Source organism: Capsicum annuum, chromosome 10 (assembly GCF_002878395.1).
Source record: "Capsicum annuum cultivar UCD-10X-F1 chromosome 10, UCD10Xv1.1, whole genome shotgun sequence".
NCBI lineage: Eukaryota > Viridiplantae > Streptophyta > Magnoliopsida > Solanales > Solanaceae > Capsicum > Capsicum annuum.
In genome coordinates, this window is record NC_061120.1 from 192,403,927 (window position 1) to 192,476,015 (window position 72,089).

General features: G+C 33.0%; 1 protein-coding gene and 1 pseudogene across 1 annotated transcript; one reads left to right on the forward strand and one right to left on the reverse strand.

Moving 5' to 3' along the window:
* Positions 1–8,056: 8,056 nt before the first annotated feature.
* Positions 8,057–21,917, forward strand: LOC107844501 (annotated as a pseudogene).
* Positions 21,918–70,120: 48,203 nt separating this feature from the next.
* On the reverse strand, positions 70,121–71,669 carry LOC107844502. The gene is made up of 4 exons (XM_047397774.1): positions 71,491–71,669; positions 70,763–71,002; positions 70,453–70,661; positions 70,121–70,371 (listed from the first exon to the last, which is right to left on the reverse strand). Exons 1-4 carry the CDS (start codon positions 71,667–71,669, stop codon positions 70,121–70,123), a joined length of 879 nt encoding a protein of 292 aa, XP_047253730.1.
* Between the last annotated feature and the right edge of the window lie 420 nt (positions 71,670–72,089).

The following is a 72,089-nucleotide window of genomic DNA, read 5'->3' on the forward strand; positions in this document are numbered from 1 at the left end:
TTCTTCCTCCAAGTCTCCATTTAGAAATGCGGTTTTCACATCTATTTGATAGATTTCAAGACCATATACTGTCGCCAAGGCAATTAACATTCGAATCGACGTTATCCTTGTTACTGGCGAGTATGTATCAAAGTAATCAAGGCCTTCTTTTTGTTTGAAGCAATTTACAATGTCTTGCTTGTATTTGTCAAGAGTATCATCCGCTTTTATTTTCCTTTTGAAGATCCATTTAGATCCTAAAGGCTTATTTCCTGGAGAAAGATCAACCAATTCCCATGTATTGTTGCTTAAGATTGAATCAACCTCACTATCGACTGCCTCTTTCCAAAAGGATGAGTCCGAAGACGTCATCACTTCTTTAAATGTTTGAGGCTTATTTTCTAAGAGAAATGTTACAAAATCTGATCCAAACGAAGTTGACGTTCTTTGATGTGTACTACGTTTTGGATTCTCATCATTATGTACATTCTCACTTGGTTCATCTCGAGGTCATTTGGACCCTCCAATAGACTGTTTATGTCTAGTTTTATACGGATAAATGTTTTCAAAGAATTCAGCGTTATTTAATTTAATTACCGTATTTTCATTAATATTTGGATGTTTGAATTTATGAACCAAAAATCGATATGCTTTACTACTTTTAGCGTATCCTATGAACACACAGTCCACTGTCTTAGGTCCTATCTTAACCCTTTTAGGTATAGGAACTTGGACCTTTACTAGACACCCCTACACTTTGAAATATTTCAAGTTAGGTTTGCTTCCTTTCCATTTTTCATAAGGAATTGATTGTGTCTTACTATGGAGAACTCTATTGAGTATTTGGTTGGCTGTAAGGATAGCCTCCCCCCACAAGCTTTGCGATAAACCTGAACTTATAAGTAAGACATTCATCATTTCCTTCAAAGTTCGATTTTTTCTTTCCACAATTTCATTAGATTGAGGTGAATACGGGGCCGTAGTTTGATGGATAATTCCATTCTCTACACATATTTCGGCGAAGGGAGATTCATATTCTCCGCCCCTATCACTTCTTATAGTTTTGATCTTTTTCTTTAATTGATTTTCAACTTCAGTTTTATATTGTCTAAACGCATTTATTGTTTCATCCTTATAGTATGTAGACATAGCAATATCTAGTGCAATCGTCAATGAAATTTCTGAAATACTTTTTCCCTCCACGTGATGGTGTTGACTTCATATGACAAATGTCAGTGTGGATTAAGTCTAAGGGATTGAAATTCCTTTCAACGGACTTATATGGATGCTTAGCATACTTTGATTCCACACAAGTTTGACACTTTGATTTATTGCACTCAAAGTTTGGCAAAACTTCTAAGTTAATCAGTTTTCGTAATGTTTTGTAATTAACATGGCCTAGTTGTTCATGCCACAAATTGGGAGATTCAAGCAAGTAAAAAGAATTTGAACTTTTATAGATTTCAAAACATATTCTGAAAAGATTATTCCTTAAGATTGTTATTTTCGGTATGTATTCGGGCACAAGAATTTGTATACATGCAACACAAACTTCAACTCTAGTTCGAGTCTAAGACAAGAACACTTATGAAGTTACCTAACACCTTCAACACTAGATTATGAATAATATATCTAACAAGTGTGTTTATTTTCAGAAAAGAGATGAAATGGAATTTTAAGGCCAAGTCCCCCAACTTCACAAAATGTTCTTAAGGAATAATTCCCCTCAATGTACCCGAAGTTACGGAATCTTCCTCCCAGAATAAAATGGTCTTCAATCCAAACAATAGCGGTACCTCAAATTGTTGGATTCAACGAACTCACTCAACGATTTGATTGATCACACAGAATGTTTTTTAAGACAAGAAGAGAGTTCGTATTTCAAAAAATTCATACCAAAACCTGTGGATAAATGCAGATTTATATAGCCATCAAGTGCCCCTTTCGAAAGGTGGAAATGGTTCATTCGAAAAGTTGTATCCTTTGGAAGAGTCATGTCTATTCATTCAAAACATTGTGTCTTTTTCTGAATAGACACAACTATCTGAACAGTCACTCTTTTTCCAAAACAATATGTCTTTTCATAAAAGGTTGTGTCCCTCCATTTTCCATTCACACCAATTGAACCCAACATATTTTTCCTTGGCCTTTGGGGTTTTGTTTTAGTATTTGATATTGGGGATTCATTTGGCTATTGGGTTTAGATGTATATAGTTGATACGATATCTCTTGAATACTTAGGACAATATTAGTTTAAGATTCGATGTAGTCAAGATTTTACTTCACAATTTCCTTTGAAATTAAGTTCCCAAAACAATTTTGAACCTGTGCATAGAATTTTCAAGTCTAAAAAATGATTTACAATGAAATTTTGGCCCCTTTTGGTGCAATACTCTTAGGCCCCTCACATTTAAAGTATTTTTCTATTTTTAAACAAACTAATTTTTCTAAATATCAACTTACTCCTTATTTTTCTACAATAGCCTACTTTACTTTTCACTATATTACATGCATACTTTTTTTTAGGCTAGCATATTTTACTTTGCTTATAAGTGTCCGCGTTTTCACAGTTTATAAGATTTTGATTAATTAACCTAAGTTTGGCCGGTTAATCGTAGTTATCGAATCCTTTAGGGTGCCTAATCCCTTCCCTTTAAGATAATTAGAACCTTTACCTAGAATCATGTAGGATGAGTAGACCTTAAAATGAAGTCTTTAATTTCTTTTAATTACTTAGTTTATAATAGGTGTCCTAATTCACCGTAGAACTAATTAGGTGGCGATTTCCTTGATTTAATTAGAAGTTTTCCAATATGTCGTACCTCGGTGTGACCCGTGTTAAAATGGGGTACAGCAATGGTAACACTATGATGTGTTCATAGTTCATCCTGTAACATTCATATTAACATTCTTCTATTTTTATACTCTATTAAAAGGACGCGTTGATAGCCCAAGGTCGAACAAACATAAGCATGAAAAATTAAAATTTCCAGTAAACAAGCTCTATTGAAACATCTAGACAGAAGTAAGGGGAGTGGGAGTTCTTGAGAGCATTTAGAAGTGAAGGGAGGGCATGGAGTAACAAATATTACATAATATTCATCGCTTGTGCCCAAAATACTCATGAGAGATTCCCTTCTACTCCACAATCGTCGACGAGCATAATGCTTAAACCAACAATAATAGCGAGATAAGCATGAAACTGAAACAGTTAAAGAGGACGGAAGGAAGGAAAAATTTATGCAAGTTTTCGATAAAAGGAAGAAGTATAAGATAACGTACTCTATGCAAGCTTCGTCTCTAAATTTAATGTTTACATCGACACTCTCTTATTTCCACTTGTACTAGGCTAGTCGACTACCAAACAGTGAATCGAGGTAAAGGATCTTTAATTCGATAATTGATCAACTCAAGTAATCGAACAGAAATGGCATAGCCTTTAATTAACACTGTAATAAGCACACAAACATATACCTTTGGGCAGAATTGAAAATGTATTTAAAGACGCGACAAAAAATAGGACTACGTGAAGCATCTATGGATAAAGGAAAAGGCAAGAATAATGCAAATTGTAAGCCATTCATTTTCCCATTCATAATGATCGTAAAAGAACCTTTTGCCTCATACTAATTAACGACTAATCACACTAGCTTGAAATGATGTTTTAACCATTATAAGTTGTTACGAAATGACCATGTCAAACTGAAAATTTAAACCAAACACAACTACTCGGCCATACATACAATCCAACAACACTACCAACAATTAAGTAATACAATTTGATTAAATAAATTACGCAAGTAAAGAGGTATTATTGACCTTTTGTGGAGCAGTGAATTAGGGCTCTTCTGTTAGAGATTCGAACTAGCTCAAACTTTGAACTTAGAGAACAAAAAAGGGAGGAAATAAAGGATATGAACTTTCTGATCTTTAATGCTAATTTGATAATCCTTTTTTCTTGGTGCTTTCATTGTGAAGAAGACTCCTCTTTATAGGCAAAAGGGATGCAACGACTTCTTTTATAATCTAAAATTCAGAATTCAAAACAATGAAAAGGGGAGGAAAAAAAGAGCAAAAAGTCTTCATTTTCAGAGCTTGAATTGATAGAGAAGACTATTGTCGTTGGTGGCTCTGTAAAAGCCTAGAAATTCGACAAATTTATCGTGATTGAAGTGATGGGAGCAGCTTTGGTTGAATTTCAACTCGAAGAAGAAGAGGAGATTTAGGGGTGTTTGCTGGTTAGGATAAGGCTTTTTGGGTCAGGTTAGGGGTTTTCTAGTTGGGCTGGGCAGCTTGGTTATTGTTGGGCCGAAAAGGGGTATTTAAGAATTGGGTAGTGGATTAGGCTGGTATCTTTTGGGAATTTTGGGCTAGTTTTGTTAGATTTTAAAGGCTAAAGTTAATTAATGCAATAGGCCCAATCAGATAAGTTAATTAATCTAATTCTTCCAAACCGGTTTAATGTATACATATATACCTATATACATATATATATATATACATATATACTTATATACATATATATATATATATACATATATCCTATATACATATATATATATATACATATATACCTATAAACATATATATATATATATGATACTATAGCAAGGATTATGTTAATACGCCACCATATATTTATTATTTTTTTTTAGAAAAAGTAGTGAGATGATAATTTAAAATATATTTATTTATTATTTCTAAGTGAATTAATAAGATGCAAAGATAGGAACATATCATTTTCAAACTATTAATGTAACAAAACAAGAAAAATATATTGGAAAAGTATTCAGCATCCTAAGCATCTACATATTAATTTTATGAAAAAAAAAAAGAGTCAAAATTTAGTGTCAACGGCATCTCTGAGGGAGAGCAACAGGGAGATGGAAAATGTGCTAGCACAATTGAGAATTCCAAAGTCAGATGTTCTCACTTTGGTAAATCCTACAAATTTAAAGTTTGTGAAGTCCATGCACGAAATAGTGATAGTGTCGTTGCCTCAGGATTTAGACCAGCAAGAACTAGGGGTAAGTCTGCCAAACCTTATGATAGGAGACCCGTTCAAAGTGAAAATCACTCCAAAGTCCAGAAAAATGAAGAACCTGACCCCCAGGGCCATCCAACCCCCTAGGAAAGGGAAAAGCAGTAGCAGTAGAAACCCCTCTACCAATCAAATCAATAATGCAGAACTGCATAATATGGAATGCCAGGGATGCTAATAATGCTGAATTGCAGGCATTGAAAGCCTATGGTCAATATTCATCAGTCTTCCATCGTAGCTCTTCTTGAAACTAGGATGACAGACTACTCCAAGCTAGCTGATGAACTTGGTTTCTCCTATTTCCTTTAATCCAGTGCATCTGGGCATTCTGGGGGTCTTGTTATCCTTTGGAAAGATGACAATATTGATATAAAACATATCTTTATCTCCCCCCAGGCCATCAAGGTTAGTAACCCTCCCTCCTATCGGATCCTTACTCTTGTTTATACTATGACTGTGTTTGCTAGTAGGTGTTGTCTTTGAGAGCAGCTTAGAAACATTTCTGACTCCCTTGATGACCTGGATAGTCCTTGTTGGTTGGTGGAGGTGATTTTAATGAGATTTTACATGCGTCTGATAAATTTGGTGGTAATAGAATTAACATGCATAGGGCTACTACCTTTTGGGACTGCATTAGCTATTGTAAGCTCGTTGACGTTGGTTTTCGAGGTAGCAAATACACTTGGCCAAATATGAGATACAGAACAGACAGGGGCTTATTTTAGAAAGAATTGATAGATGTTTGGCCAATGATCATTGGCTTCACTTATTCCCTTACTCTTCTGTTCTTCACTTTCCCAGAACCCACTCGGATTACTCTCCCCTTCTTCTGAAGTTCACTAGACCTAACTCGAATCTCCACAAACCTTTTAGGATAGAATCTATGTGGTGTAACCATAGCAACTTTACTATCTTGATAAGTCAATCATTCCCTAAAGGGGATGACCTTACTAGTGCTACTATTTACTTTGAACATAAGGCTAGGACTTGGAACAAAGAAGTCTTTGGCAACATTTTCCATAAAAAGAGGCATATCCTTGCCAGACTTGCTGGTATTTAGGAATAACCTCACTACTCAACCAGTACTTTTCTCCATAATTGGGAAAACCAACTTCTTGTGGATTTTAGTTCTATTCTTATGGATGAGAATGATTTCTGGATGTTGAAATCTAGAATTAACTGGCTTATGGAAGGGGATAGGAATATTAGATTTTTTTCATACCTCTACTCTCAATAGGAGGAGGAGGAACACCATCAATTCCCTGAATGAGAAGGGTATTTGGGTCCATGAGCAAGAGGACATTAATCATGCTATCTTCTCTTTTTACACTTCTCTCTTTTGTACTGATTAGTCCACTGGGACTTTAGCTTGCCAATCGAATCCCTCCATCCATGGATTCATTAATTCTTCCAATCACTCCCTCATGGATTCTCTCCCCTCTATTACTGAGGTTAGACGTGTTTTCTTTCCAACCATTTAAGGCTCCTGGTCCTGATAGATTCCATCCTTTTATGTATCAAAAATACTGGGACACCCTGGTGCCCCTCCTCTTTAACTTTTGTTCCAGCATATTCTCCACCTATTCTATGGATGCTAGGGCAAACTCTGCCTACTTGTGCTTGATTCCTAAGTGTAAAAATGCTACAACCCTTATGAACTTTAGGCCCATTGGTCTCTGCAATACCCCATACAAGATTGTCACTAAGATCATTGCCAATAGGATTAAACCCCATCTTCAAAACATCATTTGTCAGAATCAAGCTAGTTTCCTCTTCTAAAGAAGAGCTTCGGATAATGCTATCATTGTCCAAGATTACCTTAGTCATTTCAAGTGGTTGAAGGGTAGGACCCATAATATACTCCTTAAGATTAATCTTGAGAAAGCCTTTAATAGGCTTGAATAGTCCTTTATTAGACGGGCTCTCTTCTTCTTTATCTTTCCTCCAGGCCTCTCTAAACTCATCATGTCATGTCTTTCCACCTCCTCTATCTCCATCTTAGTTAATGGTGGGAAAATCAATGTTTTTCTATCTTCCATAGGTATCGACAAGGTGACCCTGTATCCCCCTGTTTTTTCATATTTTGTATGGAATTGCTATCTAGAAGAATTAACTATGAGGTTAATACCCTTCTGTGGTCCCCTATCCAGATTAGCAGGAGGGGTCCTCATATGTCTCACCTTTTTTTGCTGATGACCTCACCTCTTTTGCCAAAGATGATAGGGCTAACTGCACTACCATCATTAGAACCCTTGACAACTTTAGTAAACATTTTGGACAAAAGTTAACCTCCTTAAATCCATGGTTATCTTTTCTGGCAATTGCAACACCTTAACCAAGTATGATCTTTTTGCTTTACTGGGAATTAAGGCTAGTACTTCTTTTGGTAAATACCTTAGATTCCCTATGTTCCATACCCTACCCAAGCTGGCTCATTTCTAGTTCATCCTGGATAATATGAGTACTAAGTTACGTAGGTGGAAGACCAAGTTCCTTAACATATAAGGTAGAACTACTCTAGCCAAAGCCCGCCTAAGCAGTGTCCCTAATCATGTAATGCAGTACATTCTCCTTCCAAGTAGGATTCGTAAGCTCATTGATAGGACTCAAAGTAACTTTATTTGGGAGACTACTACTGCTAAGAAAAAAATGCATATGTCTAATTGGGATACTATAACCTAGCCAAATCATCAGGAAGGGCTTGGGATGCAATCTGCTTCCCTTAAAAATGACACTCTTCTTTTAGTTAGGCTTGGAGGTTCCACTCTAACCACTCCTCCTTATGGGCAAATGTTTTAGCTAAGAAGTACTCTGTTCACCCTCACAATAATTTCCATACTTACTCTCCAATTTGGAGGAACATTAAAAATGGGGGGCACTTTTTCCAAGATGCAATCCAGTGGTCCATTCACAATGGCAAGAAGGTTAATATTTGACATGATTATTGGGTATCTTCTTTCCCTCCCCTATCCAATATTATTCAAGGGCCTCTCCCCAATCTTTGTCCTACCTTAGACCTGGCTTCATATTGGCAACATGGTACTTGAAATTTTATCTCCCTCTTTTTCTGCATCCCGAGGGGTTAGAGCCAGAATTGAGAGCACTTTTATGCCTGACCATACTGTCCAATCAGATTTCTGTTGTCGGAGTCTCACAGGTAATGGCATTTTCACCTGTAAGTTTACTTATCAGCACATCTCCACTAAAAGGGTTGCTTTAACCAGGAGAAATCTCCATTTGGGTTGGATTTGGAAGGCCAGAGTCCCTAACAAGCTTAAATTCTTTCTTTGGCTTGTCCACCATAACGGCCTTCCTACAAAAGCCACTCTTGCTCATAAAGGTATCAATATTTCCTCTTCCTATCATAGTTGTGATCATTCCCTTGAATACATTAAGCATTCTTTCTTTGAATGTTGCCATGCTTCCTACTTTTGGATGAATCTGATCATGACTTACACAAGTCACATCACCATCTCCCTTAATCTCTTCAAACTTTCAAACCGGGAATCAACCTGGAATCTCCTGCATACAACCAAGTATGATAATGTTATCACTTGGTTTACACTTCTTTCATTCTGTTTGTGGACCATTTGGAAAATCAGAAACACAAATCTCTTAGAGAAACAAATGCACTATCCTTCCTTCAAATAAGTTTATGCTAAAGCAGCAGAATACTCTCATCTCCATCATACCCCTGCTTCCTGAACTCATACCTCTATTATGTGTTAGGGTTTTTGCCCTGATTTTCTTACCAAATTTAAGTTTTACTTTTCTTGAAAAAAAATAAAAGTAATACCATAATTACTTTTACTTTTCATAAAAGGAAAATATAAAACTTTTTCATATTTGACAAACCTCTTTCTTGGAGGAAAGGTTTTGGATTTCTATAAATAGAAGATCCCTTTTCTCATACCATAACACAATAACATCCACAATGTAGTCATTTAAGAGTCTTTATTTAGGGGGAGATTTTCTCCCAATAGATTTTAATCTTTTTTATTTAGTTTTTAATATGTAGGTCGATTGTTCAAACCATATCATTAATATTATGCTTTTTAGTTTAGTTTTGTGTCATCCAAATTATCACCATATTAGTTTGCAAACTTGAAGCTTCTGCATGACGCTCTCTCAATTTTGAATCCAATAAGTGGTATCAGAGCCTATGGTTCAATGATCCAGTGGTTCAGATTGAGGACATGTTGAAATCAAAGTTGCAACCAATTTGATGATAATGAAGATCTTTGTCTAGCTACATGTGGAGAAAAGTTTCAAAAAAATTTCAACAATTCTGTTACTAATTTATTTTTAAAACCAAATCAATTTTCAACTCATGTTTATGGGCTCCAACTTTCAGTCCCTACTTACTTTGAACGCTTGGGCTCCTTTCAACTCATGCATTTACTTTTAACGTATGAGCTCCACTCTTAACCTGTGCTCACTTTTAATGCACCTGCTTACTTTGAACGCTTGGGTTCCTTTCAACTCATGCATTTACTTTTAACGTATGAGCTCCACTCTTAACTTGTGCTCACTTAATGCACAAGACTCCATTTTCAACCCTGTTTACTTATAACACATGGCTCCAATAATATCAATCCGTGCTTTTATTTTTAATGCATGGGGATGATGATCCACCCATATCAACTTTTAATCACGATAAGCAACAGTGATTTATGAAGATCGTGTGAAGAAGGAAGATGAAGTCAAGAAAATCAAGCCAAAAGGGGGAGATTTGTTAGGGTTTTTGCCCTCATTTTCTTACCAAGTTTAAGTTTTACTTTTCTTGAAAAAAAATAAAAGCAATACCATAATTACTTTTACTTTTCCTGAAAGGAAAATATAAATTTTTTCATATTTGGCTAACCGCTTTCTTGGAGGAAAGATTTTGGATCTCTATAAATAGAAGATCCCTCTTCTCATACCATAACATAATAACATCCACAATGTAGTCATTTAAGAGTCTTTGTTTAGGGGGAGATTTTCTCCCAATAGATTTTAATCTTTTTTATTTAGTTTTTAATATGTAAGCCGATTGGTCAAAACATATCATTAATATTATGTTTTTTAGTTTAGTTTTGTGTCATCCGAATTATCACCAATTAGTTTGCAAACTTTAAGCTTCCGCATGACACCTTCTCGATTTCGAACCCAACATTATGGTCTCCTGGACGCTCCCCCCCCCCCCCCCCCCCCCCCCCACTTTCTAGGAACTCCGACAAGCTTAATAATGATGGGTCTTACTTAAGCAATCCTAGAAAGGGAGGTACTGGTGGTGTAATCAGAAACTCAAATGGGGACTGGGTTGGATTTTTCACAACATTTCCTTCATGCTACTAATAACTTGATGGAACTTACAGCCCTTGTGAGAGGCCTCAAGTTGGTACTGGATCATTAACTGTATCCCATTGAGATTATCATTGACTCAAAGGAAATTATACTTATGGTTAAAAATGGGAATCTTCTATATAACCATTTACTACATGAATACAGGTTGATGTTAAGCCGTTTTGCCATAGCTACCAAGAGAAAAACATGGTTGCAGATACTTTAGTGAAATATGGAGTAGGATGAAAGTTTTTGACAACTGTAGGACTTTTGTAACCCCCCCCACCCCCCCCCCCCCCCCCCCACCCCATAGCTCAGACTGTTCGGGCGAATATGGATGGATCTAGCCATCAGGAAAGTTCCTGTACATTCTCCTGGGTATAGCCCAGTTTTTTTGCCTTAGAGTCGGATTGAGCTCTTTCTCTATAATTATAAACTTATATTAATGCAATCCTTGTTCACCAAAAGAAAAAAAATATTTTTCTCCAAACAAACAAAGAAAACATTCACTATAATGAAAAGACTTCTAAATTCAAAAAAAAAAAACATAAAATTAATCAAAATAGTAACAAAAAATATCACACAATTTCCTTTTAAAATATTAAAGTGTCTTGTGTGCACATTTCTCGTTATAACTTGAACAAATTGAAATAGTTTTCTCTAAAAAAATTGTTGGCATCTTTAGTCAAAATTTATTTAGGTAAATTTAATTATGTTTTTTTTTTTTTGGTGGAAAAGGAAATCTTTTTTTCAAACCTTTTTTTGGACCAAACCTTGTTCTAGTTGGACCAAATCTTATTCTAATGGAAATCTATTTAATTTTTAATATATTTATTATAGTCAATTTTTAATATCATTTTTTTTAAAGGTAAAAAGATGATATTGTCTATTATAGGGACTTTTAATGACGGCAAAAAATTTAAATAACATTTTTAAGATTCTTGATACTTTTAATATAGTATAAATATAAATATAGATATAAGGATTTTAATTTTTTAAAACTGAAAATATTAACAAACTTATGACAGTGTTGGAAAAAAATAATAGTCAATACATATATGTGAAAATTGTGGGTATACAAGGAGAATTTTAGTAATTTAGCTATTTGAATTTTCAATCTTATTAATGAATTTGGATATTTTTCACCTTTGTAATTCCCTCATCGATTTTTCTCTCTACCCTAATTGTCATTTTTTTTTTTTCAAAAAAGAAGCTAGTGGTACATAACGTTAATTATGGCAAATATTTAATCAATATGCTGCCAAACAATCTAAGCCCTCTACTTTAACCTACCTGTTTTCCAAAGTTTGAAAAAAAAAAAGAGTTAGATTGATCGATTATTGAGATGGGATGGATAAAAACATTCCATAGGTCTGAATATCTTATGTAATTAATTATCTCTTCCTCTATATGGTACTAATTCCACAATTTTCTTACAAAATGTATTCCAAAACTAACTACTATCTTAACCCAAATGCAAAATAAATGAAATTTCACATTTATCTCAAAATTGTTATTCCTTACCCTAACAACCAAATATATCTGAAACCTAATTTGCTCGTTTCCTTTTAGGTATTGTACTTCGGAAAGGAGTTAAAGGCACCTCCCGATCTATTGTACAAAAATATTTCAATTTTATCCCCAGTTATACTATGAGATCATTTATATCATTACCTTATAAAATCGTCTCGTATTTACCCTTGACCTTAACGGAACAGTCGAAGATCCAAGGTGGATATTAATAAAAGTATAGCGCAGGCAACTTTAAAATAGATGAAGAACAGAAAGAAAGATACAAATAGATAAACAAATTCCCCAGAAAAAACTACTACTCAAAACGAGCACACTAATGAGGCTCTGAGCCGGTGTTGAAAGTAAAAGGTATCTTGACCTTTTTCCCAAACTATTTTTACAGGAATAAATTATAATTCACTCAATTCGTATTGGGGCTTTACTAATTAAGATGAAGGTAAAATATAAGATAATATGTTGATGAAAAGGGTACGAATGAACAATGTAAAAGCATTATGGATGGTAAAATTATGATATTCTATAGTAAAATAAAACGGTTAATTTAGACTGTTTCTCTTGTATTTGTTATACCGTTTCTTACTTTACTGTAAATTACAAATCATCCGCATTAATAATTTTTTCTAGCGAGAGATGGAATCAATTTGAAGGCGTCCTAAATTCCAACAAAGGCAAACAAATAATAAGATTTTTTTTTAATCTTCCTGTTACTTTTTCAGAGTTAAAAAATGGACATGTTTTTATATCTTCAAATTGAATACAAAACAAACAGATTTACTTCGTGAAGTTTTAAATCTTCTTACCAAGTAATAAATTAGAGTAGAAAGTCACACGAATTTTAACCTCCAAAGTAAAATGGAAGTAGAAAATCACAAGATTCTATTCTTTCCAAAACATAAAGTAAGATGAGTACAAAAATAAAATTTAATATTGAGCCAACAATTAATTACTTATATGTTTTTAAGAAATTTAATTCTCTCAATGTTTACTTAAGATTTGGATTGATTCTTCTCAAAATAGAACAAAATACTATTCTGTGATAACGGCAATTTAAATTATGGAACTTTGGCAAATTTAACAAACGAAGCAAATCACAAGACTCAAAGATATTGCCCTTTTGAAAACAAATGCAGAGAACAATTTAAAGGGTTGAGAGAATTCAGATTTTGGTGAATAAAATTTGAGGCAAAACTGGTGGATTTATAGTCAATGAAAGAATGAGATGGAGTTGTAACTAAAAGATACTTTTTTGTTGCACTCCAAAAAATACCTTTCTCATTTTTGGCTCACATCTTAAAATCCAACAAAATTTTTATTAAAATTGTTTCGTTGGTAGGAATTGGGAGTCTTTTTTGCGATATAATACTAGTCAAAGGGGATATTATTATTATTATTATTATTATTATTATTATTATTATTATTACTATTACTATTACTATTACTATTACTATTACTATTACTATTACTATTAAAGCAGTTTTTTCTTCTTTGCTAAAGTTTTGAAAAAACCATATTCGAACAATTCTCATCTAGGTTTATAGAATTCTTCAGAAATTCTTTTTCTTGCCAAAGATCCTGGACTAAAATCAATTTGGTTGTGATTCATTTTAAATCAATTGAAAATTTCATTTCGGACTCAGTTGAATCCATATCAGGAATTGCAGTAACAATATTATCACTATCAATCTTGATGCTATTGATTCTAGTGCTTTCTCTAATCTTATTATTATTATTATTATTATTAAAGCAGTTTTTTCTTCTTTGCTAAAGTTTTGAAAAAATCATATTCGAACAATTCTCATCTAGGTTTATAGAATTCTTCAGAAATTCTTTTTCTTGCCAAAGATCCTGGACTAAAATCAATTTGGTTGTGATTCATTTTAAATCAGTTGAAAATTTCATTTCGGACTCAGTTGAATCCATATCAGGAATTGCAGTAACAATATTATCACTATCAATCTTGATGCTATTCATTCTAGTGCTTTCTCTAATCTGAGATGTAGGTCACAATATCGACAAAGGTGAAATTATTCCTATAAATAGAAGTATTGAATTTGCTTTTAAATTTTCTAAAGAAATAACAGACAAAACGCAGTTGCAAAGACTTCTGGGAAGTCTGAATTATATATCTCCTTTTGTGGAAGATCTGAAAAAAGATACAACTATCTTGTATGATAGTTTAAAGAAAAATCCTAAAGCATGGTATGAGAGTCATACTACTGCGGTAAGAAATATTAAGGCTAAAGTTGAGAATCTACCATGACTTACACTTGCAAATCACAATTGGACAAAAATAATTGATACTGATGCATCTGACATTGGATATGGTGGAATTTTCAAGAAATATTCCCCAGAAGAAAAATATGTTCATATTGTTCAATTCTTTTATTAAAAATGGAGTGCCAGCCAGAAAAATTATGCAACTGTAGCTAAAGAAATTCTTGCTATAGTTAAATGTGTTCTTAAATTTCAAGGCGATCTTTATAATCAAAAGTTCTTAATTAGGACTGATTGCCGAGCTGCAAAATTTATCTTTAACAAGGATTTTAAACATGATGTTTCTAAGCAAATGTTTGCAAGATGGAAGACTTTGTTAGCCCAATTTGATTTTAAAATTCAATATTTAAAAGGGTCGATAATAGTCTACCCGATTTTTAACTCGTAAATTTTTAAGTTAATGTTTTCTCTTATGAATTTCAGGATGGCCTCACGAGGATCTTCTTCTTCGTTCAGAGGAAGAGGTGGAAGAAATTCACCAAGAGGCAGAGGTAATGTCCTCTCCTAAATTAGAAATCAGAGGTTGATATCCTTAAGCATTGCAAGCTCAAGTTCTTCTAGTATGAATACAGATGAACAACATATCAAGAATTTTTAGAATTCATGAAATTCAAGTCTAAGAAACAAGGGGATAATGAGGTCCCTTCGTATTCGAGTATTATTAAAGATGACAATGGAAATACTGAGTTGTATGAACGCAACAAGACAGAGGAAGTCATAATTTTCCTTGAAAATCATGATCTTCGATGGAAAAATAATCCTTGACAGCTGATGCAAAGGTATTTGAATTATACGTTTTATGTTGCGGTATCTTAGAAATATCGCAAATATTATCAATCCATATTATCTGCAATGAGTTCTGCAAAAATCCAACATTTATATGCTAATGAAGCAGTAAAAAAAGATTATAGTTATTGTAAAATTATAATCAAACAGATTTTGACTCATGAAGAATGGGGCTTGAGTACCCTAAAAGAAAGAGAATATATACATCCCGAACAACAGAAAGTTGTTGTAAAATATAATTACTGAGATTATATGAAAAGCTTTGATAAGGTTTTCTTATGTTAGAATCCTGAGAGATCTCATTCATGGTTTGTGAAAATATGTGCAAATGTGCACAAACAAAGCATACCAAATTGATTTGCTAAATGGTAGATCTTGCATGGTCCCTCACCAAAGATATTGCCTAAGCCATTTAAAAGTTGATACAAGGACTGGATAGAAGTATCACCAATACTTCTAAAAATACAAATAGATAATATATAATTTGAAGGAATATCTATGATGTATTTCTTTAGTCAATTTTCAATTCCGTAGATCTTGAAGTAAAATCCAATACTGATAATTTTTCATGTTTAATGCGAATTTATTATAAAAAATTTTGGTGTAAATTAAATCAGCAAACCGGTGACAGTAATGTCCATAATTGAATCAATAAAGATGACTGTTGCAAAATATAGGCAGCAAAAAGAAATGAAGTCTCCTCATGAACAGGAAGAACTTAGCCCTTTCAAGAATATCACTAGAAAGCTTCAAATGAAGAAGGGCACAATGGCCAAAGCTAAGATTTTGGCATCCTATATGGAAGAAGTCAAAAATGATTTATTGAAAAATCTTGATCAGGAGTACACTTCAGATATGTCCATCTCTTCTGCAGGGGATTGCTTGGCTAGTGAATTACAAACCTTTGAATAAAGTCCTCAAATGGATTAGATATCCAATGCCCAATAAGAAGGATTTATTAGATCGTTTGTATAATGCTCTAATATTTTCAAAATTTGATTTGTAATCAGGTTATTGGAAAATCCAGATATTAGAAACTAGCAAATATAAAACTGCTTTCAATGGAATAATTTGAATGAAATATCTTGCCTTTTGGACTGAAGAATGCTCCTTCAAAGTTTCAGAATATCATGAATGATATTTTTATGTCATACAGTAATTTTATCATTGTCGACATTGATGACATTCTGGTGTTCTCAAAGAACGTAGAAACATATTTTAAACATCAAGATCTTTTCAGAATCAACAGGAGATATTTACGAAGATGATGATCTTATTAATCTCAATGATGTTGCAACACGCAAATCATCAACTCTGTTTAATAGAGGTAATAGGTCAGAAAATCTGATTCGAATAGTACCATCAGCGGATTGTTCTACCTTTGAAATCTCTTCATTGAGATCAGTTTGAGGAGAAGCTACATCCTCAAGGATCCATTCTTTTGGAAAATCAATTTCATCCCATTTTATAGGTCGTCTAATAACAACTTTTGATCTACAAAAATTCATTTTCATTAAAATAGTTTCATTTTTGAAATCCATCACTCTACACATTGAATTTAAAGTATGAAGAGATTTATAATATATCCTATAACAAATATATATAACCTTAGTACCAGGCATGTAATCATATCCATGCAATTTAATACTCAAAATTAATGCATCCAAAGAATTCTCATCAGTGAGAAATATTGTAAATTAGGATAAGCATTAAAATATACTGGGCCATAAGTCAAACTCTGTGCATAATAAAATAATTGCATTTGTGCCTTGGTTTATGAACAAATATGTGGATAATTACATTTCCATGCTAGCTAGGAAGTTTAAATTACCTACTGGAGAAACTACTACTTCAGTATTCCCTCCTCAGCAGTTCTTTCAAATCAAAAGAGACAATAGGGTAATTCATTTTACAGCTTTTGCTAAGATGATTGATAATGATACTGTCCTAATAATTGCTCAAAATGCCAATACAATGCTAAAATAGCATAACTATGCTAATTATTATATGAGCATCTTAGGAGAGCAAATAATTTCTCTACATGAGAAAATTGATAAGGTAGAAATGCATAGCATTCCCACCCAAAAAGGTCCTTATACCATGACTGAAGTTAACAGACTTTTAAGGGAAAGACAGAAGGTTGAAACTATTCCAGCAACAACCCAGGACCTAAAGAATGAGATAGATAATCTCAAGAAGGAAATATCTTTCCTTAAGAGTCATAATTTGGCATTAGACTGCTTACCCAAAAAAGATTATAGTTATTCTAAAATTATAATCAAACAGATTTTGACTCATGAAGAATGGGGCTTGAGTACCCTAAAAGAAAGAGAATATATACATCCCGAACAACAGAAAGTTGCTATAAAATATAATTACTGAAATTATATGGAAAGCTTTGATAAGGTTTTCTTATGTGAGAATCCTGAGAGATCTCATTCATGGTTTGTGAAAATATGTACAAATGTACACAAATAAAGCATACCAAATTAGTTTGCTAAATGGTGGATCTTGTGTGGTCCCTTGTTCTTCAAATAGAACATCTTGAGGAATTGGTCTGGGATAATAAAACATCTTTTGGGTAGGCTTTCTAGCAAATTTATCTGAGATCTTATTTATCTCAACAGGAGTAGCATGCCCATCATTGTCTCCTGCAAAATTTTCATCGTGGATAGAATTTATCTTTAATCCACGAAATTTTTCTTCTAGCAACTTTTCGATATTATCCAAGTCACTAGATAACTTGAGGCTTGATGGTAGGAGTAGCTAGGACCTCAGGGTCCTTAAGTTTAAGGTCTAGTTGCTTAGTATTACTAAGCTCTATCCTTTTTAAATCAAATAGGACCTTATAAATTTTCTCATGTAGAGAAATTATTTGCTCTCCCAACATACTCATATAATAATTAGCATAGTTATGCTGTTTTAGCATTGTATTGACATTTTGAGCAGTTATTAGGGCAACATCATTATCAATCAACTTAACAAAAGCTGTAAAATAAACTACCTTGTTATCTTTTTCAATTTGAAAGGACCGTTGGGAAGGGAATACTGAAGTAGGTCACAATATCGACAAAGGAAAAATTATTCCCATAAATAGAAGTATTGAATTTGCTTCTAAATTTCTTGATGAAATAACAGACAAAACCCAATAACTTGAAATCTTTGATTTCAGGGGAAGGCTGGATGGTAGGAGTAGCCAAGACCTACCGACTAAGGCCAGACCTTGTCAAATGAATTCTGACTATTTAGAATTATGTAAAAAAGAATTTTTTTTTTTTTGCTTTATTTTGTTGAATATAACATTGATAATATAATTTAATGAATTAGACTAAGAGCTCACAATTGTTAATTTCTTTGTTTTCGTGGGCTCAATTTAACTACCTTATGTTGCTTCATAAAAAATTAGAAAAATTACAGAAAATAGCATACTTAGGAGTATAATTACAATAAATAGCAATACTTTTGTAAAATTACAGTTTATAGCAAGAATAATATTATTTTACTCGTTAATTAGGCAAGTGCATGTTTTACTCTTAGCACTTTATATTTTCCTATTTTCACTCCATAATTTCACCTCCCCCAAATATAGTTATATCTTTTATCCCTTTTTTTTCATCTTATTTTTTTATCATTTTATTTTTTTATTTATTTTATTTTTATTTTTTATTTTCTCTTCTTTTTTTTTCGTTTTCATTTTTTTAGTTTTTTACTTTTTGTTTTCTTTTTTTTTCTTTTTCATATTTGAAGATAATAATCTCCATGATCTTCAAGATTTCAAAATAAAATGTCTTTCACTCTCTCATGTCTCTACCTTTTTCCTTGTTAGCTTTTTTTCATCTTATTTTTTTATCATTTTATTTTTTTCTTTTGATTTCTTTTTCTTTTTTATTTTTTTCTTTCCACTTTATTTTCTCTCTTCTATTTCTCCTTTTTTGTTTTTTTTTTCTTTCTCATATCTTTTTTTTCTTTTTCTATTTTCATTTTCTTCCTTTTATTCTTTTTTTCTATTTTATTTTGTTTCTTTGTTCTTTTATTTTTACACTTCTATTTCTCTTTCTTCCTTTTTTTTTCTTTTTCATTTCTCTCTTTTACATTTTTTTTTTTTTTTTTTTTTTTTTTTTTTTCGTTTTTTACTCTTCTATCTCTAACTTTTATTTTTGAAAAGACAAATATGTATATCACATATACATGTTCAAAAAATATACAAAATACATAGTCATCCAGATCTAGATATGTATTTACAGTACAAAACATGCATATGTATTTACGAAATACATATTATATTCATATTAAACAGTAACAAACATAACTATACTATATATCTTCATATGTATTTGCGAAATACAAAGGTGACTCATATAAAATAAGAATATACATATGGATCAGGTATGTATTATGTAAATACATATGCAGAGCTACATGTATTTTATACACTGTTGGATTTATCTTTGAACTGTACATACTATATCATTTTAGAGGGTAACATTTGTACTTATTTGTTTTCTTTTACTGTTTTAAGATATGTATATGCATTTTTTTACTACCTATATGTATATGTATATAATTGTCATTTTTGTTATAGAGATTTTGGGTCCTATATGTTTATATATACATGTGAGTCAGATATGTATTTCTGTATATACATATGTTTATTTTTTTTACCATAAATACATATGCAGATCTGTATGTCTATTTATTTTGTATATTTTTTTAATATGTATATATGATATAGATATTTGTCTTTTAAAAATAAAAGACAGAGATAGAAGAGTAAAAAATAAAGAAAAAACAAAAAAAAACATAATCGAAAAATAAAAATTCAAAAAAAAAAAAGAAGTGAAAAAGGAATAAAAAGGAAGAAAGAGAAATAGAAATTAGAAGTAGAAGTGTAAAAACAAAAGCGAAAAAAAAAATGAAAAAAATATAAGAAAAGGAAAAAAAGAAAAAAATGTAAAAGGAAAAAAAAGAGAGGTAGAAGAGAGAAAATAAAGTGGAAAGAAAAAATGATAAAGAAAAAAAATTAAAATAATAAAAAAATAAAAAAATAAAAAAACTAACAAGAAAAAATAATTAGAGATATAAGATAATGATATTTTGAAATTTTGAAGATCATGGAAATAATAATCTTCATATTTGAGTTTGATTTGAAAAAGGAATCTACTAATTTAAATAAGAGTAATTTATAGGAATTTAATTAGATGGGATAATTATTCCTTATTTAAGTCAACTAATTTGAGTAAAATAAGGAAAGTAAATCTTGTTGTATATGTATTTGTATAGCAACAGTTTACTTAAATACAAAATACAATTTGCTATTTTTCGTAATTATGAAACTGTTGCCGTAAAAGTTACAATTAAGACTCTATAGTTGCTATTTCTCAAATTTTCCCAAAAAAATTTCCGAATAAGCATTAATAAGGGTAAACTTAATTCAACAAGTCGTTTCAATGATCAAATGCTAGCTATCTTAATCAATGTAGCTCTAATTTACAAGGCTGTTACTAACTTTAATTATGAATCTTCTACCATTGGCTAGCACATAATATAAGTGCATAAGTATAGAAGTTTTGATATTGGACATAATGGAATAACCACAACTCCAATCATTAAACACATTCTTCTTAGAGACCTTCTCTATCTCTTACATGCTGCTTCTTCTTTTTTTTCCTTGTCATTGTTCTTAGATCTTCACATACATATAGCTGCAAATTAAAATAGGGATAACAACATTTCCCACCATTGTGAAGTGCATGCACATCGGAAGGGCGAGAAAAAGATACAGTAGTAGCTGAGCTGGATGGAACTTTACTACGTAGTAGAACCACTTTTGCTTATTTTGCATTGGTAGCTTTCGATGTTTATGGGGTCTTAAGGTTAATGTTTCTTCTCTTAGTTTCACCTCTTATCGGAATTCTTTACTATTTCATCTCGGAGTATGCTGGAATTCAAGTTATTATCTTTGCAACTTTTATAGGGATGAGAGTTTCTGTTATAGAATCGGCGGCACGTGCAGTGCGAGCAAAGTTCAACCTGAGATTGGATTGGGTGATTGTGATACTGATGTTCCTTTCATGACATTGTGTAAGGAAGGCTACTTTGTGCCGTCAAAACCAAAGGTAAAGGCTATAACTGTAGATAAGCTTCCCAAGCCCATTATTTTCCACGATGGTCGCCTCGTACAAAAGCCAACTCCCCTAATGGCTCTTCTCATCATTCTTTGGATCCCATTCGGCTTTGTACTTTCCTGTGTGCGGATTAGCATTGGATCGCTCCTCCCTATATCTCTTTACCATTATGCAAGTTGGCCCTCCGGCATCCGCCTCATCATTAAAGGCATCCCACCATCTCCTATCATGAAATCTGAAGACAAATGCTCTTTGTTTGTTGTCACAAAACACTTCTTGATCCTGTTTCTCTCTCTGTATCTCTACGTCACCCAATCCCAGTTGTTACATACTCTCTTTCAAGACTATCTGAGATCATTTCACCTATTAAAACAATTAGACTCATTAGAGATAGAGAATCTGACGCTTCCATGATCAAGAAGTTAAAAGAGGGTGATCTCGTAATCTGCCCAGAGGGGACTACTTGTCGCGAACCATTTCTTCTTAGATTTTCATCATTGTTTGCTGACTTAACAGACGAGATCGTGCCAGTGGTAGTAGAGAATAAGATGAGCACGTTCCATCCCACGACAGCAAGAGGGTGGAAAGGGATGGACCTATTTTACTTTTTCATGGACCCTAGTCCAATTTATGAAGTTACATTCTTGAACAAGTTGTCCCCTGAGCTCACTGGCAAGCTTGGAAAGCCAAGTCATGAGGTTGCTAATTACATACAAAGGGCCATTGCTACAACTCTTTCTTATGAGTGCACTAATTTTACCAGGAAAGACAAGTATCGTGCTCTTGCTGGAAATGATGGCACGATTGAGGAAAAGGGACGACGGTTCAAGGCTGAAACTTTTATGGGTTGCTAATTAATATTTGTTACGCTTTCAATTTTTAAAACTAATTTTTCTATTGCAAGTTTGATATCGTATGACAAGTTGGTTCACTATATGGCATAAAACAATTATGTCGAACACCACTTAGCTTCTAGCAATATATATATATATAGACACTTTAATGAGTTCAAACATTACATTATATATTGTTTAAATAATAAAGATAAATATAATAATTAAATTTAATATTTTTTGAGTACGTAAAAATAAAGAATTTATTTATTAAATCTAATCTTTACCAAAATATTTTTAAAAGTCGATCGACATTCATCTACCATCTGTAAATTGCAACAAAATAATACAACGATAGAGACATCAAATTAATACAATTAAATCTAATTTTTACACACAAAAGTTTTTTCAAAGTCGTTCGACACTCATCTACCACCTGTAAACAATAACAAAATAACAAAATAATACAATAATAGAGATATCAAAATAATACAACTAAACTTAACCTTAACATAAAAAAAATTCTTAAAGCCGACCAACATTTATCTATTACTTGTAAACTGCAACAAAATAATACGATAAAAGTGATATTAAAATAATATAATTAAACTTAAATTTTACACATAAAAATTTCTCAAAGTCAATCGAGATTCATGTACGAACTGTAAATTACCACAAAATAACAAACTAATAGAGATATTACGATAAGACAATTAAACCCAACTTTTACCTAAAAAATAATTCAAAGCCGACCCACATTCATCTAGCATCTGTGAATTAAAATAAAACAATAAGATAATAAAGATATCAAAACAATAGAATTAAACCTAACTTTTACACAAGAAATTCTTCAAAGTCAATCGACATTCATCTACGACCTGTAAACTATAAAAAAAATATAATAGTGATCATAAAACTTCGATTTTGATCCAACTAATTCTTTCTGAGCGAAAATTTTGACCATAAAGAATGATTTTAAATAAAAATAAAGAAGATATATATATACACACATGTTGAATTCTATTATGCTGACAAAAACTGAAGAAGTTAAAGGTTAGAAAATCAAGCATCCACCAATCTAGACATGCAATCGAATCAAGTTAGATGAGCATCAATCATATTCTCTCAATAGGCAAACCGGTTTGATCTCTAATTTAACGTACATCTCAATATTTATAAAAGTATTTCCTTAATAGAGTCTTATTTTAAGAGTATTTTTCTAATTGAACTGTAGAAAGGAAAATATTAATTAATTCTTCTGCCATATATTTTAGGAGTTTCATATATTTTAGGAAGTCGTGGAAAGAAAAATATTAATTAATTATCCTACCATATATTTTAGGAGTCCCATATATTTTAGGAAGTCTAATTAATATAATAATAAAATAATTAAATAGTAAATTAAAAAAATAGTGAAAAGATAGTTTTGTCTAAATAAAAATGTTTTAATGAAGGGTAAAAAGTTCAAATCACCTTTCTAAGGGTCTTCACACTTCTAATATATTATAGATTATAGATTATAGATTATAGATATAAAGAAGATCAATAGCCAATCTTATGTGGCATGCTCTAGAGGCCTCCAAACTTATTTATCTTTTTTGTGGTTTTTTTTTTTTTTTCTATTTGTTGAGTTTTTTCCTTATTTTAAATATTTGTGTGTTTAAAGGAAAATCAAAAGTCACAACATTTAAACTCTATTTATTATGTAATAAAAGAAAAAAAAAAGTTTGAGGTAACTCATCTATTTAATTTCTACTAATAATATTTGTAACTCTCAAGCTATTCATGATTTTATATTTATAATCCCTAAATATTTAATACAAAAGTTAATGATACGTTATGGTATTCCTTTATTTTTATGTATATAAATTCATATTTTTTGTTTCATGAGATGTTATCCAACGTCACCCTTCATTTTCACTATTATATTTATGCTTCTGTTTATTTTGAAAAGAAAAAGAAGATTTTTGAATGGTGATAGGCTTGTGGAAATAGATATCGAGATATTTATGTATTCATTCCATTTTTTCTTTCTATAGAATTTCATATGTTTTATTTCATGCGATTTTACCCAAGGTTATTCTTCATTTTCACTATGATTTTTATGTTTTTATTTCACATAGAAAAGAAGAAGATGCTCTTAAATGGTGAAAGGCTTATGAAAGTGGATATCGACAAGAGCCCGAACATTTGATTTCAGCTTTTTTTTTTATTTTTCAACTAATGATTAAAAATATAATAATATGTGTATCGTCTTATTTCTATATCTATATATGATGCCTCTTAAGTTCTATTTTAAAGTCTATAATTTCTTTTGGTTAAATGAATAACTTTAATTTGTAGTAGGAAATTTCCTAATTATTAATTAAGTTTCTGAATTTATAATTGATTTTTTTAGGCTTATCGAAGTACATATTGAGACATTAATATATTCATTTCGTTTTTCTTTCTATAGAAGTTCATACATTTTATTTCATGCAATTTTACCGAAGGTTATCCTTCATTTTCACTATGATATTTATATTTTTATTTCACTTAAAAAAGAAGAAGATACTATTAAATGGTTAAAGGCTTGTGAAATTGGATATCGGCAAGAGCTTGGACAATTATGCATTGATTTTATCTTCTTTTTTTTTAACTAATGATTAAAAATATAATAATAAGTGTATTGTCTTATTTCTATATTTATATATGATGCCTCTTAAATTCAATTTTTAAGTCTATAATTCCTTTTGGTTCAAATGAATAATTTGTAGTTGAAAATTTATGAATTATCAGTTAAGTTTCTTAATTTATAATTATTTTTTTTAGGTGTTTAGCTTATTTTCATTAATCACATGTAAAGCAATACGAAGCAACCAACATCCACCGATAGCTAATAAATTTTAATAACTGAAATATATTCGTTATTTGGTCTTGGTTATTATTAAGTTTTAGGACTATCAATAAATATGCATGACATAAAATTTGAGAAATATAAAGGAACATGGAGGTGAGGGAGGAAAATGAGGTAATTAATTCTAAATTTTGTATAAAAATGTGGTAATTATAAAAAATTTTAGATACACGAAAAAGAACCATTTATGTTTTGTTCATTTTTTTATTTTAAAAAAATAGGTGAGGTAGGAAAATGAGGTAATTAATTCTAAATTTTTTATAAACGTGCGGTAATTATGAAAAATTTTATGTACACGAGAAATAATCATTTTTTTTTTAATTTTTTAAAAATAGTGTATTTATCTGATTTATTTTTTAAAAAAATATATACATAAAAAAAGAAACCTGTATGTTTTATTTATTTCTTTTTTTTTTCTTTCTTTTTAACTTTGAGAAATAGTATATTATTTGATTTATTTTTAATCATTATAATTACAGGAATAAATATTTTTCTCTTCACCTTCTAAAGTAGATGATTATATGTTGTTAACATATTTAATTTATGAATTGTACATCTATTATTTTGAGAAGCGGTTGAGTCGGTGTAATTATTTTTTTTTGTATTTTTTAATTTTATATTCTTTTCATATAAAGATCTATCTATATATTATTTAATAAATTATTTGTATTATTAAGATAGAGCGAAGTGCGGATAATTTAACTAGTTATAAAGAAGGTTACATGTTAAGAATTGATATTAAATGATGCCAATGTAAGTTAATGGTAACAACATAAATCTGTTGGGTTCAATTGGTGTGAATGAAAAATGAAAAGTTGCTTGGAAGGGATACAACTCTTCGAGTAAAAGACACACTATTTTGGAAAATGGTATGACTGTTTGGATGGTTATGGCTGTTTGAAAAAGACACACTCTTTCGAATGGACAGACATGAGTTTTTAGAAAGGATACACCTTTCCGATGAACCATTGCCACCTTTCGAAAGGGGCACTTAATAGCTATATAAACCTGCATTTTTCCACAAGTTTAGAATGAATTTTCTGCACTTGAAAACGATCATCTACGATCTCCTCGCGGAAGTTATGAGTTTGATGAATACCTTAGTGTGCTTGAAGATGACTTCCTTCAAAGTGTTGACACTTAACAATGTCTTGTATGTTACTGAGTTACGGAAGAACTTGATTTCTATATCACTTCTAGAGAAAAATGGATTCAAAAATGTATTTATTTCTAAAAAAATTATACTTAGTAAAGGAGAAGTGTACGTAGGAAAGGGCTACCTCACTGAGGGCCTATTCAAAATGAATGTAATGAATGTTGAAATCAATAAAAGTTTAGTTTCTTCTTACTTGCTTGAGTCTAATGATTTATGGCATGAACGATTAGGACATGTCAATTATAGAACATGGTGAAAATTGATTAACTTAGAAGTTTTGTCAAACTTTGAGTGCAATAAATCAAAATGTCAAACATATGTGGAATCAAAGGATGCTAAGCATCCGTAAGTCCGTTGAAAGGAATTCCAATCCCTTAGACTTAATACACACTGACATTTGTGATATGAAGTCGATATCATCTCATGATGGAAAGAAGTATTTTATATCTTTTATTGATGATTGCACTAGATATTGGTATATCTATTTGCTAAATAGTAAGGATGAAGCAATAGATGCATTTAGGCAATATAAAATAGAAGTTGAAAACTAATTAGAGAAAAACATCAAAACTATAAAAAGTGATAGGGGCGGAAAATATGAATCTCCTTTCGCAGAAATGTGTGTAGAGAATGGAATTGTCCATCAAACTACGGCCCCGTATTCATCTCAATCTAATGAAATTGCGGAAAGGAAAAACCGAACCTTAAAGGAAATAATGAATGTCTTACTTATAAGTTCAGGTTTACTACAAAACTTGTGGGGAAAAGCTATCCTTACAACTAACCGAATACTCAATAGAGTGCTCCATAGTAAGACACAATCAATTCCATATGAAAATGGAAAGGAAGAAAACCAAACTTAAAATATTTCAAAGTGTGAGGTGTCTAGTGAAATTCCAAGTTTCTATGCCTAAAAGGATGAAAATAGAACCTAAGACAGTGGACTGTGTGTTCATATGATATGCTAAAAGTAGTAAAGCATGTCATTTTTGGGTTCATAAATCCAAAAATTCGGATATCAATAAAAATACGATAATTGAATCAGATAATGCTAAATTCTTTGAACATATTTTTTCATATAAAACTAGACATGAACAGTCTAGTGGGGGATCTAAATGACCTCGAAATGAACCAAGTGCGGATGAACATAATGATGAGAATCCAAGATATAGTACACGTCAAAGAACATCAACTTTATTTGGATCGGATATTGTAATATTTAACTTAGAAAATGAGCCTTAAACATTTAAAGAAGCGATGTCATTTTTAGATTCATCCTTTTGGAAATGGATGTGAAATCCATCAAATGGATGTGAAAACAGCATTCCTAAATAGAGAATTGGAGGAAGAAATTTACATAGAATAGCCTGAGGGTTTTGTGGTTCCAGGAAAAGAAAATAAGGTGTATAAACTTGTTAAGTTACTATATGAACTAAAACAAACACCTAAACAATGTCATATGAAGCTTGACCAAACCATGTTGGCAAATGGGTTCAAGATTAATAAATGTGATAAATGTGTTTACATTAAAGACACTCCAAATCACCAAGTCATTGTTTGTTTGTATATGAATGATATGTTGATCATCAGTAGAGACATTTCTGACATAAATGCTATGAAATGAATGCTCGAGAGTAAGCTTGATGTGAAAGACCTTGGAGTTGCGGATGTGATCTTATGAATAAGAATCCATAGAACTCCATAAAGATTGACATTGTCACAGTCTCATTACATCAAAAAGGTACTTGACAAATTCAAATATTTGGAATTCGGTATTGTCAAGACTCCATTGGATGTGAGCTTCGTACTTTAAAAGAATGAAGACGAAAGTAACTCACAATTAGAATACGCAAGGTTGTTAGGATGTTTAATGTATATAATGAATTGTACACGATCATACATAGCATGTGCTATTGTTAAGTTGAGTCGGCTCACGAGTAATCCGAACAAAACTCATTGGATAGCAATGAAAAGAGTTTTGGGGTATCTTAAATACACTCAAGACTATGCTTTGCATTATAATAAATATCCTGTGATACTTGAAGGATATAGTGATGCAAATTGGATCACTGGATCAAATGAAGTAAAATCCACGAGTGGATACATATTTACAATAGGTGGAGGAACAGTCTCTTGGAAATCATCTAAATAGACATATATTGCTCGCTCTACGATGGAATCAGAATTTATCAAATTAGATAAATCCGGTGAAAAAGCAGAATGGCTCTGAAGTTTTTTAGAAGATATTCCTTATTGCCCCAAACCATTGTCACCAGTATGTATACACTGTGATAGTCAAGCTGTAATGGGTAAGGCAGGGAGCATAATGTACAATGGTAAATCTCGTCACATAAAATGGAGACATAACACCGTTAAAAAACTTCTCTCTTATGGAATTATCATTGTTGACTATGTGAAGTAAATGATAATATGTTGGATCCACTTACAAAAGGCCTATCTAGAGAAGGAGTTGAGAGGACATCCAAGGGAATGAGTTTACGGCCTAGGACAAGTCAGCATGGCAATAACTCTACCTAGTAGACTAGAGATCCCCATATCTAGGTTCAAGGAGATCAAACAAAGTTGTGTATGACAGGTTAAACATTGTCAATATAGCCAACCCATTCTCATGATGTAGACAATGTTTAGTAAATAAAGATAAGACTTATGGTGTGAAGTCTTTTAATGATTATCTAAAATTGGTAGATTTGACCAAATAGTTTAATGTATAAGATTGAATATTTAGAAATCACCTATATGAGGGCGAAGTGGAAGCCACTTCAAGAAGAATGTTAGTAAAGGCCTATTCTCTAAGCTCTCATGAGACCGAGATGTGTTCATGGCTGAAACGAACAATACCTTGAGAACCATAAATGGTAAAAGGCTAGTTGTATGACATGTGTTATCTAGGTGTACATTAAAGCTCGATGGTTCAAAGATATTAAATTTACTGATTAACTGAGTGCATCCGATGCATGTTCACTACGAAAAGTTTAAAGAAAAACTCACTTATCCAGATGCAATCAGTCTTTGCTTGATGATCACATACTTGTCTATACAGTTTTACAAAGAATAGCCATTCCCCATTCATGTGGGGGTTGTTGGGTTTAATTGGTGTGAATGGAAAATGAAAAGTTGCTTGGAAAGGACACAACTCTTCGAGTGAAAGATTTACTATTTCAGGAAAAGGTATGATTATTTGAATTGTTGTGGATGTTCGAAAAAAACACTCTTTCGAATGGACATACATGACTATTAAAAAAGGATACACCTTTCCTGTAATGCTTTGAGAGTACACCCTAGGCGTCACACGGTGCTTACAGTCCTGAGGGACCACAAGCTAACCCATGAGCTGGTACCTGCTGTGAGCACTGAATAACATAATCATAAATGCGAAAGAACAACTGATATGTCATAAGGTTTTAATATCTGAAATAACTACTAAATTATGAATCTAAAGAAATGACTATTTAAATCTGATAAGATAAAGAAAATCTAAATAATTGACTCTAATGTCTGAAAGCCTCTAAACTGAATGACTGGAAGTTGATGGGACAGGCCCCAACTAACTTCAACTAACTAATAAACTAAAAACATGAAATAGAAATACTCCGTCCTTGAATTATGAGGACTTACCACTGCCACTGCTGAGATATCTAAAATGTCTAAGCGCGGTCTGGGAACTGGGTGTCAGAACCTATAATATAATACATCATAATGCAAGAAAAGGTATGCGATAATTACTTTGAATATACTGGTATGCTAAATGAGGTAGGCTGAGATGCAGGATTCCATAAATAAGAATAATAAATTATCTAAATATACATATAAAGCATAGAGTACTGAATAGAGAGCATGAAATCTATAGATACTGGAAATATTTGAAATCTATAAATACTGTGTATGCATGAAAGTTTATAAATTACTAAAAGTACATGAAGTCTGCAGATACTAGGATGCATGACAAAGCATATAACATGAACTGAATATAAGTCTGTATACTGAAATACTAAAATATCTGATATTTGTATGCCTTGGTCAAACAACACTGAGACTGAACTACTGATCTGATTATTGGATTGAGACTGTGAGGGCTATCATCTAACTAACATGGCCCGATCTAAGCTAATCGGGGTCCAACCTGAAATCCTTATTAGAAGGGTGTTAATACCGTGTCATGGGTACTAACGCTGGCTGTGTGGATCTACTATACTGATATACCATCTGAAGTACTAAGGGTGTCAAGCCTGAACTGACAGGTGACCCCTGCAAAATAGTCAAGCCAAATCTGACGGGTGACTCCTCATATCCTACGCTGGCTATGTAGTTCTGGAGTATAGGGACTGCTACTAACTACACCTATCTGGAGGGGAAGTTGTCCTCCCTACACTCGCACGGTGCTAAATCCTACTCCCAACAAAAAGACACTGGACTACTAGACTATTCTGAGTTTAACTAACTGATATCTGATTGTCCTGATAATGCTCATAGTATGTTCTAAAGACTATTCTGTAATGTACTGAGACTAGACTGAGTAAACAGATATGGTTTTCAGGTATTCAATACCCCTAGGACTCAAAAACAATAATAGTAAAATGACACTAAATCTTGGAGGACAAAGCATGAAGGCTTTTATTAAATCAATCACTCTTATAGGTATTTTATCAAACACTTGGAGTCCATAATTTGATCAAATCAGAGGAATGTCATGGAACTTGTAGTAAAAGCATGAATTCAACATGAATAATACTAAATCATGATTTAATTCAAGGAATGATAACATTAAAACATGGAGAATTGAATAACAACAATAATTTCATTGAAACATGGTATAACATCATAGTTCATGGAGATTCATGGGTGAAATCACAATTTAAAATCAAATAACCTGAAAAGATCACAATTTTGTAATTTAAATAGGATACTTGGACTCCATGGGTGAAAGAAACCCATGGATAAACATCTAACATACTTGAGTTAATGAATTTGAGAGGATTGATGGTGAGTTCTTGAGATTTGCCCTTGAATTTGAGAGAAATTGAATAATGATGAGTATTTAGGTCAATTAGGGATTAAATTTTGTGTTTAGGACTAGTTTAGGGCTTAGGAAAAGACCCAAATACCCCTAAACGAATTTAAAAATGCAAACTGGAAACTGAAGATCATGATTTTTGGCCTTGGCGCGATCCGTCACGATCGCGCCAAGCCATTGTAAAAGGGACAATTGAAAAACTGGATGATGCCACGACGCTATAAGATCGCGGTCCTTCACTGAAATGCCATTTTGGTCACTTTCGCGACGCGCCATAATCATGGAGGCTCACTGGAAATTGCCAAACGTGAACTGGGTTCTTGGCGCGATGCGCCAACATCGCTGTACCACACTGAAAATTGACAAATTTTATTTAGATTGGATCCGCGATGCGCCAAGGGTCAAAATGACGGTGTTCAACGACTGAACCTTAAAATCGCCATAACTTCTTACCCGGTTATCGGATTTGAGCAAATTTTATATCGTTGGAAGGCTAATTGAATTTGTTATGCAATGGCAGGCTCTAAATTGAAAATTAATGAGTATTTAAAAAATTGTATATATGATACTCATGTATTGGGACTTAGATTATGCTAGGGAAATACGGGGTATTACATTTTCGGTGAACCATTGTCACCTTTCAGATGGGGCACTTAATGGCTATATAAACTGCATTTTCCAATAGGTTTAGAACGAATTTTCTACACTTGAAAATATTTCTTGTCTTCTAAAATACTCCGTGTGATCATTTAACTGTTGAGTGAGTTCGAAAAGAATTCGATCATTTGAGGTATCACTATAGTCAGATTGTTAAGCCATTTTTTCCTGGGAGGAAAATTTCGCATCCTCGGGTACTTAAGGGGAATTATTTCCTTAAGAAAATTCCGTGAATTCGAAGGACTTGGATTTTTCTACTTCATCTAATTTTCTTTAAAATACCGAAAACACAGTTCTTTGAAAGGTCGTTTTTTATCTTATGTTGAAGGTGTTGGAAACTTCATAAGTGTTCTTGATTTATTCTTGAACTTGTAAGTTGTTTTGCTAAAATATAAATTTTTGTGTATCCTAAAACAACAAAATCTCAATGTTATAGGAGGAACTAGATTGGAAATATGTAAAAAGAAATTGAAAAATCATAGTCAATGTATGAGCTGAAATTCGGATTTGGTATAACGACTAGTTGAGACTTGAAACCTGGAAGCATCGGCTTAATTAGAGTTTGACCCATAATCGAGTCTTCAATCATGGTTCGGAAAAAAATTAGAGCTAATACCACCAGTGTATCAAGGACCAGAGACGTCTCAGCATGCCGAGGACTATCCCATAGATCGAATAAAGGGGAATCTTAATAGCTTAGTTGGTTAGTTACCTGAACTTCTACCTTATTGGTGAGGGTTCGATTCCCCACATTATAATCCCCTCCCCCATTCCCCTTCCCCTACCCCCAATTTAAAAAAAAATAAAAAAAATCCCATAGATCGAATATCGATGACACTGCTTTCACGGGACCTTTTACTCCCGATCACAACTCTTCACCTAGTCGGTATACGCTCGTAAGGATTTTTGGTCTAGCATCAGTCATCTCAACGTTAGACTTTAGACACGTGACACTACTTGAATACTGATGAGGATAATCTTTTCCAATGTCAGAATAATCTTTCCTTACTAGTATGTTGAGAAATTTTTAGTCATAAATTTTAAAAGTTTTCGAGCCTAAGTTAGCAGCTACAACATTATTAAGTCTACTAATATTATAAATTTTTATCACTGCACCCATGTCCCAATTATTATCCCTCGTTTTTCATCTTATATCTAGTTAACTGTAGAAAAAAAAGTTATGGGGACGAGAAAATCTTAAGAAATTAAAAATACACTTATAAAAAACTAACGATGTTTTGTGAGAGATGGAGTGGAATCAAGAGGATCAAAGAGGGAATGACTTACGAAAAACAATATCATAAAAAAATAAATGAGCAAAACAAGTTTAAGTAGGTAAGGAAGTAGGAACCAAATATGAAGAAAACTCAATAGGATTTGTTTGTTATATGGGAAAAGACATTAAAATCATTCTAAACTATACACGAAAAGTCGATTATACACTCAAATTATTATATTGATCTATTACACACCTATTATCTATATATACCATTTAAAAGTAAATTTATTTTCACTCCGACGCACATATGGTACAGTCACATGCTTGGAGGTGTATATCACTTGAGCCACGTCATTGTCACATCTCTGCCAAATCAGTTGCTATGTCATATTTCAATTTTTTTTTCTTTATATTACTCAATTGCTTCTTTTTCATTATACATCACCAAACCTACTATACAACCATCATCATTGCCACCACGTCATCACCATATTCGTATATTTCACCACCAAAATAAAAATAACTACCATAAATTTCACCAGCCACATTAAATTTGTGCACTATTTAATATTTTTATATATTGTGCACTATCGACACGGGTCTATTCTAACAGGTCATTTTGATACATCTCATTCTAACAAGTCATTCTGACACATCTCATTCATATTGATATGACATGTGAATATGGTGCATATTTTATATGTGCTCTATATCAAATGTTCAATTTCTCCAACAGATCTTGAAAACATCTATATAAAGAAAATATGTATATACTTCATCTTCATCATTTCAATCTTCAAACTTTTTTAAAAGTTCAACCAAACTTTTATTCATTTGACTCTTAAAAAATGATATTGAACGTGTCAAAATTATATTTTTGGGGGGATAGAGAAATTGTCCACAAGGACAATACAATATATAATAGTATTTCTCCTAAATTTAATGTCAAGTATTCAATTTCAGTTTGTTACAATGAATTTGTTGATTTAATTTTTAGAAGGATGAAAATTAAAAGTGACGATTATGATTTATATATGATCGAACAATATTCAAATTCCTTCTCATCACAAGAATTGATAAATTATGAAGAATAGATTATCAGTGACGATGAGTCGTTGACCCAATTTTTGAAGACTCCTTATGATTACGCTAGTTAAATAAAGATATGTATTCTTCAAGTTTATGTTGAGATGGAGCGGAAGACTAGTAGTGTGTACTTTCCTGCACAGACGGATGTCTATACGCAACTTGAGAATTCAACTATTGTTATTGGTGATGTTCGTTTGATTCATTATAGCAATTTTTCCAACATGAATGCTCCTCAATACATCATGTCAGGTAACATGCAAACACAATCTTCAACATCTGATTTAATCGAAACTTTGAATGAAAGTGAGTGATAATGTCGATTAATTTATTTTATTATTAATAATATTTATTTTCACTATTTTGTGTTTATTTCTTATGTCTTATGTTTGTTATATTTTTTTTAGGGGCTTAATTCAGTGTGAGTCCAATAATGATGAATTTCTTGGACAAGATTAAAATTATGATCAATCATCACAACTTAAATGGGTGGACAATGTTGATCTATCTTCACACTACAACAAAATTGATATATAACTACGAAATTATTAACTACGAGATGAAATTCACCTTTTATGACAAAAACTATATTTCGTATCTAAATACATAAAGCACATACTTTTAGTGACGAAACGTAAAATTTTGTAGCAAAGTTTTGTCCCCTAAAATTTTCCACCAAAAAATATTTTGGTGCCATTTTATTGAGTATCATTAGTGACGAATTTTAAGTTTTCAGTGACACCCTCTTTTATCACCAATAATGAATTTAATTCGTGACAAACTATTTTGTGTTTTGAATTAGTTATAAGTTTAGACACAAAAAAAAATTCATCATAAAAAATAAATTGTCGCAATAGGGATAAATTAGAGTTCGTAGTTAAATATTGTAAGTTTTAGCTACAAAATTTGATATTTAATTGTAACCTCAATTTTTATCACTAATTCTATAAACAAGTACAACAACAACAAACCCAGTGTAGTGACGCTCATTTTATTGTCTCTAATAATGGATCCAATTCGTGACAAACTATTTTTTGTTTTGAATTAGTTATAATTTTAGACACAAAAAAAAATTCATCATAAAAAATAAGTCATCGCAACAGCGACAAATTAGAGTTCGTCGTTAAATATTGTAAGTTTTAGCTACAAAATTTGATATTTAATTGTGACCTCAATTTTTGTCACTATTACTATAAACAATTAGTGACGCTCATTTTATTGTCTCTAATTAATCTATGATTCAGAGACAACATAATTTTGTCACAAAATATGCCATCACTAAGTAGTGATGATTTAGAATTTGTAGCTGAATAATTTAGTAATTTTTTTCTACGAAAAAATTGTGTAGCTAAATATAAATTGATCTTTGGCTATTTTTGTTTATGATTATTAAAAATTAATTGTATATTGATATACACTACAAGAAAAATAGCCTCTAGGGAAGGAAATTCCCGTCCCTAAAAGTACAATTTTGGTCGCAAATGATCTTTTAGGGCGAGAAAATGCTGGTCGTGGCTCGTCCATATAGCCTCCTTCACTAAAGGTCTTTTGCGACGAGGTACTCTAGCTGGTCGTTAAATGTCATTAGAGACGGTAACATATCTGATCTCAAAAACACTTTTAGAGACTGTATATTGCATCCCTAATAGATGATTTTCATCTTTAAAAAGTAATTTTCTGATCGCTAAATATTTTTAGCAATGAGTAACTACTTTGTCCTAAATTAATCTATCACGACGAGTATCTAACTCGTCCTAGATTAATCTTTAGAGAAGAGCGACTGCCTCATCCTAAATTAACCTTTAGAGACAAGCAACTAACTCGTCCATGATTAACCTTTCGAGATGAACCTCATCCTAGATTTCTACTAAAATCCTAAAATTTATATATTTCATTGCTAATTATAAAATTGCTACTAAAAATGTCAAAGAATGGTAAATATTACATTAAGTCAAAGATTGGAGCACGTCACACACGTTCCTGTCTACAAGTATGAATCCATGCCTATATTTTCTCTTTAAATCAGAAGTCCTCTCCAGTGACCCATCCGGCATTGCACTTCTCTACAAAACATTTGGTGACAAGAGGCCATCATTTCTGATAAAGGTCAAAAAGCTTTACAGTAGTCTTGGAACACATAAATTTATTATAGTCAAGCAGACAAATTAGTACGTCAATCATTCAATTGAATGGTTATATTATGTTGTACAGGTGGTTAGTATCATCACGCACATATTCAAGCCCCAATGAGACACATAAGTATGCAACAGCCCAAACTGATAATGCATTTGCTCCCTCTTCCACCATGAGTGCATTGTGAGCTTGTATTACGGAAACCAAATTAACATAAGTTGATAATGCATGGAATACCAACTATTGAAAGGCGTAGCTAGCTGGATAACCATTTCTCAATCATAAAAAATGACATCTCTCAGCCCACCCCCGGACCTTCACTCTTCTATGATGAAAATATAATAAAATCAGAAACCGCCAAAAAAAAATTTACCTCTTCTAATTCCAAACTTGAACTGCATAATTTTAAGTCAATTGTCGACCCAGCAACATATAAAAGTGCTTCATCAGGTCTATAATATTCTAAAGGATGAATGTGATCTAGAGGATGGAACTTAATTGTTGAGCCCCTTACAGGACATTTTAGCTGGTACTATTCACATAATATCTGCAAACATCCATGATTATTGGCCTGGAAGGTGAAGGAGAATGAAGGGATCAGAGAAGACCTGGATAACCCACTAATGACAAGCCGTAACTTGAAAATTTTAATTGGGTATGCGCCAAATAAGATTCAAACCTTAGCCAATTCTACTATATCACTATGATGGCTTGAATCATTTTGACCAGAAAAAAATGCTTCCTCGGCTTCAATTTCATCAAAATCACTTCTAAAATGCCTATCTTCACTATGCGAGCCCTGACAGCTGTATCCACAAATTAAAGCACTTCATAGAGGTAGGACTTTGGAGTTGCCGGCAAAAACTACCAACTTCCAGTAAGATGTTTTTTCAATATTTTGGACACAATACATATAATACAGAGCAAAAGAGTCACACATTTATGAGATAGATCAAAAAGAAAAGAAAATTACTAAAATCCAAATATGAAGTACCTAGGGAAAGATTCAGAACTTTCACACTGATGATATCTTAGAAATGGCAAAACAGCATTTGGTACACCCTTTTCTACCAGCTGTTTGTAATCATCAGTGGAGTTATCAAAAGCTTCATGGACTTTCCTTCAAGTATAAATTATTTATTAGCAACATCTATATCATTATCAACCATACGTGCCTTGATATCACTTCCATCCTTTGGGAGTACGTTCCATTCTGCAACTCTATACTCCAGATGAGACTTGTCACCTACAGTTTCACTAATTATAGAATCTGGAGTGATTGGTTGTGGGCTTTTTACATTTCCATTCAAGATGTACTGAGTTGTTTCTTCCAATGATTTGCTGGGAGAATTTTGTGCTGGCAACTATTATCGGTGGGTTAAACATAGTCGTTATTTTATTTTTTTTTATATTTTCATATGTATTAAAAATATTTAATTATATAAAATAAAGGGATAATATCACGCGATATGAGCATGTTATTTCTAACGATGTTAAAGATAGTGATCAAGCAAATTATGACGAATTAACACAAAGTGATAAAAGTGTGCCTAATAGTGTTGAGGGAGGTGAATGGCCCTGTGACTCGTCATCTAGTGATGATGGTGTGAGTTTTAATTCTAAACAAAGATCCATATCCATGATCCCTTATCCTCAACAAGAATCAGTTTCACAGATATCAATTCAAAGGTCGGTACCAATGTCACTATCAAACAATAGACCTGATTTTTATTTTGATGAATTTTTATTTCTTGATAATTTTCAGAAAGGATCTGATGTGTTTATAAATATGCATGAAAATGATTCTATCCCTATAGATGTGTGGCGTGAATTGAACGATTTTCTAAATAATAATTTTTATCTTGATAGCAGGATGTTCAAATCAAAAAAGATTTGCAGCGGGCGATTAGGCTATATTATATTAAAGAAAGGGGGGAGTTGTTTTGATGTTAAGTCAGAAAAGAAAATCATAAGAAAAATTTGTAAGTGTGTAGATCAAGGTTGTTCATTCAAAGTTTGTACTACTAAGAATAGTAGTAATAACTTGTGAAAAATCAAAAAATACATCAGCGAACACATTTGTAATATGAGTTACTATCGTGGGGTCACTTTAATTTGAATATAGTCATGATTGCAACTGTTATTGTGTCATGTATTGAAAAAAACACTAAGGTACTATTTATTTTCTGAGTTTATTTGACTATACAAATCAATACTTATGTTTTAATTTTTAGTTATTAATCCTAATTATTCACAGGTATCCTGTCAAAGAACATCAATGTCTGTTCTTAATAAGTACCGTAAAATAATAAATCAGCGAAAGGCTTATCTTGAACGAAAGCGTGCTTTTGAATAAGTCTATGAAATTAGGATGGGTAATTTCATGAATTACCAAGGTTCATGATTGCTATGAAATATTTTAATCCAGGCTTCGACGATGAATAGAGCTTGAATGACGTTATGGAGTTAATGAATGCATTTTCAATTATGTGTATTGAACTTTTAAGTCATGTGTCGATGATTTTCATTATTTTCGCTCGGTGATATCGATAGATGGAATACATGTATATGGTAAGTATGCTATAAAGTTGTTAATTGCTGTAAATACGAATGGCAATTAATTTATTTTTTCATTAACTTTTGCAATACTGGCAAATGAAAATCTTGATACATGGATCAAGGTTTTGAGAGATTTGCATCAGAATATCGTATGTGGTCCTCAAGGTATTATGTTGATATTCGATAGGCATCATGGCATACTTTAAAATGTCTCTACAGAGCGTACCTGACAAGCTTCTTTTGCCTATCACCGTTATTGCTTAAGGCAATTGAAAGTCAATTATCAGAGGGCGTTCAAAAGTGTCCGACTGAACGACCTACTATGGACTGTTGCAATTGCTATCCAGGAAATTTTTTGTTACAAATGGAGTTAATCAACGAGACACACTTATCAGCATACGAGTGATTGATAAAGATCGACATAGAAAAATGAATCATGCACAAGGATGATGGTAAGAGATGGGGCATGTCTATGGTGCACCCATTCTGACAACGTCTCATAACCTCTCCCTGAATATATGCTCTATTACGTGCTCATGGATGAGGGGGAGGAGTTATCAAAAATTGTCCATGTCGCATCGATTATCTTTGAAAACACAATGTCATTATTATTAAGATTCCTAGTTCACAAACATTGAGATTGGTGAGTCCCCTGTAATATAAGTAATGACCCTTTGAAGGACCCAGGATACAAGATCCGCTGCATACTATTAGCATGTACATCAAATTTTATTAGGACTATAATCGTAAAACATGTCTTTATGTTATATAATTATTTCATTAACACTGATTGTTCCTTAATGTTTGATTCATATTTTAGGGTGCATGTGGATAGACAAAAAAATATGCTATTAAGACTTAATATCAAATTAGATGATTGACAATGAGAATCTTAAATATCTTTATTTCGCTCATCTGAAACTGTTTCATTCTAAAATAAATATCTTTTCTCTTGTATTAGTGATGTGTTCAATACCTTTTAGACCAACCATGAATACTAGTTGAGTCAAATAATTATTAATTATTATATCTATAAAGAAGAGTTTTGTACCAATTACTTTATCTTATGAAATTGAATTGCTATTACATTCATAACTACAGGATCCTAACAAGTTTACAGTATATCGAATTTATTTAATTAGATTACCAAATGCTAATTATTTTTTAGCCCAAACACTAAATTTGTAAGTAAGTTTCATAAGAGCATGTCTTTGGTTGGTTGTACTAATTGCAGCTATCTAGATTTGTAGTCAAAAAGGGGGAAATGCTCTTATTTCTCAGTTAATCAAGATTTTTCATCAGGAACTCTATAAATATTCATGATCATTTTAGGAAAAAGTAAGCGATAACAACAAAACTGAATCTGTTTAAGTAGGTTCTCATGAAAGGAAGCAAGGTCTATTGTGTATCCAAGAAAAAAAAATAAGATCTTACATTTTTCATTTTTTTAATCAGTATCTTATTTAACCTTTTTGAATAATTACCATATCACTACAAACAAAAGCCCTACTAAAGCCGGTGTTAACGCTTCATTAGTTTGCACTGTAGATTATTCATTTTTATATATATGATATATGCATGATTATATAATATTCTCATATATTTACACCTTGGTCAAGTTATCTTTTAAATATGACATGTTACAATATCACGCAGCCTCGAGAAGTTTAACTCGAGCTGCCGATAAGTTAACCCATAATATGTTATTCGAAAAATGAAGCTTATGTTTCTCATTCTTGTAATGACCTAAAAATTTGATGAAATATATGAAATTTGTGATTTGATTATTTACTCTTTCTCATAGTTTCATTATGATAGTTTTATGGTGTGGGAGTGATTGGAATGGTTCCCGATGTATTTTGGTACCATTTATGTGATATTGTGATTTTTGATGGCTTTGAGAGCCTTATTTTAGACTTATGGGGATATCTTTTGATTCGTGCAATGGATGGCTGAATAGACTGTATCAGTAACTCTAAAAAATTAATTTTAGGCTAGGTAGACCTTTGATTCGGGTCTCGTTGCACGAGCTCATTTCAATCTATTGATCGGAAAGTTGAAAAATTAAAAATGTGGGTGAAATGGAATTCATATTTGGTCGAAACGACCTTAGATGAAAAATTCAACTTTGCCGGTAGATCCGGAATGTCAATTTTAGGGTGGTAACATATTTGGCGTGACTTTACATCTTTTAAATCTCATTTCGATCCTTGATTTGAAAAATAACAATTTCGGGTTTCGAGGGTCAATTTTTTGAAAATGATATTTTTTTTTCAAAAATTTGAATTCGCCAATGCGTCTGAAATGTTAAATTTAGTATGATTTCATAGTTCGTTTGCATATATTAGACTCCGAACGAATCTAGGGCATCCCATAGAAGTTCAGATTAACTTTTAAACAAATAACTACTGCTATAGAAGATTTTCTGCTATAAATTGCAAATTTTCCCCTCTTTTTTAGCCATTTTGCTCATTTTTCATCTCGTCTCTTGGGAGTTAAATCCTAAAAGAGTGTGGGAGCTTAAAAGTGAAGTTTGTGAGAGCTTGAAAAGCTAGATTAACACATATTTCTTGATTCTATTATGAATTTAAGGTGAGATTTCAGCATTTTCTACTTTAATTCTTTGATTAATTTTTCAAAACCTCAAAAATCTTAGGACTTGATTTTAAACCCCAATTTCACTTCACTAATATTTTTATCTTATAATTAATAGCTTTTCATTATTTTCAAAACAACTCCGATTCTTGATTTTAACTCGAATTTCAAAGATTTTACTCGGTAAATCTTAAAAATGATTTTTCTTCAATTTGAACTTTGATTTTTACTCGATTTGACTTGGGTTTTTATTTTTAGATTCCTACAAATGTAGAGAACATATTTTAAAGTAAAATTTTGATTTTGCCCTTCTTTTTTAAAAATTCATTCCGGGGGTTCGTTTTGACCCCAAACCAAAAGTAGTCAGTATGAGTGTCGTTGATTTTATTTTGATACATAGATTTCATATTTGATATTGTTAGTGAAGTTCAGGATTGTTCGTGAAAGTAAGGTCGTGAGTTCGAAGTGTAGTGAATTTATTTTGACTTTTGAGGTAGGTTATGGCTTAACTCTTTCAAACTTGGATCGATAGTAAATGATGGTACAAAATGCATGTTAAGAGTGAAAAATAATCATAAAAAAATACTATATATGTGTCTCATCCGTGTGGGGGCCCATATGTGATGTAATTATCAAAATTGAGATATTATATGATGTGTGTGACTGTGTGTGACTGTGTGAAGTCTTGTGTAATGTTGATAGCCCTGAATAATGTGAATAGCTATATTGTGTTGTTGAAATGCCTAAAATAATACCATTGATGTATTGTGATATATTCATACTTGTTGGTATATGAGACATGTGGAAATTGATGGATGAAAGTTATGAGTGAATATTGGCTCATGTGGTTGTGGAATTATAGCATTGTAGTTGGTTGTAGAAATACATCATGTGGATGGGTTGTAGAAATACATCATGTGGATTGGTTCTGTAAATACTCATTTTGAATGGTTGTGAACATTGCATCATCATTCTTATGTCATCATATGCATCATTTCACTTGTTTGTTTTACTGTTTTACATATACTTGTTGTCATGTATGTGTACTTGATTTGTGTCTTATGTTATGTATGTGCTCTGGAAACACTGGAATACTGGATATTGGTATCAAATATAGGATTTATGGACTATCTCCGAAGGATCATGCCGGAGAAAAGTTATGAAAATTGGTGAAACTTGAGGTTATGTGCCAAACTTAAGGCGATGTTCCAAACTCAAGATTGTATGCCAAACTCAAGGTTGTGTGCCAATCCTATGCATCATTATCATCATCATCATCATCATATACATTGCACCCTCTTTATTGTGTTTATGTTGTGTTTAAATTGCCATATAGACTTTTCATCTACCTATTTGCTCTATATCTTGACTTGTTAACGTCGAATTGTTCTACTTTCCGGTAACTATACTTGATGAACTTGATTATACATGTCTCTCTTTTTACCTACTTGTATGTGATATTGTGTATATTTGTATCCCTATCTGGTGTGTTATGTATTTGTAACGCTCCGAGTCTGGTACCCCAGACACTACACGGGGCTCATCTCGAAGGATCACAAGCTAACCCATACTGGAACCTGCTGTAATAACTATAAAATAATACTGAAATATGCAGAATACTGGGCTGAACTGCCATAAGGTTCAATACTATAATAAATCTGAAATTGTAATACCCATGTTTTTTCTTAGCTTGAAAATCATCTCAATGATGTTATAACTTGCTTTGAAATAAGAATTCATTATTATACACGTGGTATTTCCATAATTTTCATTACCTATCATGTGGGAAATTGAATAAACTTTCCATCGATATATAATTTGCCCAAATCCAACACCCGGGCGAAGAGTTAGAGCCTTTTTAGTGAGACAGTGTTTGACCTGAGCCTTCAGCCCGTCGCGGAGATAGCTCAAATAGAAATTATCAAATTCCAGTGTTGCTCCACAATACTGTCATGTCGCGCCAAACTTCCAAGTCGTATACAAAGTGGCAACGCGATAGCTCCGCGTCGCGCCAGCATGCAGTTTCCCAATTGTCAATTACACAGGGCGACAACGTCGCGTCGCGCCAAGGGCCTAATTTGAGAAATTTTACTGAAAATTAAGTTACGTGTCCATGGTTAAAAGGGTCAATTTTCCCCCTATATAAGCTTCTAAATACCTGATTTAGCCCTTATTCATCCGAAATATTGATATTTTTCTCAAATACTCTCAAGAACTCAATCTAGGTTTTCATAGAAGGTCTAATTTCAAGAAGGTTTCACTATCAATCATCAAGAAATCATGAACTAAGGTATGCATAGTGTTCATTCATGGGATCCTTTTGTCCATGGAGTTCAAGAATCCCTTTTCAACTACAAATTATGGATTTTCTTCATGTGTTCATGCTTTGTATGTTCTCTTTCATGTTGATAAATGAGGAATTGATTTCTATTCCATCATTTGATGATAAATTCCATAAGGGTTGATTAGTATAGATAAAGATTTACGAAATCTCATGACTAAAACCTTGTATGATGAAATTGAAAGTGAACCATGATGTTTAGTTGTTATACCATGATGTTTACATGTACTATGCCTGCCATATGTTTGATAAAATGCCTAGATGAAGAAAATTTGCCTAACTAGCATGATATCATGAAAATGCCCATAAATGTACAAGTTTAAGACTATTAGACGTTTGATGAAATGCTTCAACAAATGTATTATGGTGATTATCATGTATTCAAGAATATCAAGTCATATCAGTTTCCTTCCATCGAGTCCTGGGATACTTGTACCCAAAATATTAGTTGTGTGCCTAGATCTATGTCATGTTTTCATAATACTCTTAGTCAAGCTATGAACTCGTAAACTTCAGATAGTCTTATGACTTAGGAAAAATCTCCATGATCTCATGACTCAGTCAGTTGTCAGATATCAGTAGTATTCCATCAGCCACAGAAATTCAGTAACTCAGTCCATGCTCAATTCAGTTCAGTAAATCATGTTCAGTGTCCATTCAAATGGGAGTAGGAATTAGCACCGAGTGAACCCAAGGATGGGGAATCACCTGTTATACGAGGGTGTGATTCCTAGAAGCAAATCCTTGTGTTCCATAACTATGTAGCCAGCATAGGTTGAGACATCGTAGCCTGCTATATGAGGATACATGAGGTGGTTTAACCTATTATGTGAGGGTTCCCATCGTTCTCACTAGAGTTACCTTTTATATGAGGGTTACTCACATGTTGTCCTTACGAGTGGCGTAGTATTGACACCCTTCCAATCAGGGCATGGATTGGACCCCAGCTCAGTTATTATAGCACATTTGGGGCATGTCGGTTAGATACTACTTCCCATAATTTCATGTTACAGAATCAGGACTGTCAAATATAGTCAATCAGTCTCAGTAATAGAACTCAGATAGTTCTTCAGATTTTAGAACTGTCAGATATAGTCAACTTAGATACAGTATGGAACTCAGATAGTTCCATCAGATTCAAGACTGTCAGCTATAGTCACTCACCTTATCAGTTGTACTCAGATACAGTCATCCATGTTATCAGCATTATTCAAATATAGTCCTTCATATTATCAGTCATATCAGTTACTAGTATGTCCCGTTATCAGTATACATACTCAGAAATCACAAAATCACATTGTCAGTTACAGTTACGTATTCATGCATGTATTCTCATGTTCATGTTAGATAGTTAGTTGGTATTATTCATGCATGTGAAATATTGCATATAGCCTACCTCATATGTATACTCGGTACATATGTACTGACATATTCGCGCTATGGTGCTTTCTTTTTATGTTACACTATAGGTTCAGAGACACGAGTTCCAGATCAACAATAGATTCCAGATTTAGTAGTCAGAGTAGAAGTGATTCCTCATCCTTCAAGGACATAATGATTTTCTATTATCTTATTGATAAGGTTGGAGTTAGTAAGGGACATATCCTATTAACTTCTTATTCAGATTCTTTAGGCAGTAGAGGTTTTCAGACTAGATACAGACTAGAAGCAGACTAGATACAAACTAGATACAAACTATCATATTCAGACTTCAGTATTTTTTTGTTTTGTTTTGGGTATTTTATTACCCCACACAGATGTTATATCATTTAGTTATATTCAGTATTGAACCTTATGTCCTTTCAGTGCATATTTCTGCATTATTAAGTTATCTTATGCAGTATACAGGTACAGATATCAGTCATGGATTAGCTTGTGGTCCTTTGGGGTCATGAGCAACATGTAGCATTCCGGTTCAGTAAATCAGGTCATTACAAACTTGGTATCAGAGCCTAAGTCTCAATAGCATCCTAGGAAGTCTGAAAGCCGCATCTAGTAGAGTCTTGTACATGGGTGTGTTATGCACCACATTTATGTGCAAGAGGCTATGAGATGTTTTAAGAATAGTTTCCCTTATTTCAGTATTCATGTCGTGCCAGTGATCATAATCATAAGTCAGTCTCTCAGTTTAATCCGCTTCTTCTCCTTATTTCAGAACATGCCTCCTAAGAGAAGAAATCAGTCAGTCCCTCTGCCCGAAGAACCTTTGGGCGATCATGTTTCTTATGTGGAGTTCAGGACCATATTTACCGCTCTTTCTCAATTAGTCACTACTCATAATGAACGGCCAACAGTTGTTTCAGCCAACCCAGTGGCCAACTCAGCTACAGCGAGGATTCGGGACTTCACCTGAATGAATCCTCCAACCTTCCTCGGGTCTAAGGTAGATGAAGACCCACACAAATTCCTAGATCAGGTTCAGAAAATAACCAACACCATGGGGGTGACTACTGTTGAGAGTGCTAAGCTAGCTGCATACCAGTTGCAGGATGTGGCTCATGCTTGGTTCAAACAATGGAAGTTTGAAAGATCAGATGATGCAGGTCCTATAGAGTGGGAGGAGTTTGTCACTACTTTATTAGATAGATTCTTTCCCCAAGAGCTTAGAGAATCCAAGGCTCTAGAGTTCATCAACCTCAGGTTGGGTAATATGACAGTGAAAAAGTATTATTTTAAGTTTACTCAATTAGCCAGGTATGCCCCTCATGTGGTTGCAGACAGTAGATCTAAGATGAGTAAGTTCGCTTTAGGAATGAATGACAGCATGGTTAATGAGTGCAGATCGATCATGCTGAATAATGACATGACCTTAGCTAGACTTATGACCCATGCTCAGTAGCTAGAGGAGCATATGATTAAGTAAAGGGAGAAACAAAATAAGAGAGCGAAGACAGGTAGTTTCAACTTTGCTCAATCTAAATCAGAAGGAGAAAACCGTTCTCAGTTTTATCCTAAGTCATCAGTTCCATCTCTCTCTACATCCAGTCCTCCAGTTCCTAAGTTTAGAGAGGGTAACAAAGATAAAGCGCCAGGCTGTAAGACCTAGGACAGTGTTAGTAGTTCCCACACCTATCTTCTTTTCTAGATTTATGATAAGCACCATCAGGGTGTGTGTAGAGCAGGTAGTGGTATTTATTTCGGTTGTGGCAAGCCAAGCCACAGAGTTAGAGATTGTCCTCAGCCAGGTCCTCAGGGTCAACAGAATCGCTCTTCAGCTCAGTTCGGTCGCCCAAATCAGTAGGGTGCCACTTCCAGTGCTATTAGCGGGCAACGCCCAAATCATCTCTATTCTCTACAAACTCAACACGATTAAGAAATTTCGCCTGATATAGTTACTGGTATGTTATAGATCTTTCATGTGCATGTTTACACTTTGCTATATTCAGGAGATTCCTTGTCTTTTGTTACTCCTTATATAGCAGTTGATTTCAAAATCAGTCCCAAAATTCTAGCAGATCCCTTCTCAGTCTCTACCCCAGTGGGTAAAACCATCATAGCCCTGCGGGTATACAGGAACTGCCCGATTATTATATTTCAGAAAGTCACTACAGCAGATTTAGTCAAAATAGAGATGACTAATTTTGATGTCATTCTTGACATAGATTGGCTTTATTCCTGCTATGCCACAGTCGACTGCAAAAATAGAATAGTTCAGTTTCAGTTCCCAAATGAACCCATCTTAGAGTGGAAGGGTAGTGTATCCGCTTTCAAGGGTCAACTTGTTTCCTACCTTCGGGCAAGGAAATTGATATCTAAGGGATGTGTTTATCATCTAGTTCATGTTAGAGATTCCAGTTCTAAGGCTCCCAATCTCGAATTAGTCCCAGTAGTGAATGAATCTTTAAATGTCTTTCCTGAAGATCTTCCAGGAATTTCTCCCGAAAGGGAAATAAATTTTGGTATTGATCTTCTTTCAGACACTCAGCCTATCTATATTCCTCCATATAGAATGGCACCAGAAGAACTCAAGGAACTGAAAGAACAGTTAAAGGATCTCTTAGATAAGAGATTCATCAGACCCAGCATTTCCCCGTGGGGTGCACCAGTCTTATTCATGCGTAAGAAAGACGATTCATTTAGAATGTGTATATATTACTGTCAACTCAATAAATTTACGGTCAAGAACAAGTATCCTCTTCCCAGAATCCTTGACTTATTTGACCAAATTCAGGGTGCCAGTTATTTCTCTAAGATAGACATCAGATCTGGCTATCATCAGCTTAAAGTTAGAGAATGTGACATCCCAAAGACAGCTTTCCATATTCGGTATGGTCACTTTGAATTTTTAGTTATGTCCTTTTGTTTTACCAAGGCCCCAACAGCTTTCATGGTCTTGATGAACCGCGTGTTTAAGTAGTACTTGGACATGTTGATCATAGTACTCATAGATGATATTCTGATCTATTCCCGCACTGAGTGAGATCATGCAGACCATCTCAGAATAGCACTTTAGACTCTCAAAGATCATCAGTTATTCGCCAAATTCAGTAAGTGCAAATTTTGGATAAGGTCAGTAGAATTCCTTGGTCATATTAATTTTGGTGATGGCATTAGTGTAGATCCTCAAAAGACCAAAGCGGTAAGAAATTGGCCTCACCCTATTTCTCCATCAGATATCAGGAGTTTCTTGGGTTTGGCTGGTTATTACAGATGGTTTGTTGAAGGATTTTCATCCATTTCATCCCCTATGTCCAGATTGAATCAGAAGAAAGTCAAGTTCCAGTGGTCAGATCCTTGCGAGAAGAGTTTTCAAGAATTGAAGACTCGACTCACCTCATCTCCAGTCTTAGCTCTTCCAGATAGTTCAGATGGTTTTATAGTTTATTGTGATGCATCAAAAGTGGGTTTAGGTTGTGTCCTTATGAAGCATGGTAAGGTCATAGCCTATGCCTCCATACAGCTTAAACCTCATGAGAAGAATTATCCTACTCATGACCTTGAGTTAGTAGCTGTAGTATTTGCCTTAAAGATTTGGAGGAATTATCTCTATGGAGTTCATGCAGATATCTTCACAGATCATAAGAGCCTTCAGTATGTCTTTTCTCAAAAAGATCTCAATTTTTGTCAGAGAAGGTGGTTATAGCTCTTAAAAGATTATGACATGAGTGTCCTCTATTATCCAGGCAAGGCCAACATAGTGGCCGACGCTCTCAGTAGACTGTCCATGGGTAGTATTTCTCATGTTGATGATAGTAAGAAGAAATTAGTTGGGGAGGTCCGACAGCTTGCCAGACTAGGTATTCACTTAGTCGATTCTTTAGAGGGTGGTGTATGTGTTCAGAGTAGTTCAGAATCATCTCTAGTTTCTGAGGTAAAAGAAAAGCAAGATAAGAATCCTATCTTTTTCAAGCTAAAAGAGTCAGTTCAAAATCAGAAAATAGAGGTTTTCTCCCAAAAGGGAGATAGTGTTATTCGTTGTCAGGGTCATCTCTATGTTCCAGACGTAGATGACTTAAGGCAGCGAATTCTTGCAGAAACGCATGGTGCACATTACTCTATTCATCCAGATGCCACTAAGATGTACCATAATTTATGGGAAATATATTGGTGGAGTGGGATGAAAAGCGATGTTGCAGAGTTTGTGGCTAAGTGCTCTACTTGTCAGAAAGTTAAGATAGAGCATCAGAAGCCTAGTGGTCCTTTGAAGGATTTTAGTATTCCTACTTGGAAGTGGGAAGTTGTGAACATAGACTTCTTGATGGGTTTTCCTCGAACTCTTCATCAGCATGATTCATTCTGGGTCATTATAGACAGAATAACCAAATTAGCTCTTTTACTTCTAGTTCATACCTCTTATTCAGCCGAGGATTATGCCAAGCTCTACATCAAGGAGTTTGTCATATTGCACGGTGTTCCTTTATCAATTATCTCAGACAGAGGTACCCAGTTAACCTCTCATTTTTGGAAAGCATTCTAAAAGGGTCTTGGTACCCAAATTCATCTCAGTACATCCTTTCATCCTCAGAAAGATGGTCAAGCAGAAAAGACCATTCAGACTTTAAAAGATATGCTAAGGGCATGTGTAATTGATTTCAAGGGTATTTGGGATAACCACTTTCCTTTGATTGAATTTTCATACAATAATAGATATCATTCCAGTATTCAGACGGCTCCATTCGAAGCTCTCTACGAAAAGAGATATAGATATTCAATCGATTGGTTTGAATTTAGTGAGGCCTTAGTCATAGGTCCTAACTTAGTATTTGATGCCTTAGAGAAATTTCAGTTAATTAGAGAAAGACTTTAGGCTGCTCAGAGCCAACAGAAGTCTTATACAGATATTCGTAGAAAGGATCTCGAGTTTGAGATTGGTGACTATGTCTACCTCAAGATCTCTCCTATGAAGGGAGTGAAGAGATTTGACAAGAAGGGAAATCTCAGTCCCCGATATGTCGGTCCCTTCAAGATTCTCAGTCGATTCAGCAAGGTAGCTTATGAGCTCGAATTGCCTTCAGATCTAGCCTCAGTTCATCCATTCTTTCATATCTCTTTTCTCAAGAAGTGTATAGGTGACCCATCAGTCGTAGTCCCTATTCAGAGCATGGATGTTCAGAACAGCCTCTCTTATGAAGAGATTCCAGTTGAAATCCTAGACTATCAGACCCGTAGATTGAGGAACAAAGAAGTCCCTTTAGTTAAAGTTCTTTGGAAAAATCAGTCCGTAGAGGGAGCTACTTGGGAAGCAGAAGAAGATATGCGTACCAAGTACCCTCACCTTTTCCCCTCCGACTCATATCAAGACTATTCTTTTTAAGCTTACTCAGTTTCATGATTAGTGTACATCACTAACTTGGTATTCAGTCTAATGTTTATGTTCCCATGATAAACATGGTATCAAGAAACACCGCATATTTAGTCATGCATTCATGTATCAGATCAGTTATATATTTATGCATCAAACATGCATTCTCAATGTGAGAAAACTTAGTTCTTCAGAACTTTCAGTTATGCATTTATGAATCAGCTACGCATGCATCAGATATGCATATTCAGTATGCTATGTTCAGCTTGTCAGTCACGTCCGTTATGAGATCATGTTACAATTATTCATGTTCAGATCATTATTTCCCGTCTTAGTCAGTCTCATTTGAGGATGAATGTTCTCAAGGGGGAGGTATTATAATACCCGTGCCTTTTCTTAGCTTGAAAATCATCTCTAGGATGTTAGAATTTTATTTGAAATAAGAATTCATTATTATACACGTGTTAATTTAATAATTTTCACATCCCATCATATGGTAAATTGAATAAGCTTTCCATCGATATATAATTCGCCCAAATCCGACACTTGGACGAAGAGTTAGAGCCTTTTTAGTGAGACAGTATTTGACATGAGCCTTCAACGTGTTGCAGAGATAGCACAAATAGCAATTGTCAAATTACAGTGTTGCTCCGTGATACTGGAGCATCGTGCCAAACTTCCAGGTCGTAGACAAGGTGGCAACGCGATAGCTCCGTATCGCGCCAGCGTGCAGTTTCCCAATTGTAAATTTCCAGTGACACAATGCGATAATGCCGCGTCGCGCCAAAGGCCTAATTCGGGAAATTTTACTGAAAACTAATTTACGTGTCCAGGGTTAAAAGGGTTAATTTTACCCCTATATAAGCTTCCAAATATGGTATTTAGACCTTATTCATCCAAAATATTGATATTTTTCTCAAATACTCTCAAGAACTCAAGCTAGGATTTTTATAGAAGGTCCATTTTCAAGAAGGTTTCACCATCAATCATCACGAAGTCATGAACTAAGGTATGCATAGTTTTTATTCATGGGCTCCTTTCATCCATGAAGTTCAAGAATCCCTTTTCAACTACAAGTTATGGATTTTCTTCATGTGTTCATGCTTTGTATGTTCTCTTTCATGTTGATAAATGAGGAATTGATTTCTATTCCATGATTTGATGATAAATTCTATGTGGGTTGATTAGTATAGATAAAGATTTACAAAATCTCATAACTAAAACCTTGTATGATGAAATTAGAAGTGAACCATGATGTTTAGTTTCTATACCACGATGTTTACATGTACTATGCCTGCCATATATTTGATAAAATGCCTAGATGAAGGAAATTTGCCTAACTAGCATGATATCACGAAAATCCCCATAAATGTACAAGTTTATGCCTATTAGACGTTTGATGAAATGCTTCAATAAACGTATTGTGGTGATTATCATGTATTCAAGAATATCAAGTCATGTCAGTTTCCTTCCATCGAGTACTGAGGGTACTTGTACCTGAAATGTTAGCTGTGTGCCTAGATACATGTCATGTTTTCACGATACTCTCAGTCAAGCTATGAACTCTTAGATTTCAGATAGTCTTATGACTCAGGAAAAATCGACATGATCTTATGACTCAATCAGTTTCAGATATCAGTAGTATTCCATCAGCCACAAAAATTCAGTAACTCAGTCTATGCTCAGTTTAGTTCAGTAAATCATTTTCAGTGTCCATTCAGAAGAGAGTAGGAATTAGCACCGAGTGAACCCAAGGATAAGGACTCACCTGTTATACAAGGGTGTGATTCCTAGAAGCAAATTCTTGCATTCCAGAACTATGTAGCCAGCATAGGTTGAGACATCGTAGCCTACTATATGAGGGTAGATGAGGTGGATTAACCTTTTATGTGAGGGTTCCTACCGTTCTCACTAGAGTTACATATTATATGAGGGTTACTCACGTGTTGTCCTTACCAGTGGTACGGTATTGACACTCTTCCAATCAGGGCATAGATTGGACCCCAGCTCAGTTATTATAGCACATTTGGGCCATGTCAGTTAGATACTACTTCCCACAGTTTCATTTTACAGAATTAGGATTGTCAGATACAGTCAATCAGTCTCAGTAATAGAATTCAGATAGTTCTTCAGATTTCAGGAATGTCAGATACAGTATGGAACTTAGATAGTTCCATCAGATTCAGGACTGTCAGCTATAGTCACCCACGTTATCAGTTATACTCGGATATAGTCACCTATGTTATCAACATTATTCAAATAAAGTCCTTTATGTTATCAGTCATATCAGTTACTAGTATGTCACCGTTATCAGTATACAGACTCAGAAATCATGAAATTATATTGTCAGTTATAGTTGCGTACTTCTGCATGTATTCTCACGTTCATGTTAGAAAGTTAGTTAGCATTATTCATGGATGTGAACCATTGCATATAGCCTACCTCACATGTATACTCGGTACATATGTATTGACGCATTCGTGCAATGGTGCTTTCTTTTTATGTTACACCATAGGTTTAGAGACACGAGTTCCAGATCAGCAGTAGATTTCTGATTCAGCAGTCAGAGTAGAAGTGAGTCCTCTTCCTTCGAGGACAAAATAATTTTCTATTATCTCATTGATTAGCTTATTAGTTGGAGTTAGTAGGGGATATGTCCCATCAACTCCTTATTCAGATTCTTCAGACAGCAGAGGCAGACTAGATGCAATCTAGATACAGACTATCATGTTCAGACTTCAGTATTTTTAGTTTTGCGTTGGGTATTTTATTACCCCACACAGATGTTATATCATTCAATTATGTTCAGTATTAAACCTTATGGCTTTTCAGTGCATGTTTCTGCATTATTAAATTATCTTATACAGTATACTGGTATAGATATTAGTCATGGTTTATCTTGTGGTCCTTCGGGGTCATGAGCACCATGTAGCATTCTGGTTCAGCAAATCGGGTCATTACAGAAATAAGGTATATCAATACCAAAACTGAAATAACTATTTAAACATGTTATAGTCTGAAAAAACCTCTAAACTGTCTGAATAAGGAGTTGATGGGACATGTCTCCAACTAACTCCAACTGCTGAAATAATTTAAGTCTAATAAAATAATGGAATGAAAGAATATCCTTGAAGGATGAGGACTCACTACTATGTTTATTGCTGCTGACTGAATCTGAACTGCTAAGGGTGCTCTGGAGCTCATACTTCTGAACCTATGGTATAAGACACCATAGCGCAAGAGAAAAATATTCGTCAGTACGTGAGAATGTACTGGTTGCAAAGTGAGGTAGGTTGAGTGCAAGGGTTCATATGGATGAACTATAATTGACTTAATAACATGAACATGACTGCGTGAGAATACATGCATGAATGCATAAACTGTAACTGAGATTCGTGATAGCACTAATGATGAATCTGAATACTGATAACATGAGTTACTGATAACTGATATAACTGATAACTGATATATTGTTAACTGAGAGACTGTGTCCAATAGTTCTAATTATGATAGAACTAGCTGAGTTTTGTACTGAGTTGAGTGACTATATCTAACAGTCCTAAAATTTATAGAACTATCTGAGTTCTATTCTGAAGACTGAGACTGTGGAAAGTATTCATCTAACCGACATGCCCCAAATGAGATAATATAGTTGAGTTGGGGTCCAATCTATAACCCCAATTGGAATGGTATCAATACCGCGCCATTGGTAAGGACAAGCAGTGAGTGACCCTCATCTATTAGGTACCCCAATGAGAACGATGGGACCCTCTCCTAATAAGTTAAGACACCTCATCAACCCTCACCTAGCAGGTTAGATGTCTCAACCTACGCTGACTACATAGTTCTGAAATGCAAGGATTGCTTCTAAGAATCACACCCTTTGCTAGCTGGTGAGTTCTCATCCTCTGGTTCACTCGGTGTTGAATCCTACTCCCATCTGAATGGACACTGAACTGATTATATTGAGTTGAACTGGATTGAGTTCATTGAGTTTCATTGACTGGCGGAATACTACTGAATTCTAATAACTGACTAAGTTTACTGAGGATTTAATTGAATACTGAATGGGACTGGACTGATACTGAGATTATTGAGTTTTCCTAAGTTCTGTAACTGACTGAATTCTACTAATCATGGATTGACTGAGAGTATCTTGAAAACTAACATTGGCTTTAGGGATACAGCTAAATTGTTGGGCATTAAATACCCCCAGGACTCGATAGCATGAAAATAATAAGACATGACCATTCTTGAACACGTAACCATAGTCATCAATTCACAATACAATCATTGAGGGATTTCACAAGCACTTGAAGGTAATAAACTTGTACATGGATGGGAAAGCATGCAATATATCATAAATTTACAATTTCAATCTCATGAATATTTCCTCAAATCATTACAAGACATAGCTTTAGCATGGAAGTCATTTTGAACATGTGGGTATATCATGAGTTCATCATTTGGATCACAAATGGGTCATAATACACAATTCTTATTCACTTAGGCATTTTAACAAACACATGGAAGGCATAACCTTTTCTAGGGCATGAATTCAACAACTAATACATCATGGTTCTATCAAGCACTTCAAATTTAAGGATTTCAATTCACGTACTATCATAAAGTCATGAAAATTCAATAAAGATTCAATCTTGAAAATCATGACACAACATTTACATGTGTACAATCAAACCCACAACATGAAATTCAAAACTCATAATTTAAAAAGGTCTTGAGCTCCAAGGGTGGAAGGGACCCTTGGATGAACACTTTACATACCTTTGTTGAAAAATTCTGGAAAGTTAACGGAGAAAGCTTGAGTTCTTGATTTGAAATTAATCACCTAGGGTTTTCTTGTTCTTGATCGATTGTGAAATAATGAGTATATTTAGTCAAAAGAGGGCTAAATTTCATGTTATGAGAGCAGAAGATCGGGGGAAAAGACCTAATTACCCTTAAAGATGCGGGTTTAAAAGATAGAAAAATGTGCCCAGCAACGCTGCATTTGACGCGGCGCACCGACATCGCGTCGGTTCACTAGAAATTACCTTAGGATGAGAAACATTTTATCTGTCAACGCGATTGGCAATGCGATGCACCAACATCGCGCCGACTCACTGTTATGGGATTTCAAACAAGGTCTAAATGAGGTCTGAAAAATCTGAAACTCATTCGGAAACCCCTATAGACATTCCTGATGATGAGTTAACTTAAACATCGACTTTTAACGGACGTGAAGGTCGCAAAATAAGACTGCCAACCTTCGAAGGCTAAAATAAAACTAAGTTTGGATACTTAGCCAAAATATTCTAAGTCTGGGACCCCTTGACAAGCATTAATGGGCTGAATTAAGCTTAGAGTTTTACGGGGTCTTACAGTATTATATACAGATATTATAGAACGGTTAGTGCAAGCGGTGTGGGCTACCGTTGTGGGATATTTTTTGATTGCAGGTGACGTGACCTTAGTGTATATCTTGTATACTTTATTTACTACTTTGCTTGGTCATCCTGTGATACCTATTGAGTACAAGTGGATCGTACTCACACCTAATGCGCCCTTTGGGTGTAGGTCCTAGCTCGAGTGCGCCTCTAATTGATTGATTTCGAGCACCTTCAGATTTCTCGAGGTAGCAGTTGGACATTCATACGTTCGGAGTTCATCTATCTTTCTGTATTAGTTATGTCTTTATTAGTGTTTGAAGACAAATATTTTTCTTTGTGGTTATTTTTCTAATGTATTTGACTCTGAAATTATAGTAATAGTTTGACATCGGGTTATGGGAGTTATAGTTGCATCTGTTGATTTTATTCTCTCCGCTTTTATTATATCTATGTGGTTCGGCTTCGTTCTAAAAGCTTTACCTTGGGGATGTTTCTGTCTTTTTCTCATTGTGTATCATTTTGAGTGATAAGCTTACTTATCAAGGTTTGCCGTAACAAGTGCCATCATGACTCTTGTATTTTTTTTTAGGTCGTGACAATTCTTAAGTTATTATTGCCTCTGTTCAATTTTTTTATTATTCTTAAAATGAAGCTTATGTTTCTAATCCTTAAATTGTTATTGTCTTTTTTCAATTTTATTGCCTAAGATGCCGTTTGACACTGTATGTTCACTTCTCAGTTTAAAGTTGACACTGTAGTCTATCATAGAACTCTCCAGAGACCATGACTACATGTCACAATAAGTAAAATAACTTATTTCTGTTCTCATACTTTGAAAGACAACTCAAAGTTCTGCTCTTCTTTTCACTTTTTCTACAATGTTCATATTTCGATCTGATAATTATCTCCCGAAGTGAAGACTCAATCTCTGAGTATGTGTGTCCACACGACGTGCACGTGTGTCTTTGTGTTTAAGAAAACAAATGTTATAGTTATGTAAAAAATCTCTCTTGGCCCAAATTATTGAAGTGCTATTGAACGGATACATAAGCCGTCATTTTGTTTTTAAGATTAGCTTTCGAAGAAGTATGTTAGAGGCTATAATGAAGGGAACATTACTTCAACAAGTGAGCATTATATAAAAGCAATACCAAGAATATCCTAGTTACACGGTAAGTTGGCACATTTCATGCCCTTACATTTCTTTATTATGAAGTGATGGCTAAATATTTTTCTAAATTTGAGTACTGCACATAGGAGTTGGTGTTCGATTTTTCGGTTCGATTTTGGATTTTTTGTTTATTTTTTTTATTTTCGATTATGATATTGTATATATTGAAAATCGAATTGAATTATGTAAATTCAATTCGGTTCAATTTCGGTATAATGATTATGGTTTTTTTTTTTATTTTGGACCTATTTAATGGGCTAAATTCTATTGGTAAATTGATTATTTTTCTATAAATTACATATATACACAAGGTAACTTTACCTTATTACATAAAATCCCATATTGAAAAAGAAATTACAAAAATTTCAAAATAATTACTTAAATCCCTTAAATTCACTCTTTCTCTCTCATCCCCCTCATACATATCAAAATATCATATTTTGCTCTTATTTTAGTGCACTGATTTTTGCTCCATATATGTGCTCCTTTATTTACGCGTACAATCAAGCTAATGTAATATTAATACTCTCTCATCCCCCTCCTGGTGCGTCACTTATGTAATTTTTAGTTCAAAATTTTCTTTTTTATCTTTAGAAATTAGAAATCTGCCTGCAGGTAGTTAGGGATTTGGACTTGGCAATTGGCATACAATCTACATCACTAATTATTTATTTATTTATTTAGTTATAATTTTTTTAATTGTTATTACTATTATTATTATTATCAAAACGTTTAATTCATGTACTGCCGGAATAAACACTTTTACTTTCTTATTTATCAAAATTTGAAACGAACATATGCTGATATGTTTTTAATTGTATTTTTTCATAGTTTTCAAAGTCAGATCTTTGTTATATTTTCTATTTTTTAAAATTAGTCAACCCGTAAAGTATATTTTTTTTGCAATGGAGTATGGTCGCGTATTGTTATTCCCTTTGTTGGTTTCGTTCTTGGTTCTTTCGATTATGAAGAACCCAATTTTGCAAATAAGCGTTCGAAGCACCGAAACAAAGTAACAATGAAGAAATTAAGGAAATTGCCGGTTCAAGTTCAAACAATAAAGCTTCAAAATCATCAAGTAAGAAAAAAGTTGATGATTCTGGGCGACCACGTCTGTCAAAGGTTTAGTTATCATTAAAATATGTATGTAAAATTTCATTATACAGTTGCTAAGATTATATAGTAAATTGTATAAGTTGTTCAAATACATGTGAAACAGTATTAGATTATATTTATTACTTGTATAAGGTTTACATATACATGTGAAACTGTTATATGAGGTTGTCTTTTATTTGTTTTGAAAGTATGATTCTATGTATAAGATTTCATTATACATTTATTAATATTGTATTATTAATTGTATAAGGTTTACACATACATGATTAATAATGTTCTAAAATTTGGTAAGCTTATACATGAAACTATATTATATGAAGATATTGTAACATTGAATTGATTGATCCATACAAACGCTTCACTACATGTATATTTCTATAACATAAAACATTACAATGATAGAGTAAAAAGTTCATATTTATATCTAATTTATAATAAATCATTATACATTAATTGTACTATTAACAGAACTTACTTATTAAACATTATACAATTAAATTTCAAATGTCTAATGAACCCTTACACATTACTTTGTAACATTAATGTAAATTTTGACTTAACCATTGTATTATCAGATTCCATACTTTATCCTAATTTAACATTTATTAATCATTGTATATGATAACATTATACATTAGCTGATTGGTTATACATCGACATTTTTACAATTAAGATTTCACATGTATAATAAACTCTTACACATTAGTTTGTAATATTAATGCAAGTTCTTACTTAACCATTATATTATCAGATTCCATACTTTAGCATAATTTAACATTTATTAACTATTGTATATGATAACATTATACATTAGTTGGTTGGTTATACATCAACATAATGATCTTATACATCACTGTCATGCAACGTCTTATCATTCCAAACAGTCATATATTTTGTAATATATGTGAAACAGATACACACCAATAAAATATTATTGTTAGCAGAAAATATACATCTGGAACAATTAAAGCATCTAATGAAAACGAACTAACAATCATAAAGGAATATAAAATTGAATAATCTTATTGAAATATAAAAAAAATTATTAAGAACTGAAATTGAATTAACGTTATTAAAACTAAACCATCCATTTTTCAGATTCATTATATGACAATGAAAGCTGATTATTCAAAATTAACATTATTAATCACTTGCTTCTTCCAGATGAACACGTAAAGTATGAGCCAACATAATTGGGTCGTCACATCGGAAAACAAATTATCTTTTTAGATATCCTTCGAGAAAAAATTGCACGTGCGTCGCTAGTAAAGAATTATCTTTCACAATATACTTTACTTCTATTTTTTTTTCAACCTTCATCAATATCTAATTTTGTAGCAATCGTCGAGATCAACCTCAAATATGTTATATTTTCTGAAACAACAAGACCATCACTTTTGTATTGTTCATATACAATTTTAGACTGTCAAGAACCCGAATGCCTCAACAATATAGCGATGTTCATATTGATTTTGTCAGTTGGAATAAACAAGATCTTGAATAAATTGAAAACCACAAGATTTTGATGTTCGCCAAGAATTGTTGGCGGAGAAATCAAATTTTTAATAAAGTTAATTGTTGTGAATTTTTAGAGTAAAATATCAATTTGAATTACGGTTACTATTTTTAAGGCTCCACCAAATCAGAAAATAATTGATTGGCATTAATTAAGATAGAGATAATTGCAGTTGATTTTATTTCCTTACATTTAGTAAGATAGAGATAATTGTAGCAGATTTTATTTTCTTAAATTTAGTCGAAACAAATATCTTATACATTCGAGTTAAGTATGAGGTTAGGTCGACAGGTATATGTACTTTTCAAATTAGGGAGAGAGAAAAAGAATATGAGATATAATGTAATTAGTTTCATTAAAGGTGGAATTTTGTTTTTTATACATTATTTTTTAAGGTTAAAAATTAGGGGAAAGGACAGAAACGACACTTCAAATTAAACTATTTTCACGAAAATGGCCATGGAATTTAAATTTCACTTTCTAGCCATTTCAATTTGTTGGCCTGTTCTATACCGTTTCTACACAGTTTCTATACAATTTCAATACATATCTTATACGTACAAATATTCCATATGAAAATTATACAGTTTTGATACACAATTTATACAATAAGTGTATATTTTTCTAATACATTTTATACAACAATTATATAATTTTTATACACTTTCTATATATTTTTATATATATTTTTTATATATGCTTATTTGATTCATGTATCTTTTATGGATACATATTATATATAACAATTATATTATTTTTATATAATTATATTTAATTATTATTTCTAAACAATAAGAAAAACAGAATATTTTTTCAGTTAAAAATTTATAGCAAAAAAAAACTGAAATATTTTTAAAAGGATCAAATGACCCAAGATGAAAACTGTATCAATATTGTATATGAATTGTATCAGTATTATATATGAATTGTATCTGAACTACGTGGGCCAAAATGACCCAAATTAGGAAATGGCTATAAGGTGGAAATAGTATACCTGACTGGCCACTTTTGGAAAGATATCAAATTTGGGCTATTTATTTTAAAAAGTGCTATAAAGTGTGCTTTTCCCTAAAAATTAGTCCCTAGGCCCAGATATTACCTTAAATTTTACCCAATCTTCAATACTAATTTTAAGGCCCAACACCATTTTAGTTTAGGGAAAAGGACACCACGTATCACCTTTGAAAAAATAATAACCAATAATGGCCCACGTTTCACGCTTTGAACAAAAGTAACATTTCGGATGATTTAAATGTAATTTATTAGCCCTTTATTTTAATAAGGCACGCGTTAAAGGTGAAAGGTTTTCAGTTGTCCTTTTTGCTGAAAAAAAAACATTAACTTGTACCTACAGTTATTTTTTCGAGTGCTCTCTCTTATTAGGATTTTCAGACGTTTGTAGTGATTAAAATCAAGAAAAGGTTAATATTGATACGAAATTAGCTGGTAAAGGTATAAGATATGATCTTAATTTCATTGTTAGTGATGATGATTTTGAAGATTTTACAAATTGTGATGTTCAATTGAAGGATTTAAAGAATGTTCATGCTACTCCTAGTCGAATTACTAGGTCTCAAGGTAAATTAGTTGGTGATCCATCAATGGCGAAATAAAAAAAATTAGCTAAAAAGGGCACATACAGATGTGAGTGATGATTCTGATCTTGTTGTTATTCGCAAAAAAATGAAAAAAATCAGTGATTTAGAAAATGGTAGAGATGTTGGTAAGTCATCTAAAGGAAATGAGAAGATATGTGTGAATGATGAAGGAGATACTGTTGTTCCTTCCAAAAAAAAGAAAAAAAAGAATTGATCAAATGACAGAGAAGATGATGCTCAATCATCCAAAAAGAAAAGTAAAAAATCTCCTTGAAAGAGAAAAATATCCAAATTAACTAATTTTGAGGTACATTGTTTGTGCTTTCTCTATATTAATTATGTCTGCTAGATGTTCACTTTTTGTGTAGAATTTCTGTATGCTTGAAATATGTGTGTTATTTTTGTATATAATATGTATTAGCGTTGTATATGAAATATATTGGGTAGTGATTTTTGTGAAATTTAGTGTAAAGCGGTTGTATAACTATTTGTGTATCAGCATTGTATAACAACTGTGTATAGCTTGAATATTTAGATTGTAACTGTTTAAAATTAGCAACACTATTGTAATGAATACTGATGTGTAATATATGTAGCTTTTTGAAATATTTATACCTAAAAGTAAACTTAATTATTGCAGGTTTGGGATTTGTTTCTTGGTCCATCTGATCATTATAAGTGTCAGCTCAGTGTGCACACAAACTGTGGTATTGTGACTGCCTTGAAATCTAAGTTGGACAAAAAGCAACTTGATTTTTTTAAGAATAGTTGCTTTGGGTATTTCTTATCTTTACCAAGTGTTCTATCTCAAAATCAACTTATTCATGGAATGTTGCTTAGGGAACTTGTTTTTGAGAGAGATGATGAAATCTAGATTAAAGTGAATAACACTAGGTTACGATTTGGCTTACAAGAGTTTGCTATAATTAGCGGCTTAAAATGTACTGAAAATTACAATAATGAGTTTGCTGCTACTGAAGAACGTAAGCTGATAGAGTTGTATTTTTTAGGAAAGTCCAAGGTCACAAAGCTTGATTTAGAAGAGTGTTCCATGGACAAAAAGTGGCGATATGATGAAGATGTTTTACAAATTTCTATTTTGTTCTTCATTCATTCCTTTCTTTTTTCTATCACGTATGGTGATGTTATAACTAAGAATAATTTCTTATTGGTTGAATCTGGGAACTATGAAACATTTCCTTGGGGAAAATTATGTATTCGTCTAATGTTGGAGTCAATGAAGTCAAAGGTTTATCAGCGAAAAAGTATGTATCGTTGTGTTGGTTTTCATCTTGCATTTCAGTATTGGTTTTATGAGTGTTGTCCTTATGTTGATGGCCATCTTGCTGACTGAGTGGGCGATGGTGTGCCATGTATACTGAATTGGTTTGTAAAGGATAGACCAACATATAAGGAGGTTAAGTCTGTATTTTTTTATATTAGGCAAGAGCAGGTATATCGTTGTTTTAAAATGTAATTTATATATGTTTTGTTAAATTGTTATGTGCTTCTTAAATGTCAAGTGTTGTTTTGTATGTGCAGGTTGTGTTGTGTAACATTATGCCGACAGTTCTTGAAAAAATAATCCTTCAATTACCTGATTTCAAACCTGCGGATGCGGTTGTACACTGTTGATTTACCTAGCACCAGTAAACAAGATTGTAGTAATTCGAGCTCAGATAATGAATTGGCACTCTTGAGAAGTGATGTTAAAGTGGTATGTCTAAGGTTTTTATTAATATTTGTATATTTTTGCTGAATGATGTTTTGACTTTTTTCTTTTATGTTTAGTTAACGGAAAAGGTTTCCTCGATAGAGAAGTTTATGAATCCTCATTTGAATTGATTTTTCGAGCTCTATATATAAAGAATGAACCTAAGGTATTCTTTTCTTGATTTTATTAATTTTTTTAACAAACCTTATATACACTATTGTAATTAGTTTACAAAGTTTTTGTATAAGTTGGTACATCAATTGGTGATAACAATGGTGACAACTCAAATGAAAAAGATGACGAGACACTTAATGTTGGTGGTATGGGTGATGATCAAGTTGATAATCCAACTAATGTGGGACACAAAATGTTGTTACAGCGGAAGTGGATCATAGAAGTAACAATTTAATAGATGATGTAAGGAAAAAAACAGATTGGGTAGGTGGTGACGTATTTGGTCATTTGGTGGATGACGTTGTAGAGAAAGTTAATTTTGTAGGTGATTTTGTAGTTGGTCATGTACTTGTTGATTCTGCGGCTGAAACTTTGAAGGATGGTTCTTGGAAGAATTTTCCAAAATTTGATTTTTTGAAGTTCACACAAAGCTTCGGTGAAAATAAGGATATAGGGGAGGGTAGAAATAGTCAGGTTGATAGTGATTGGTGTAATTTTACTGATTCTGAAGTGTCTAAATTTACTTAACCTTTTTGTGATCAAAAAACACAAAAAGAAGGTGATATGGCAGTGCTTATCCAGAATGAGCTTGACTGGTTAGAAATTCCAGACGCTAAAATTTCTAAGTTCACTCAACCCAATAAGAGTGTTGCAATAACTAATGCAACTGATTTAGTATGTGATAATGTTAGAAAGGTTGATGCAACTGCAAGTGATCAGGTTAAAGGGATTAGGGAAAACATAGTGGTTGCGTCTGTTATGTTGGGTGAAATACCTGTTATTCCTCGCCTAGTATGTAGGCCAGCGGCAGTATGTGAATCGCCTTTTTTGTCAAAATTTGATTCTGTTTGTGGCAAAGTTGAAGGCCAATCATCCAAGCGTGTAGAGAATGCTCAGCCAAGTAACCGTGTCTTATCTATAAAGCATCCTTTTGTGAAGAGTATTACGGAGCGAATTGATGATATGAAAGTGACATTACAGTTTAACAGGTTTGTTGCAAGATCGTTGCCCGTTAAACAGATGTAAGTTGTTGTTTGTAGTTTCTTTTTGCTTTACTATATTTTGTCATATTTTACAATTTTTATAACATTTTTTTACAGGCCTATTTATTAAGATTCTATCAATGCTCTTCCAAAATATTTTGACTATGGAGTTAATATTGTTAAAATGAAAGAGTGGTTCTTCACATTGGTATATCCGGGAGTACCCTTAACTGATTTAGTAAGTAATGAATTTTTAAGTTAAGTAGGTTATATATCTTTTATTTTTGTACTTGATAGTGATAAGCTAATTGGAATACTGAATTTTTGTAAATAATGCATGTTATATAAGTTCTATGCATTATTTATGCAGTACTTTATGTGCAGTTTATATGCAGCACTTTATATGCAGTGTATATACAGGTCCTACGCAGTGGTTACACAGTAGGGACACAGTTTAAATGAAGTTGTAAGACCCCGCAAATTTCTTAAGCTAAATTCAGTCCTTTAAGCTTGTCAAGGGGTCCCATACTTGAAAAATCCTAGCTAAGCTTCTAGACTTAGTTTATTTTAGCCTTTGAAAGTTGACAATCTCATTACGAGACCTTAACATCCTTGAAGGGCCTATATTTTTATAAATTCACGAACAGAAAGATCAATAGGTGTTCCCGGACAAGTTTTGAATTTTTTGGAACATGTTTAGATCATGTTCGGAGTTCCAAAATAGTGGACCAACGCGATTTTAACGTGCCGTGTCACCAATCACATTGGTCAACATTTGTGTAGGCTGCCGGAGCCAAAAATTTTGAGGCTCGACGTGATTATTATGCAACGTGTCGAGTATTGCATCGCAGCCATCAACGCGCCGTGTCGCTTATAGCATCGACACCCAGTTTTTAGTCATTAAATGATCGCATCCTCAAGGGCAAAAGGGTCAATTTTCCATTCCCTATATAAGTCCAAAAACACGAGATTCAGCCATTATTTCACCAAAATATTATTGTTTCTCTCAAATACTCTCAAGAACAAGTCTACGCTTTTCATAGGAGCTTCAAATTCAAGAGATGCTACCATTAATTTTCAAGAATCTTCCATCTAAGGTATGCATAGTATTCATTCATGGATTCCTTTCATCCATAAAGTCCAAGAATCAAGTTTTAAACTATGAATTTTGATATTTATGCTATGGATTGATTATGTTCATGTAGTTATTAATTTATGATTCCCAAGTTGGAATCTTTATGTGTTGTTCATGCAACTACGCTAGTATGGGTTTGAAATTCATGAAAATTGAATTGAATTATGGAATCATGTTGTATTAATTTGATAGCATGCCTAAGCCCTAAGTCATGCATACTAGGTGTTTGATAAAATGCCTAAGAGAATAATACTTGTGCATTATGACTCAATAGAACCTTAATGATGAATTTATGTTACCCTTATGTTCAAATATGACCTCCATACGATTGTTGTGCTTTGTAGTTTTTTGATGTAATGTTCATGATATTAGAAGTTATGAAAATATCGCATGTTTATACGCATTCCTATCCATGTACAAGATTATGAATGATAAATGCTTCATGAAATCCCTCAATGGTTGTATTATGGAATGTTTACAATAGTTATGTGTTCACTAAGTGTTAGTTTCATGCTATGGAGTCCTGGGGTTACTTATACCCAAAACATTTAGTTGTGTGCCTAGAGCCAGTATCAGTTTTCATGATACTTTCAGTTAAGCCACGATCAGTAGAACTCAGTCAGTCATGTGACTCAGGAAAAACTCAGTAAATTCAGTATCAGTCCAGTAATCTTAGTCAGTTATCGGATCTCAATAGTATTCCGTTAGTCAATGGAACTCAGCGAGCTTAGTTTAGTCCAATTAATCAGTACAATCAGTAACAGCTCAGTCATACCTAGTGTGAACTAGGAAAATTAGTTCAGTGTTTATTCAATTAGGAGTAGGATTCAGCACCGAGTGAACCCAAGAATGGGAACACACACCGTCAGCAGAGGGTGTGATTCCTAGAAGCAATCCTTGTGTTCCAGAACTATGTATCCAGCATAGGTTGAGACATCAACACTATCAGTTAAGGGTTGATGAGGTGAATTAACACTGTCATATGAGGGTCCCATTGTTCTCCTTTGGGAACACTGTCAGATGAAGGTCACTCACAACTTGTCCTTATCAGTGGCGTGGTATTGATACTTTTCTAATTGGAGTTACAAATTGGACTCCAAATCAGCTATAATAGTTTATTTAGGGTATGTCGGTTAGATAAATTCTCCCATAGTTTCAGTTACAGAATCAGGACTGTCAGATACAGTTACTCAGTCTCAGTAATAGAACGCAGCTAGTTTTATCAGAATCTAGACTGTCAGATACAGTCACTCAGTATCAGTTATCTCAGTTATTAGTGGTTCATGTTATCAGTATTCAGACTCAGTAGTCAGTATTACCACGTATTCAGTTTTAGTTACTTATCTATTTATATATTTTCACGGTTATGTTATACAGTCAATTAGTATTGTTCATGCATATGAACCCTTTGCATTCAGCCTACCTCACTTGCATACCAGTACATTCAATCGTACTGACGCATTTGCGCTATGGTGTTTTATACCATAGGTTTAGAAACACGAGCTCCCAAGCATCCTTAGTAGATCAGACATTCAGCAGCCAGACTAGTAGTGAGTCCTCATCATTCGAGGATAGCATGATTATTTTATTAACTTTATTACTTCAGTAGTTCGGAGTTAGTTGGGGACATGTCTTAGTTAGGGATATGTCCCATCAACTCCATAGATTTCAGACAGTTTAGAGGCTTTCAGACTACATTATATTTCATATAGTTTATTTCAATTTTGGGTATTGTTATACCCCATTACAGACATTACTTTATATTCAGTTTTGAACTTTATGGCCTTAAAGCTTATATTCCTCATATTTATAGTATACTATTCAATGCTTAGTTACAGATATCAGTCATGGGTTAGCTTGTGGTCCTTCAAGGTCATGAGCACCGTATGAGATTCCGGGTGTCAGATTTGAGGTGTTACAGCAGTATATATATAGGCCCTACACAGTAGGTACACAGTTTGTATGCAGTCGTTGATGTGATACATGTTATATAAGTAGTTTGTATTTATCAGTTTTAAATTAGTGTTCTGTATTAATTTTTAGCATTTTAACGTGATTTTGTTCTTATTTTCAATATATTGATGTTACTTTTACTATTTACAAAATAAGCCAAAATACGAGCTTATTTGTGATTCAGTTAAATTTACAACCGCCGATTGTTGGTTTAACTGCTTGATGTAGACTTTGTATAAGTGGTCTATGGAGACCAATAGAGATGTAACACTTATCACTCAAGAAGATCAAATCTTTGAGTACATGCTTGGATTTTTTTTAGATGCAACATCTCGTGGAATAGCGTTGACAATGTTCTTTTCCCAATTAATCTTGCTGAGGACTTTTACTGAATTTTGGCGAGGCTATCTTTTAAAGATCAGTGCATATATGTGTATGATTCAATGAATGGTGCAAGGCATGTCCTTTGTATTCAGAAATCAGTTACAACGTATTCAGAATTAATTTTACACTTTCTTTCTTGTATTGGATTTTGGGGCGATGGACTTCCAATGGCTAATTCTTTTGATATTTGTATTGTTGATGGACTACCAACTTAAGCTAACATGTAATATATTGAATGCACATTCAATTGCTCATTTTTAAATACTTATTTTATCAATTATACTGATGACGTATTATGTTTGTAAGGACTGTGTTGTATATGTTGCAACCTTTGCTAAGTATTTGCATGGTGGTTTTAAAATTTCTAATCATCTAGATGATATTGATGCTATTCGTATTCGATATAGTGTGTTGCTGTGGGATTATGGAAAGAAGAATTAAAGACAATGTGCAGTTAGTCAAGATGAATCTACTGGTCGATTGTTGAAGAAAAATTATGGGGTGCAGCAAATTTAGTTAGAAATGTCTTTGAAGCATAGATGTGAGATATGTTTTTAGTGTTGAAATACTTAGGGTTGTTTTTGTTTTGTGTTGATACACTAGGAGATTCTTATGATGAAATGTTATGTTGAATACTATATGTTTTGGTAATTGATACAATTCTTTATAATTGATGCTGAAATGCCAGTTTATGTTGATCACAGTTGATATGTAGTATACATGCAACATTTATTCAATTTCTATACAGTTGTTACACAGTTTCAGTGCACTATCTCTATAATTTCATACATTTATGTCGACTGAATATAGAACTTATAAATTATTGTAATAAAGTAGTTATATAGTTTATACAAGTAGTTATATTCCGAATACGGAGGTGCTATACATTCGCTAATTAAGTCAAAAGACAAATACTAGTTCTTATATATATTCAAACTGTATATAGGTACTATACATGATTGACACAGATGATATGCAGTTTTTTAGGAATTGTAGCCGAAAAATTACACTCCCCCAGCTCAGAGTAGTTGATTAGTGCACCTCACCAAAGAATATGGCTAAATGAAACACCATAATGCACAGATTTCTATAAAAGTAGAAATGAAATTGAAATTGAAAGCAATATTCTATAAATTGAAAGTGTTGCATTTGAAGTAAAATAATATTGTTGCTATTACATTGCTATGAAAAGAATAGTCTTTTTTCAAGAAAAAAATGGAAAAGATAAAAGTGTTCTTGCATCACTTTATATGCAGTCCTATGCAGTGGTTACACAGTAGGTACATGGTTTAAATGCAGTAGTGATATACAGTATATATGCAACATTTATTCAGTTCCTATACAGTTGTTACATAGTTTAAGCGAACTATTTCTATAATTTCATACATCTATCCCAACCATATATAGAACTTATATATTGTTGTAATTTATAAAAGTAGTTATATTCAAAATATAGAGGTGCTATGTATTTGTTAATTTTATTCAAAAGATAAATACTAGTTCTTATATATATTCAAACTGTATATAAGTATTGTACATAATTGACACAGATGATATGCAGTTTTTTAGGAATTGTAGCCGAAAAATTATACTCCCCCAGCTCAGAGGAGTTGATTAGTGTACCTCACAAAAGAATGTGGCTAAATGAAATACCATAATACACAAATTTCTATAAGAGTAGAAATGAAATTGAAATTGAAAGCAATATTCTATAAACTAAAAGTGTTGCATTTGAAGTAAAATAATATTGTTGCTATTACATTGCTAAAAAAATGGGAAAGATAAAAGTGTTCTTGCAGCAGCATCCTATTAGATTCTTGTTGGAGCATCTCCACATGTTCTTCGATTGTGTCCTATTTTTTCACAGCGCCCATATGAAATTTGTTGCTTAAAGTAGTCCATGATGTCCTTTCCTCGATTGTTCTTTTTTGGTCTTCCTGGTTTTGATTTCTAGATTGGTGGCAGCACTATGTTAGCTGATATCTCTGGTGAAATATGCCAAACTATTTTATTAGGAAGTGGTATAACTGAAAGTTCATATGCTTTCAAGAAGTGTTCTCTTGTGTAATATGGAGCATAATAGCTTTGTAAGTTCATATGTGTGTAATTTAGCACCGCCATAGCATGTGGACAAGGTATGCCATCTGCTTGAAATTATAGGCAAGAGCATTTTTTTTTCATGCATGCAAACAATGTTTCATTTTCCAGTTTCATCAATGACTACATAAGAATAGTGAGTAGAACCCATCACCTGCAATGTACAAATATATTAGTAAATAGTGTGCACATTAGAATATGTAACTGCTTGTGAAGTAGAAATAAGAAGTAATACCTTCATTTTATCTGACAGGATAAGATTTTCCCTCATTATAAGATTGTATTTGTTTCCCAGTTCTATAAATGCTGCTTCTGAATGCTTTCTATGTTCATTATTCCATCTAATGACCAGATCCATCATAAATTATAGGAATTTTTTAATTGGTAGGTCTCTTGCATCTCTATTTGCTTAATTTAGGGACTCTGGGATGTTTGAAGTCATGAACATCGACCTTTTGACATGGGAATGACCTATGGACCGTTTTTATAGCCTATATCAAACAGATACTCCTTCACCCTATTATCGATTTTGTTTATGTCTTCCATAAGACGATCAAAGTCTGCCTTTATGTATATTCTAGCCATTGTAAAGAAGATTCCCTTTAACTGATTTTGATTCTATGTTGTTCCATAGATGGTAGATGCATATACAGTGAGCCACATTTGGATATACAAGTGTAGCAGTTTTTAATATGTTGTCATGACTATCAGATACTATGCATATGCCTTCTCTTTCACCAAAAGCAGTGTTAAACATGCAGAAAAACCATTCCCATGAAGCGTCATTTTCAAAATCAACAACAGAATATGCTAATGGCAAAATATGTCCTGATTAAACAAGTGGAAAAGTATCTATCAGTGCATGCTAGCATATACATAATTTTGTCTAAAAATTTTGATAAAGCTCACCTGCTGCATCCAGTACACTAGCAGACAACATTGTTCCCTTGTATGCAGATTTCAGGAAAGTTCCATCAACAATAATGGTAGGCATAAAATATCTCCAACCCCTAATTAATGTGCTTAACACGACAAAATCATATAAAAGTGATTGTCCTCCGTTTTGTGTTGCCTTGTGAATGATCCAAGATTTATTGTGTTTACCATGTATAGGTAAGCTGGAAATTTAGCATAAGATTCACGCAAGGAACCTCTGACCAGTTCAAGTACTTTTTCTTTGGCTCTATATGTTATTTTGTAGTTCATCCTAATTCCGTACAAGTTTCTCATTTCTTCCATGATCTCTGCTGGAGTGTATGCTGACTTTAGATTTAGAAAGTTGTGCTTCACCATTTCAGCGATGGTTAAAGAAGTAGCATGCCGTTGTGAAATCATTATGTCTGCAATTGGACAGGTGTCATCATCGACAAATTTTGTCACCATGAAAATTTCTGAATTTTGTTGACTTGAAGATTTAAAAGTCCAATTGCATCTCTGATTGATACACTTAAGATAGTACCTAGATACATTTATATACAATAAATGTATATGCAGTACACAGTTCATATCCAATATATATGCAGGTGCTATACAGAAATCACATAGTTCATATGCAATACTTTATATGCAGTATATGTACAGGTCCTATATAGTAGTTACACAGTCTGTACACAAGTCATATGCAGTTTATATAGAGGTCCTATATAGTAGTTACAATATTGTATGCAGCATTTTTGCAAATTTATACCTATATTCCAACAAAATATAAAACTTACACATTGTTGACACAAGTCATATAGAGTAGTTATATAGTTTAATATTCAATATATATGCAAGTTCTATACAGAAATTACATAGTTCATATGCAGTACTTTATATACAGTATATATACAGGTCCTATACAGTAGTTACACAGTCTGTATACAGGTCATATGCAGTTTATATACAGGTTCTATACAGTAGTTACAATATTGTATGCAATATGTATGCAGCTTATATAGTTTATACCTTGATAATGATGATCTTTTCACCTTAAATTGGAATCTCTCACGGATCGGATAATGTTTCATCACACTTGTTATTGTATTTTTATACAGCTGCCCTTCTTCAACATCTCTATGAAGTGGATCCTTTATTATCGATTTGGGTTGTTCTTCCATTCCTTCCTCAGAAAAATTATCTTCCATTGTATAATCAAAAATAGGTATCGGATGAACTTGAACAGCAGTTGGAGATGTTTCGATCAAATTTTCAATTGAGGATTCTCCATTTTCAAATATGTTTTGCAGTGTTACACACAATGAAAATTCATTTATATTCAAATTTTTTTCTTCATCTCCATATAAAGTCTAACACTCATATCATTGTAAATAGTCATAGATCCACTCTTTACAATGTATTTTATAGTCATTAAACTAGAATTTCAATCTAGATTCAACTGCTTATACAGTTCATCAACAAAATATTCATACCTGCAATCCGAATTCAAAAGTACTCCATTGATTGTAAACTTTTCAAACTGTACATCACTTAACCACTCTCCTCCGAATTGAAGCATAATTGGAACTAAAACTGAACTTGAAGCCATAATTTTTGTATCAACTAAA

Coding starts and splice junctions, on each gene's coding strand:
- LOC107844502 (XM_047397774.1), bottom strand. CDS start 71,669: ATGGAAGATAATTTTTCTGAGGAAGGAATGGAAGAACAACCCAAATCG. Junction 71,003..71,490: donor AAAAGATCATCATTATCAAG/GTATAAACTATA, acceptor AAATGTATCTAG/GTACTATCTTAAGTGTATCA. Junction 70,662..70,762: donor ATGGAAGAAATGAGAAACTT/GTACGGAATTAG, acceptor CTAAATTTCCAG/CTTACCTATACATGGTAAAC.